The 72,089-nt window shown below is 39.2% G+C and overlaps 1 protein-coding gene across 1 annotated transcript; it reads left to right on the plus strand.

The window, feature by feature from the left end:
• Positions 1-20,233: 20,233 nt before the first annotated feature.
• SNAI2 (snail family transcriptional repressor 2) lies at positions 20,234-23,999 on the plus strand. The gene is made up of 3 exons (XM_045789104.2): positions 20,234-20,494; positions 21,295-21,840; positions 22,745-23,999. The coding sequence occupies exons 1-3, from the start codon at positions 20,416-20,418 to the stop codon at positions 22,924-22,926; spliced, it is 807 nt and encodes a 268-aa protein (XP_045645060.1). The 5' UTR covers positions 20,234-20,415; the 3' UTR covers positions 22,927-23,999.
• The last annotated feature ends 48,090 nt before the right edge of the window (positions 24,000-72,089 follow it).

The following is a 72,089-nucleotide window of genomic DNA, read 5'->3' on the forward strand; positions in this document are numbered from 1 at the left end:
TACTAGTTAAGATTAGGTTTAGATTGATATATTAAAAATAAAAATAACAACATGATAGATGTTTATTTTTCTCTAACTGGTTAAAAAAAGACAATTTTAAGTAACTGAAAGATAAAACCACTGTCAACATAGAATTCCATGTACAGCACAAATGCCATTCAAAAAAAAAACTTAAGTGAATTGCATCAAAAAGAATAAAACATCTAGGAATAAATTTAATCAAGGAGGTGAAAGACCTGTACACTGAAAAACTATATGACATTGATGAAAGAAATTGAAGAAGACACAAATAAATGAAAAGATATCCTATGCTTGTGAATCAGAAGAATCAATATTGTAAAAATGTCCATGCTACCCAAAGCAATCTACAGAGTCATTGCAATTCCTATCAAAATTCCAATGGCAATTTCCATAGAAATGAAACAAAAATCATAAAGTTTATATGGAACCACAAAAGATGACAAATAGGCAAAGCGACTGAGAAAGAACAAAACTAGAGGCATCATGCTCTCTGATTTCAGACTACAAAACCATAGTAATCAAAACAGTATATTATTGGCATAAAAACAGACATATCAGTGGAACAGAATGGAAATAAACCCAAGTATATATGGTCAATTAATTTATGACAAAGGAGCCAAAAATATACAATTGGAAAGGACAGTCTTGTGAATAAGTGGTGGTGGGAAAACTGGTCGGCTACATGCAAAAGAATGAAACTAGACCAATATCTTATACCATACGCAAAAATCAACTCAAAATGGATTGAAGACATTAATGTAAGTCCTGAAACCAAAAAATTCCTAGAAGAAAACATAGGCAGTAATCTCCCTGACATAAGTCTTAGAGATAATTTTTTGGATCTGAATTCAAAAGCAAAAGCAACAAAAACAAATGTAAACTAGCGAAAGTATATCACTCTGAAAATCTTCTGTATGGCAAAAAAAAATTATCAAATTGAAAAGTCAACACATGAAAATATTTGATGGGAGAACCAAATGGGTGAAAATATTTGTAAATCATTTATTTGATAAGGGGTTAAAATCCAAAATATATAAAGAACTTATATAACTCAATAACAAAATACAATCTGATTGAAAAATAGACAGAGGTCTGACTAGACTTCATTCCAAAGATACACAAATGGCCAACAGGTACATGAAAAGATATTTGACATCACTATTCATCAGGGAAATGCAAATAAAAAATACAATGAGATATCACCTCACACCTGTTAGAATGGCTATTATCAAAAAGACAAGAAATAACCCCTACTGGTGAGGATGTGGAGAAAAGGGAATCCCTGTGCACTGTTGATGGGAATATAAATTGGTACAACCATTATGGAAAACAGTATGTTGGTTTCTCAAAATATTTAAAATAAAACTATCATAGATTCAGCAATTACACTTCAGGTATTTTTTTGAAAATTTTGAAAAGATACCTGTACCCTAATGTTCATTGCAGTATTATTTACAATAGCCAAGTATGGAAACACCCTAAGTGTACATTGAATTGAGAAATTTTATATGATGTAAAAAAGAATGAAATCTTGCCATTTGTGACAACATGAATGGGTCTTGAAGGTATTATGCTAAGTGAAATAAGTCAGAGAAAACCAAATATTGTATGATCTCACTTATATGTGGAATTTTTGATCTCGCTTATATGTGGAAACAAACAAACTAACAAAAGCCTATAGATACAGAAAGCACACTGGTGTCACCAGAGGCAGAGGGTGGGCGGTGGTGGGGGCCAAATGGGTGAAGGAAACAAAAGGTACAAACGTTCAGTTATGAAATAAATAAGTTGTGGGGGTGTAATGTACAGCATAGTGACTACAGTTAATAATACTGTATTGCGTATTTGAAATTTGCTAAAGGAGTAGATTTTAAAAGTACTTATCATGAGAAAAAAAACTGTAGCTATGTATGGTAACCAATTACTACACATTGTGGTGATCATTGTGTAATACATACAAATGTCATATACTGTATGTATATGACTGTAGCTATGTATGGTAACCAATTACTACACATTGTGGTGATCATTGTGTAATACATACAAATGTCATATACTGTAGCTATGTATGGTAACCAATTACTACACATTGTGGTGATCATTGTGTAATACATACAAATGTCATATACCCGAAACTAATATGGTGTTATATATGTCAATTATATGTAAGGTTAAAAAAAACTGATTGACATAACATGCAAAACCCTTACTAAAGTGTCTGCTACATAGTAGGCACTTGATAAACAATAGTGGAACCTAGCAAAAGGTGAAATAATATATTGTGAGGTTTGTAGCATATCGAGAAATAAAATTATGATAATTCAACAAAGAACAAGAGTAGAAAACAAATATCAATATGGCACATTAAAACTCAAGTTATAAACAGAAATTTTGTTAAATGTGCAAGGCCTAAAAACCTAACTTAACAGCTAGATATTGTTATATTGGATTTAAAAAAAAGCAAGAACTTAACTGATACTTTAAATATTAAGATACATATCGGTTAAAAGAAAAGGATGCAAAAAGATAGATTAGACAAATGCGGATCAAAAGAAAGGAATAAAAAGCGACTTCTTAATATGATAAAGTCATTAATTCAGAATGAGCACCTAACAGCCCTAAATGCTGCACATTATAATAGAGTTTCAAAATACATGAAGCAGAAAATGTAGAAGTGAAAGGAAACAGAGATATCTACAACCATCACTGAAAATCTCAAAACTTTTTAAAGTAATCTACAGAAAAAATAGCAGAGATTCAGTAAAGGATGTATAGGCTTGAACAATACAATCAGTTCACCTGACTTAATTGATGTTTATCGATGTTTATAGCCAACAGAAGACTAATTCTTTCCAAGTGCATGTGGAGACTTCACTAAAAAAATTCAGATGATTGAAACCTGATCATGAAGGATTAAACTAGAAATTAAGCAGGGAAAGATAATTAGAAAATAAACAGCATGAGAATAAAACAATAGGTTACAAAAGAAATCACAAGAAAAATTAGAAAACATTTTGATTTGAATGATAATATACATTATATCAAAATGTTTGAAATGAAGTTTTAACAATGCTAAGAGGTAAATTTAAAGCATTAAATGTTTATATTAGAAGAGAAGAAAAGTTTCAAATCAATCACATAAGTTTTTAATTTAAGAAACTAGAAGAAAAGAAGAGCAAATTTAACACAGAAACAAAAGGGAGTAATGTATATTCCTTCATGAACTAGGATGAAATAAGGCCATTTTTTCAGACAAAAATACTTTTTTATATCATGCAGAGAGAGCTTTACAAAATAGACAATGTTCTGAAGAAGAAGAAGAAGAAGAAGAAGAAGAAGAAGAAGAAGAAGGAGGAGGAGGAGGAGGAGGAGGAGGAGGAGGAGGAGGAGGAGGAGGAGGAGGAGGAGGAGGAGGAGGAGGAGGAGGAGGGGGAGGAGGAGGAGGAGGAGGAGGAGAAGAAGAAGAAGAAGAAGAAGAAGAAAAACCAATGCTATAAGAAAGTTCTAAAATCCAAGAAAAGATAAGCAACAAAATAGCAGAGTAAATACATAAGCAGTTAACACTTGGACCATGTACACCTTTAGAGCTTGGACCCACAATCTCTGCAGCAACCATTTCTAGAAACCAAACGAGCTCTGCAGAAGTTGCCCCACACCCAATCTACTGACCACGCACTCCCCATCCCTGCTTTCAACTCAGGACCGACAGAGAAAGCCAAATTTGCTCCCCAAACTAATTACATAAGATATTCTGCTTCTAGTTATCCCACCTCCACCTTCCTTATGCCAACAACTTCCAATCAGAGGACAATCGAAGCCTTCCCTTTCTTCACTATCATACTTTTCCACTTGCCTGCCTGCCTTTGAGTATCTGCCAAATCTGAGTGATAGTGACCAACTCCCTTGCTCTGCAAACTCTGAGTAAATAGCTGTGGTTTGTTCTCATTTGGGTGATCTTCATTATTATCATGAAAGAATAGTAACTATTTGGATAAAAAGAAATAAGAATTCATTTCATAATACATTAATAATTGTATCTAACTTTCAGAGTCAAAACAAATAAAAGAAGACCTAAATAGAGAGATGTACCATGGTCACAGATTGGAAATCTCAATATAGTAAAGATTGAAAATCTCCATTTTCCCTGAATTAATTTATAGATTTAATGCAATTCCTTTTAAAATCTCAGCAAGGGGGGTGCCTAGGTGGCCCAGTCATGATCCTGGAATTCCAGGATTAAGCCCCATGATGCGCTCCCCATTCAACAGGGAGTCTGCTTCTCCCTCTCCCTCTCCCTCTCCCCTCTTGTGTTCTCTTTCACGGGCTCTCTCTTTCTCTCTCTCTCGAATAAATGGGTAAAATCTTAAAGAAAAATACAGTAAGGTTTTTGTTTTGGTTTGGTTTTAGTTTGTTTTTTGTTTTTGTTTTTTTGTTTTTTTCTTTATGTAAAGAGTTACAAATCATCATGACAAAGGACATTCCAGAAGATTAAAGACTTATCTTAAGTTTTTAGTATGTGCAGGACTGTATGACATTAATCTTATGGGGACTGTGGAGATTGTTTTGTTTTTCTTATCTTTATGTTTGAAGTTTTCCTTTTTGGGTTTTTTTTTTTTTTAATGAAGCAAATGTGCAGTATGTGCTCAGGGAAGAAGTGAGCTGATACTTTGAGATTTTGCTTTGTCATTTTAACCTTGGTAAATATTAAAGTATAGCTCACCTAGTAGCCCAGGAACAGGGCCCACAAACATTATATGTTGAAAATTTCTTTTAACCTCTCGCCCTTTGATCAATGATCTCTCCCAGTGTATTGATGATCAACTTTATGTTTTTATGTGCCTCTTACCAAAGTGACTAGCTGGTCTGTTTTGGGTCCATTGAGTCCTTTGTTGCTATTATATATATATATATATATATATATATATATATATATATATATATATATATATATAGGGACTGAGATATATATATTATATATATATTATATGCAATTATATATATATATTCTCCCCCCCAAGGTTCCTCGTTGGTGAGAAATTATTGTAATGTAAATGGTGGGAAACTTAAAAGTGATATATGTTCTCTATTAAGTCCAATTGAAGAGCAAACGTAGTACTTGTGCTTGGATTAGACTGACTGGTTTTGCATTTGGTAAAGCATTTATAACAAGGATACATGAACAATAAAAGAATTCCGATAAGTACAGTTTGAAGGGACCAATGTGGTATTGGAATAGACTTAAATAGACAGGGGAAAAATCCAAAGACTCTTTTACACACACTCGATAAAAGCCTGGGGAAATTTATGATTATTCATGGGGAAAGATGGAGCATCTGCCTTGAGTAAATGTATATGTAATATACATCACATGTTTACTTCTTGGTGGAGATTTGACATCAGAATGAGGCAAAATTCAGGCCCTGAAGGCAGGAAGTTTTCTTAAGACAGGAAGAAGACACTATGGGCACGCACTGAGAGCTGGTATAAGTGCATACCCATAGTCCCTTCTCCTTGTCTTAAGATAACCTCCTACCATCAGGGTCTTAGGCTCTTTGTCTCCAGTAAGGAATGCAGGGCATTGCTTGTTCATAGGCTTGAACCATATCAGTTGACCTTGATTCCAAGCTTCTGAAGAGACAGCTACTGGGTTTGTTAGTGTGGTTTCTGAGGAGGACTCGAATAAAGGTGCAGCAATTAGTGTTAGCTATCATATAGATTCTGCCTTGTTCAGCAAGCAATGAGATAATTAGTAAGAGGCTTCTTGGCTGGCAACGCTAAGTACTTACCATGAGAGCAGGTTTCAGGGCAACCAGGAACTGGGATTGGGAGCAGGCTTTCCATGTGCATCCCCTGAACCAGGATATGTGCCCAGGTAGCCAGGATTTGGTCTCAGAGTCCAACAAGTTTTTGATAGACACAAAAGAGCTTTTTAAAAAAATTTATGTGAAAAGACCCTAGAATAGCTCAAACAACCTTGAAGAATAAAGTGGAAAGAGTCACTCTACCTATTAAATTTTATTATGTGTTTGGTTTCCTTTTTTTTTTTTTTTAAGATTTCATTTATTTACTTGAGAGTGAGAGAGAGAGCATGCACAGGTAGGGGGGAGGGGCAGAGAGAGAGGGAGAAGCATGCTCCCTGCTGAGCAGGGAACTCAATACGGGACTCAGTCCCAAGATCCTGGGATCATGACCTGAGCCAAAGGCAGATGCTTAACCAACTGAGCCACCCAGGCACCCAAGACTGTGTTTAAGTTTTAACATAAAGTTATGAAATAAACAGAAAAAATTAAAATTTAAAATCCAACTTCCAAAATTGGTGGATGAGGGAGGAAGGAAAGTAACCCCATGCCCTTTCAGTCCCAGCTTTCATAATGGGGCACCAATAGATTCTGCTTAACATTAATAAATCAAGGAATATTATTTGAACTCATGGAGAGAACTTCCAACAATTTACAGAAATAATAAATGCTGATGCCTCTGAGGAATGGGGGCATTTATGTTTTATATTTAATCAAGATAGTCTGCTTGAAAGGTGGCTTATATCTAAATATGAATATTTTATATTTATAATGAAAGGTCAGCATACATGTTTACACACAAAATTTCCTCCATGATCTTCCCATTTATCATCAAATAAAGGTGGTGTCTTCATCATGGCCAACCACAGCCAGCTAGACTCAGCCTCTCCTCCTCAGCCTCATTTTGCAACACTTTTCCTCTGTCCTTTTTGTGCTAACACAGGGGCCTCTTTTGGTTTCTAGGTGTTCATCAGGTTCCCATCCATTTATTATTCCTTCTACCTGGGATGTCTTCCCCCAGCACTCTACAGTCAGCTAATATCTACTCAAGCTTCTGAACTCCGTTCAAATATCAGTTCATCAGAGAAGTGTCCTGATTCTCAAGAAGAACTGATTTCTTGTTAAATGTAGCATCTTCTACACAGTACAGTTCTTCTAATCTGTAGTTCATATTTTTAAGAGCAATAAGCCCCCCTCTCCTCTCTGAACTGTAAGCTCTGTGAGCCCAAGGCTCTGTCTGTTTTGCTCAATATGGTTCCCCCAGTGTCTAGCACACAGTCTTGCACTTACTGGGCATTTGATAACATTTGTTGAATAAGTAGTGGATATATAAATCCAGCTTTCTAAAGCCCCATACAGATCCTTGTACAGAATACATAAATTCCGGTAGCCATCCTTGAAGGTAAGAGTAAAAGAGAAATTAATTCTCTCTCTTCCCTCTCACACCCCATTTACCTCAATCACATGATTTTCAATATGTTTTAAGCCGTTGCAGTGTAACAGACTCTATTCCAGCAATGCACTCAGAGTTATAACACCTTCATACTTTATAACTCTAGTCCCAAGAAATAGGACTATTACCTGTATTATAGGCTAACCATATTATTTGAGACTTTGGCAGGTATCCTTGTTAATTTTGGAAGACTTAGGTTGACTGGCAATGTATCCAAATCTGCAGATGAGTCATGTCTTAACAAGGATCTACTGTACTGTTAAATTTCGGCTGGGGAGTGACAGAAGGTCCTAATAGCTTATCTTGGCTCAGATCCACTGCCCTCTTATGCAGTAACAAACACCACCAACCTAAGAACTAACAGCAGCAAAAGTAGAGGTAGGAACTTATTTAAAAGAAGTCTAATAATTGCTTCTACCTGTCTTAAGATGCTTTAAAGCAAAACAAAACAAAAAGATACTAAGGGACCTTAGAATCATAGCAACAAAGGTCAGCAACAGTATTTCTGAAATACAACAGCTGTTGGATTTTTTAATCGCTAGGGTAGTTACTTTTAAAAATGCTTTTATAACAAAAAAAGTTATGTCACTAAAGGGTGTCACATGATTGCTGACAACAAGAGTTCTCATTAACTTGACTTCTCTGCTAGGGGTCTTGTGGTAGGAGAAGCTCTAGAGCAAAACAGATGAAAGCAAGGGTTCCGGAGCCAGGCTAACTGGATTTGACTCTTGTCTATAGGACCTATGTGTGATGATGTGGGTAATCCATGTGCAAATGCAATTTTATCAGGACTGAGCTAAAGAGGTTGTGAGAGAATTAAATAAAATAAAACATGTTAAATTGCTTATCACACACCTAGCACATAGTAAGCACTTAATAAAGGATAGTTCTTTTTATTACTGCTACATACTGGGTACAATAGCTAGCACTTTACACATATCATCTCAAGTCCACAGAACAACTCTGCAAGATAATCATCAATATTCCCATTTCACCAGTAAGTAAATGAGATTTAAATAATTAGCTTGAGGTCAGCCAGCTGGTAACACTAGTCACTAGTCAAATCCAATCCTACTGAACTTCAAAGTCCGCAATCATTACAGACCTCTGAAACTGCATGATTTAATGGGCATTTAGACTACATCGTGTTTTTCTTTATTACATCCTTAGCCAAACACAATTACCCCAGTCTGCATAAGGGCTGTAATTGTTTGATTTACAAATAGTTGGAGGTCAAGAAATGGCTATTCTGCTAATATCATTTAAAAAACCAGTAGCCTTACTGTTAGAATGACTGCCAATGTATGTGAATTCTAGGTCTCCATGGCATCAGTTGTAAAGTGATAAATTACACCTGTCTTAGAGAGTTTTTACGAGATTTAAGTAAGATTCATAAATAGAATTAGTGCAAATCTTGGTTCAAGGTAGGCACTCAATAAACGCTTTTTGGAGAAGATGTTATATATATTAAATATGACATTATTATATCACATATATATGCATGTGCTCCTTTTTTTTAGAGATTTATTTTTTTGAGAGAGAGAGAGAGAGAGAGAGAAGTGTGATCAGAGGGAGAGGGAGAGAATCTCAAGGAGTTTGACTGGTGAGTGAGGAGCTCCATGCAACACGGACTCCATCTCATGACCCTGAGATCACAACCTGAGCCAAAATCAAGAGTAGAGACAGATACTTAACCAACTGAGCCACCCAGGAGCCCCATATGCATGTGCTATTAAGAATATACCACAAAAAGAAAAAAAAAAAAAAACTAAAGGAATGAAGGAAAGAGGGAAGGGATAGTTGGAAGTCCTTGCAACTTGAAAACTATTTCTACTTAAAACTGAGAGTACAGTCTGCCTTCACCCCTATTTGCACCCCTTCATTTTCAGATGAAAATGGTTCAGATAACAATAAGCAGTCCCATATGGCTGTGTGGGTAACTGTATTACCTTTCGGAAAGTCTAGTGATGAAAAAGTAAAGGGGAAACAAGTATATAGTTTTTAAAGATTTTATTTATTTATTCGACAGAGATAGAGACAGCCAGCGAGAGAGGGAACACAAGCAGGGGGAGTGGGAGAGGAAGAAGCAGGCTCCCAGCGGAAGAGCCTGATGTGGAGCTCGATCCCACAACGCCAGGATCACGCCCTGAGCCGAAGGCAGACGCTTAACCGCTGTGCCACCCAGGCACCCCCAACAAGTATATAGTTTTTAAACTCCATTAATCGCAGAGCTGAAGGGCACAGAAGCATGGCTGATGGTGGCCTGAGTGTGACAAGGGGAGCGTCTACTCTTCTGCATGCTCGCCAACCAGCAATAGTTCTCAGGTTCTTAATCTGTATGTAACAGGATTTTCAACTGACTTTCCTAGATTAGGTTCATCCTGACATTCAACCACCAGGGAATATCTGTTGGATGGGGAGAGATCGCCTATCAGGTGTCTATTTGCATAAAAGACCAAGAAGCCTTCCAGAGAAAATGCAATCAGTGGGTGCAAATCTGAAGACAACTGGTTCAGTGTCAAAGAGGAAAGATTAGTTTGCACTGAGCACAGTCTTTGTCCCTTCTATTGTACTCTGAGTGAGTTTCCATGGCTTCACTTCTTGTTCCTAGGTTCCAGAATGGGGGGCTAAAATAAAATGTAAGTAAAAAGTGTGAGGCTATGTAAGAAAGACCTTGAGGCCATGCAGGTGCTATATTCAATGATCTGTGTAGCTGAGAACAGGGCGAGTCTGGGGTGAGAGTTCCTCCCCTGCTGAGGGTTGGAGCACAATGGGGCATCAACAGCAGAATCTGAGCAAGATGCATCTGCATTTGGAAAGGAAGCCAGAGGGAACATTCTCCTCCAGGGACCTCATGGAAATTTTGTGATAGCATTGATAACTTGCACCAGATGTTCAGCAGCTCTGGTGGCTGTGGGAGGCCTGACTCAGGGCCAGGAGAGAAGACTGACATTAACATGGCTACCAAGACGGGTGAGTGATAAGGTGCTCTGAGGACTCTAGGCAGGAGTTGGGCAAAACCTGAGAAGGGAGGTCTTTCTACAAAGCCGGTTGGGACAAAGCAGGAGAACTACACTTCAAGTGATTTTATTTACCCCCTCCTTCCTTTTTTTTATCCCTAGCCTGACACAGCTTAAGAAATATTAAGTTGCCTGTAAAAAAAAACAAAAAAAACCCCACAAAAAACAAAAACAGGATTTGTAATAAATTATTTTTAATTTTCCTTTCCAAATCAAAAATTGAGCCTTCTTCACATAAATGTACTAGCAATCATGCTGATGCTTCATTTGAGTAGTTCATCCACTTGAACTGACTATAGGCTATCTAGTGAAATATCTTGAAAATACACAATTTAAGTGTTCTTATGAGGAAATGGTGTTGATGATGACGATGATGATGATGATGATGATGATGAAGAGTGTAACAGTTCCTAAAATTTCCAGATTATTAATTTAAAAAAAATTTACTTTGGAATCCATTGACTCACTACTGGTGGAAATAGCCAACATTTCTAGTCCTAGTACAAAGGAAAGAAAGCAGCTCAATCCTATTTTCAGAAGAGAATTACCAATACATAGGACCATTTACTGAGCAGTAAATTTAATTTGCCTAGGACAGTCTACAGCTGTTCAGTTTCCATTTCGCTTGAGAGTAAGATCTGTAGGTATGCTAGCTCAGTTATTTTTCCAGCAGGTGTCCTCAGAAGAGCTAATAATGGCAGAGCCAGGGAAGTTCTCCCTTTGTGTTCTGTGTTCTGGCAGCCTTCCTACAGGGCACACCCCTACTTCTCACATTGATACCTAATCCTGATGTCATTATCCAGGCATTTCATGCTGAGCAGTCTTGATTTTCAACATCATTGTCAAATCAGTGACTTCCCTGGGGCTTGTAGGTAATTCTCCTCCAGTATAAAGTCTCTATTCTGACAGGTACAAGTGCCACTTTGATTTATGTCATGGGAATGACATGGACAATTTGGCTCGGAGTCCTTCCTATACAAAGGTACTTTGCCATAGCCTACATGTTTGAAGATAACTGGCTACCATGAATTTATTTCATTTTTCTTCCTTTTCCTAACTTGATAAATGTTCACTATTATCTTTAGAATGAGGGAAATATCTGGTATGTGGAGGAGACAGGATTGTTGTTTTGTGCCCAACAGCGGTATTCCTACAGTCTCTGCAGGAGGGATGTGGTAGGGAGGGGGCCCTAGTCGATTAGAGAACTTGCCCCACAGCTGCAAGTTCACTGTTCCTTAATGGTCACAGGTTTATTCAGTGGCTTTATGGTAGGTGTCAGAGACTAAAGAACTTGCAACCTATCTTTCGTAACACCACCATATTCATAACATTTTGAGGTCAGAATTCAAGGTATGTGTGCATTAGACCAACTAAGCTGTTCCAAAATCATAGCTTATGGTCAAGAGGAATTCACTCTTTAGTTAACTATAAAGAGAAAACCCAAAACTGGGAGACAGGACATCATGTTGAACGTGTCATCCTTTCACAGTAAGCTCTTCCCTATGCAGAAGGATATTTCATTTGGGGCCATGTGGCTTAAAAGTCTTCCTTAGCACTTCGGTGTAAAATTATTGACACTGAGGCATCTTGAAACTTCTGTCATTTTCTTTCCATAAATAAGCTGATATTTCCCAAGGTGAAAATACAGTTGTCACTTTAAGCAATATCTGCTGTTTTTCAACAATCTTCAACATAGCACCAGGGCATCTGTTCTGATGTGGTTCTGTACCATGTGTAGAAATGTAAAAATGAACCAAAATTAACTATGGACCGCTTCACAAGTAGAGGAGAGCAGAGCAGAACAGGGTACTAATTTTACCAGAGTTTGAAAATAGAGATCTATTCCTTCTTTCTATGTTGATTTCTTTAAAGGGCTTTCAGGAGACTTTGCAGAAGTTGATCGATTACATTTCAGAATAAAAGACAACCTGCTGCAGGGCACACCACTGCCAGTGCTGCTGTCTGTTAGTGCCTTGTCCTAGAAGTCGCCACATTTCAGATCTAATCCCCTGTGATGCTAAAAAGGTTCACACCCTTGAGCAAGCCTCCTTACCCGCCTCCCCACGGCTGAGAGAGAGAGAGAGAGAGAGAGAGAGAGAGAATTGCAATCGATTGCTTGGGTCCCCAGCTCTAACAGTCTATGATTTTATTCTGTCTCAGTTTCCTCTTAAGACTCAAATCCCTTCACTTCTCTGAACGATAATTGTTGGTTCTGGATCATCTTTCACTCATCATCAATGTAATTCCAAAGATTCGAGAGAGCTTAAAAGTTTGGGATTATTCTCATGCCCTTTTGTCCATAATCACTTTCAAATGATTCATGGTGTCTCCAGCTTTCTCTTTGAAAGTGCAATAATGAATTCCATCCCTCAATAGAGTTTGAGTTTGTGTGGCTGGAGAGGGAAGGAAAGCATCTCTCTGTCTGGGGATACACAATGACAAAGGAACCCACCAGCCCAGCTCCTAGAAGGGCTTCCACATCCGCAATCAGCCAATTACCTCTAACTGCTGGCAAGAGGTACTTTAACAATGACTTCAGTGGTAGATTTTAATTCCCTTCTGCTGCCAGCTATGCTGGATGGCCACTTCACCTGTCAGTTGGTCAATGGGGCCAATTGTCCTTTAGTGCCAGCAAAAGGTTTATATTCAAGGAAAAGGTATTACGGTCCAAAGGGATGAGTAAGCACAGTATTTATTTCCCACTATCATACTAAGACTTTAATTCTTAAATGCAAGCCGAAGAGCACTTCCAGAAAAGATCACTCTACCTATGTGCAGGGAGATATGTTTTCTTTTTAAACAGCCATGGTATAATTTAGGAAAATGTCAACTTTTAAAAAAATCACAGTATATGAAATGACATTTCTGTCCAGGCAAAAAATCCAGATATTTCTATCAATTTACTAGTGGTGAATCCAAATACCCACAAAGGTCTGCATGACCAGGCTTTTGATCTTTTTTCTGGGGGCTTGCAAATACTATAACTGGTTTGACTAGTGGTGAGAGCCATGTCTCTGGAGCAGAGAAAAGTAACAAAGCGCTTGCAGATGGCTGGAAAGCTCTCACAAGCCCTGTATTCTCTGACAGAGGTACACTTTTGGAAAAGGGCACACCAAATTTGTGACCCAAGACCTAAATTAGGGTGATAATCATAAACATAGCATAATTTAAAGTTTGCTTCTCTAAATTGTCTTGTAAAGTTTTGAAGTCTGCTGTTTTAAAGGATTTCGAATTTAATGTCCAGGTAGATGTGTTGATGACTCAGATCGGAGGGGAAGAAAGAGGCAAGGCGCTAAGTGAGGGCATTTCTGACTCAGAGTCCATGGGAGCAGTGATATGAGCATACGTGTGCCAACTGGCCACTCGTCCTCGCTGTCCCTAGCTCGGTGTGTAAGTGATACCTGTGTTTCCCTCCCAGTGGCTTAGGACCTGAGCAGTCATTTGGGAGTCCCACAAAGCTGTCCCTCGTGGTCTTCAGGGCAGGTGTTCAGTTTCCACATAGAATACGTAGAGTTCTTCCTCCTACTACTCCTGTCTCTCTCCGAAATATGCTACCATGTATTCCGGGCACCTTTTCTGCAAGGAAGAACTACTCCCCTGCAGGCACTCCCCTTACTGTACAGAGAACCAGAGTATCTGGCAGGTGCTTGTTTCTCACAGGGCGGCACCTCCACTCCCACTGGTACCCAAACATGTCTCAGCCACTACTAATATCTGTTGGCATGGCTGCCACTACAGCTAATGCCCTGGTCCCCTGTGGTTATCAACACTTTGTAGTGTTCCACTGTCAGGTATGGCAAGCATTTTCATGAGCGACACTTTGCAGTTTTTCTTTTTTAAATTACCTCTGCCTTAGAGATTCCAAAGCAGTATTGTCTACCCTGTAAAGATTAACAACGTTCTAGTGAATCTATATTTCAGGTTCACTTTCCAGGCCCTACCCCAGCTGAAGCACAGCATTCTGGGGTGCTTAGCCAAAAGAGACACTGGAGTGACAGGTGCAGAGTTGTACCCAGAAGCAACTCACCTCTTTGGGTCCTTACAGGATAAACTTGCTGAACTTGGCTCCCTGTTCTTCTGGAGGAAGGGCTGCAAGTCCTGCTTATAAACGAATGTGGGCCCACCTACCCTAACAAACATGCCCACTCATACATGAACTAATGGAGGCTTATGCTGGGAGCAAAGCAGTCACATGACACGCATATATGCAAACAGACCTGCACATGCATGCACACTCACACACACACACGGAGATAGAGAAAGAGACACTTCCTAATGGTAGAACTCCTCCATTATATTTGTACATATCAATTCTTTATCTGTGGGTTTATTTCCCCCACATAACTCCATTAAAGATGGGTAACAAAGGTCATCACCTCCAGCTCTGAAAAACCACATGATGCTCCTAGAATAAGAATGAATGATTAGTGGTTGTTTCCTTTGGCACACCCAAAGACCATGGCAGCTACTCACTTAAGCACTGACGATTCTAGTCCACGTGTCTTCGCAGAAGTCACACCCAACACCTGGAGGTAAATGGTGTCAAGTCTGAAATCAAGCAACCATGACCTGGTGTTACTTAGGCAGAAAGGGAGACGCAGCCGAGATGGTGGAGAATGGGACAGACATGGAAACAAGCTCCACATACTGTAGATTCTAATCTCTGTGCAAGTATTCTCTGAGTGGGGAAGAAAGTAGGAAGGCAAATTTTCAGAGAGGCCATGTTTTGCAGTTGGTCATGAATCTAATTCACTCCTATGGTGGGAAATTAGTCATAACAAAGGGGCGAAATAAGTAAGACTTGAAATAAAATCCTTACCCCCACCTATTCCTTGTCAGCAGTGTGATTTGATCCAGGTATTTCATTTGTGTCTTCGTTTCTCATCTCCAGGCAGGGATGATAATACCGACTTTCCGGGATTAGCCTCTTAGGGGGAATAATTAAAGCAATGTGTATGGGGTGCTTAGCATACTAGTCAGTTCACACTGAACTTTCACCGATGGTAGCCATTACCATCACCCATAACTCCACAAACTACCTGGTACTGGGTACTGTAGCCTACGTTGTGAACCACAGTGGTGTAGCAGAGCCCAGCAGCAAGGCGCATAACCATGCGAACAGGCCCACTGAGCAGACATCCCTGGCTCCATTGCCTTCATTTTGAATGTTCCTGGAACACCTTGTTCCCCACCTTCAAAGCTCTACATTGTAGAGATCATATGAGGATATAAGGAATAAGTCACTGGAGGTGCTTACTAAGTTTTTAATACAGCATTGTTATTTTTGCCTACTTCTTTCTTTGTAACTGCACAGATTAAAGAACACCATACATTTTCTTTACTTACCCATCTTGAAATGCCAATGTAATTTGTTGTATGGTATTATTTGTGTTTCTACAAACGACATAAGTCATTTTCAATTAAGAATAAATTAAAAATTCAACATTTAAATGACATTCACCTGAAATTGGGCTAATTACAGCATGAGAGCAACTTAATGCTCTCAGAGTCCAGGCAAATCACCCATTTTCCACAAGGTGGCAGACCTTGTTAAAAAGTTATGGAAAAGGGTAACAGAAAAAGAAAGCAATGTGTTTTCCAAGGTTGACCAATAGGTGTCTCTTTGCAACCACATATCCTTGAGTTGTTGCACAAACTGTAGATAACCTCAACCTTCTGAACAGTCTTCTTGCTCATCTAACAGATAAGATCATCAACTCTTTCCACAAGGTAGAAATAGAACACTGAAGAGATTAATATAGCCACCAAAAGGGAAATGGGATAATAAAACCATAACTAGAAATAAGATTCTGAATACAAGGAAGTGATTTGACACAAAATAAATCTCATCAAAATGCTGGTCCCATGTTAAACAGGTTTTCTGTTAGAAATTATCTTAAATATTTACTGATTCTATACGATTGCACTTACTGAGCGAATAGCATTAAAACTCCAGACAGACACACAATACCAACGTCTACTAACCTGGTGAATGTGGCCCTGGGAACACACAGGAAATAATGGAAATTCTTAAGGAGCAGAGGGACATCCTGATATCATTTTTGCTATTGGTTTTCACCCCAGTTCATACACACACACACACACACACACCTTCACATTTGGCTCTATTGACATCACTGAGTAGACACACTTATGCATGTTGATTGTGTATGTTAGTTTCATGCACATCCCCAGAGAAAAGGGATCTGTGTCTTTGTTATGAAGTTCAGAATATAGAAGCAGAATCCTATGCTCACTCTGATTATTTTCCTTTTTATATTGGGAAATATTTGTTCCTTAATCATTCTGAAAGAGGCAAGGGAAAAGTATCAAACATAATTTACAGATTGACAAACCAAGGTACTAAAAGGAAACACTTCTTTTTTAGAGATTGGTTTATCTTATCTGAGGTTGAATTAAATTAAGAATTAAGAATATAAATACAAATATATTAAGAAATAAATACAAATACAGATATATACAAAATCATGCGATGATATCATGTCTTTGTCATTCACACTTCATAATAAACATTTTGCTACTATGTAAATAGTTTTAAAAAGTAGTAGTGTATTATAATATTCTTCAGATATCACAGTCAAACTAACATTCCATAACTGCATTCAAGGGAGATAATCCTATCCTGCCCACTCCAGGGCAATCCTACCACAATGAAAGCTAGAGAAAAGACCATTCATTTTAGGAGACAGGGCACAGTGCAAGATGGGAGTTTCTGCCCCTGCCAAGCCACTGTTTCTTCTGGTGCTACATTTACTCCATTTCCTAAACTAAGTAGTCAGTCCGCACTGCTTTTTACATACCTAAATACCTAAATGTACACAAATCTCTGTGCAAAGTAAATAAATCTGAGGTGCATTCCCAAACCTCATAAATCTAACTTATTTCCCTATCTGGCAAGGCAAGAATATGTCTTTCATGAAAAAGACTGTCTCCAGGAGAAATCTAATCAGTGCAGGGGAGCTTGTGGAGAAGGGCTGGCTCTCCCACAAGGGCCCAGAACTTTTATTTACAAAATTTTCCACCAATTATCTTTGTCAACTTCTTCAGAAAAAGAGGAAATTAGCGACTGTCAGATAAGTCACATCAAGTCACATCCTAATAAAATTCATGACGATTCAGAAATTAGACTGCATGGGCTTCTAACATCCCATGTACCCCACAGGAGATCCATGGAGGAAGGGACCCTCTAGTGCGCTCCAGCACAGGGTTATTTTTTAAGTCCTCACCTTCCCCATGATAACCCAATTACGCTGACCATCGGTGGAATCAAGGCCATCGAGCCTGGAAACTGCCCACGGGCAGTAGTTTACCTCCTTTCCTCACTTCTCTCTACCCCACATTCAGCTGTCGGGAGCCTAGGGCTGACTCTGAGCCTCCCTTATGTTGTGTATGACCTGTGCTCACTAGCCTCACCCTAGCTGGGCTGTGTACACACTGACATCTCAGGATAAGCATCTTTTCTCACTATGCCAATGAGCCTAATTATGTCAACCTAAGACTAATCTCTTGCATTAGCAAAACCCATTGGGATTTGTTTTGCCCAAAGGAGGCATTTTAAACCTGGTGTCGTTGCCTCAGCAAAGATTTCTGTCCTGTGGCAAGACAGTGTTTTAGCCAGCGACCAAAGCTAATGTCTCTATATCATCCCTCTGCTTGCAGGACAGGAACCTTCCATCTTGTCTTAGCACAGTTCTAGCAGCTGGCCTTTGGGCGGGGATTTTACTTCCCTTCCCCTGTTTTTACCACACCGTTCTGGCGCCAAATGCCCTCTGCTGTGTCTGAGCAGAGCACCTGTGCCGTCTGACTCATGCTATCAGCGCGCAGGCTCTCCCTCTCCTGACAGCAGACCAGACCTCACACAGGTCTACGTGTGACTAGTTACCACGCAGACCTGTGTAATGACATGCCTCATACACGATCCTGAACACTATCTGCTCATCCCAGTAGGTGCGGTAACATGTCCTGACTCTGATCTGTGTCATGTGTGATGAGCCCCCCTGGACATGTGGTGGGGAACTCGGCTCAGTTATGCATCTGTAATCCAAATTCAAGATTTTTTTCAAGCATAGTGAACTACTGTTAAACTTTTTAAGTGGGTTTTAAAAATATAACCTTCAGTAGGTTATGCTGTGTAATAACTATCAAGAAATCAATACCGCAATGTTCTCTAACACTGTCAGTAGATAGTATAGAGTGAAAGGAAGAAATACAAGCAATTTACCTTTTCTGAACTATATTGCATTTCTAACAAAGTGTGCCTTTTGCAGGAAATGGAGCAGAAAGAGCAAGAAGGACTCCTGTTCCAATAAACCAGATGCAAGTAGCAAGCTCAGAACACTTGCCCTGAATTATACTCTAGTTTATAGTTTGCAGAGGAATCTAATGCATATTCACATTTTCCTGTCTGCTACAAATACTATTCCTTTTAACATAAAGATTCATCTAAATTCATTTCTTTGGCGTTTAAATGATGACTGTTGGAAGAAAAAAATAGAATCATTGAAATTGGCTCAGAAACTTGTGAGTACCCCCACTTTGGTCCTCCCCCTTCCCCCCAGCACACAGGGTTGTTTTCTCCTCCCGAGATTAAGGAAGTTATGCAGCCTGACAATGCATTTTCCTCTTACAAGTCTTGACTTCACCACTATTCTTTACTTTTTCACTTTTTTCTTCCAGCACCTGTTAGAAACAAGGGTAGGGTGCTTGTTGCAAATTTGTTCTTTCCTCAGTCTTTAAGCAAAAAGTAGGGAGAAAAGTCTGGAGTGGTCTGAGATGCTTAAAAACACGGTTGAAATCTTACTTTTAAAATTAGCCGCCTTGGAGGATTTTTAGATTTAATAATGCCATATACAAAAAAAAAAAAATCAAAGTATTTTTGCTAGTTACTAGACTAGCTCCTTAGAACTTTAACCAAGCAGTAGACATAATGGCATCCTTTCTTTAAAAATACAATCTAGGAAACTGGCAGATATCAAAATGAATTTTAATGACATTATACTGAAGAAAATAGTACCATATAAAAGCAGATAATTGTCTCTAAAGGCCCATTCATTATATATATATATATATGAGATCTCAGAGTGAGAGAGAGAGAGAGAGAGAGAGAGAGAGAGAGATTTTCCATGGTTCCTAATGACAGTTTACATACTGTCCCCTCTCTCTGTGCACCGTTCCTTCTATCTTTGTTGTGTCCCAGTTCTTCGGATAAGCAGGTCTTTCATGGGCTACAAAGCATTTCTTTCAAGCCACCATGGCTAATATGGTGACATGATTACTTAATTTCCACGAGGAAGTGCCGCCTCTGGCTTTGCTGAGCCTTTAAAGACATGAAGTGCATTCCCAGCATTCAGAACACTCACTGCATGTGGCTCGGCCCCTTTTGCAGACCAGGGAAGCCCCCCACTGCGGGGGCGCCCTCCTCACTCACAGGGGCTTTTGTCTTGACGCTGCTACCTTCCTTCTTCAAAAGCCAAGAGTTAATTGTTCAGTCCCTGCACAAGTAAAACCTCTCCGAATGCCACTTCCAAATATAGGCTCTCATTAATACCAGAGGCTGACCTGGGATCTTGTAGGACACCCTTTCCTTCCTCTAGCGAACATTTTGTCCCATTGCACTTGCTTTACCCGACATCTGGAAGCCAGGCCCGCTTAAGAAATCACACTTCCTAGGACTTATCTAGCTCTCGGAGAGCACGAATAACTGGCAAGCTAAAGAAGTAAAATTACCTCTCTCGAAAATACTTAGGCACTTTTTTTCCTCTCCACTGAAATCCCGAAGAACAGCCCATTTTGAACCAGAATAATTTAGTCTGACAACAGATTCTTCCTCTGTTCACAGCTGTCCCAGAGGGAGGAGCTGAAATCTGAACCTCTCCGCTGTGATTGGATCCTTCTTGCAAAAGAGAGGAAAAAAAACCCTCCCAGCCAAAACGGGCTCAGTTCGTAAAGGAGCCAGGCGACTTCAGAGGCGCCGGCCCGTCCGCCTGCCGCACCTGAGCGCGGCCCCAGCCCGAGCCCAGCCGGCCGCGATGCTCTAGGGACCGGCCGCGTCCTCCCGCCGGACCGTTATCCGCGCCGGGCGCCCGCCGGCCCCGCCGGCAAGATGCCGCGCTCTTTCCTGGTCAAGAAGCATTTCAACGCCTCCAAAAAGCCTAACTACAGCGAACTGGACACACACACAGGTAAATAAATAAATAAATAAATAAATAAATAAATAAAAATAAATAAATAAATATTAAAAAGGAGATGATATCTATCTATCATCTATCTCTATTTATGTATAAATTTATTGATACATGTTGCAACTCAAATATTATTACAAAAGAACCAAAGACAAAGTTGTTTTCCTTCCAAACAGTGTCCTAAAGGAGAGTTCAGATTCTTTTGATCATTTAGGGTAAATTTTAATTCAAAACTTTTAGAACTCTTAACTGACAAGGAAAACTTCATTCAACTCTTGCAACTTCATTTTCTAAAGCTTGTATATACATGCGTAATAAGTAGATGGAGGATGAGTAACACAATACGTAAATGTTGAATTATTGCTTTTTTCATGTAATAAGGCTCCTTTCCTTCAGAAAGCAGCATGATCTACACATATCTCTGTGCTCAAAGTCATAGAAGCTGCAAATCACCCACGCATAAAACGGAAAACAACTTTTTTTGTATCTTTAAACTAATATGTAAGTTTTTCCTCCTCAGTGCAGACTGTGAAGGCTCTCACTTGGCTGCACTCCCTCACCGCACTGCCTGTTATAGCTCCTGTCACACTCTGTATGCAAGAGGCAGAGATGTGCTTTAAGGCACAGTAACTGTAGCAGCAAAGGTGGAGATGAAATGTTTTAGCAATGCCTATGTCTTCCTAAGTTAGTCTATTTACTTCATTATAAAGTGCTGAGTGTGTTGCAAAGTAGCTCCTTAGTGTGTTTTCAAAGGAATTTTTTTACCTTAATTTTCTTTCCTTTCCTTTTCTTTCCCCTAGTGATTATTTCCCCATATCTCTATGAGAGTTACCCCATGCCTGTCATACCACAACCAGAGATCCTCAGCTCGGGAGCATACAGCCCCATTACCGTGTGGACTACGGCAGCTCCATTCCACTCCCCACTTCCCAATGGCCTCTCTCCTCTTTCTGGATACCCCTCATCCTTGGGGCGAGTGAGTCCCCCTCCTCCATCTGACACCTCATCCAAGGACCACAGTGGCTCAGAAAGCCCCATTAGTGATGAAGAGGAAAGACTACAATCCAAGCTTTCAGACCCCCATGCCATTGAAGCTGAAAAGTTTCAGTGCAATTTATGCAATAAAACCTATTCAACTTTTTCTGGGCTGGCCAAACATAAGCAGCTGCACTGTGACGCCCAGTCTAGGAAATCTTTCAGCTGTAAATACTGTGACAAGGAATACGTGAGCCTGGGCGCCCTTAAGATGCACATTCGGACCCACACTTTACCTTGTGTCTGCAAGATCTGTGGCAAGGCGTTTTCCAGACCCTGGTTACTTCAAGGACACATTAGAACTCACACTGGTAAGAGAAAGACGTAGACAGGAATGTTACTGTCTGATAGAACGGAGCTCTGGGTTGGCTGTTGAATTTGCATTAAGTAATGACACAGTGTTTTTAATGATGGATGATAATTTATAGCTACTTCCTGATGACTCAAAAAGTTGTTAGAACAAAGTGCTCCATTTCTTGCTAACAACCTCTGCTCCAGAGACTGCAAACAGCATTTAGACTTTGGAAAGTAGTTTCAGAAGGTTTGGTCTCAAAGATCAGTTAGAAAACCAGGAAAGATGTACTTGAATGTGTGTTCTGTGAAACTGCTCCCAATATTCAGCAAACAGAGATGTTGCTATCTTAATCAATTAGTTTGGTAGATGTGTGAAAGGTTTGCCTATAGTTTTCTGTTGGTTACATTATTGTTGAGATATCTATCACCCCTTAGCAAGTTGAATAGTTAGAACTGAATTTACTCTCCATTGTTTTATTATGTTTTGTTTTTTGCTGTTGAATATTTTATTCCTAGCACAAAATCATCCTGCAGGGAGCCAAGGCATTTATCCAACCTTAGTCATAATACAGAAGGAGGGAAAAAGGGAAATATTAGGAAATGTTGGGAGGAGCTCAACATTAGCTGCACCTGCTGAAGCAGAAAGCTTTAATAAGTGAAAGTCCTAGAACTACATGAAATATTTCTGCATGACTTGCAGCAGTAACAATAATCGTGGTGTGATTTTTTTAAAGGCAATATTAGAATTTATTTCAAGGGCCAGATATGAAAATAAGTATCTTATTTTAAGTATCTTATGGGGAATTTTAATCAAGTTTTTTTTGACACAATGTGATTGTTATTCACAAACGTTATCTGACCTTATGTTTCCTCTAAAAACACTGACTGTCTTTCTTTCTCAATCCCCACCTCCACCCCCAGGGGAGAAGCCTTTTTCTTGCCCTCACTGCAACAGAGCATTTGCAGACAGGTCAAATCTGAGGGCTCATCTGCAGACCCACTCGGATGTAAAGAAATACCAGTGCAAAAACTGCTCCAAAACCTTCTCCAGAATGTCTCTTCTGCACAAACATGAGGAATCTGGCTGCTGTGTAGCACACTGAGTTACGCAATCAATGTTTACTCGAACAGAATGCATTTCTTCACTCCGACTCCAAATGACAAATAAAAGTCCAAAGGCATTTTCTCTTGTGCTTACCAACCAAATAACGTGTATAGGCACACAGACACACACGCACGCACACACACACACACACACACACTAAAAGCTGCAAGAGCACGAAATCCATGTGTTCAAAGTTAATCCTTTCCATGTGAAGTTTAAAATTACTATATATTTACTGACAGCCAGATTGAGAGGATAAAAGACAAGAATCTTTCTCTTCAAAAGATGAAGCAAAGAGCACATTGCATCTTTTCTCACTAAGAAAGAATGCAAAGATTTACATTGCTGCCAAATCATTTCAACTGAAAAGAACAGTATTGCTTTGTAATAGAGTTTGTAATAGAATTTCCTATAGGAAGAGAATTTGCCAGACGCTATCTCAGGTGCCTTATAAAGTATTCCAAGTTTACTTCATTACATGTCTGATGTCTGGTTATCATTGTTGAACTAAAGCCTTTTTGATTACCTGTAATGCTTTAAACTGTATTTTCAAGAGAGGAACGAGAACGAGGGAAAAAAAAAAAACAGGAACAAAACACAAGAGAATGTATTGAGAGTGTTTTGTTTTTGTTTTTGTTTTTGCCAATAAAGAGTATGCTCCTTGGGGAGAGGAGGGAAAGACTAGCTTTGAACATTCCTGGTGCATGCTCCATGTCTTACCTTTTAAAAGAATTTTTAATGATTTTCTAAAATTAATTAAAGATGGGAATAAGTGCAAGAAAGGATTCTTAGAAACTCAGTAATGTACTTAAACTATTTTAAATGCATACAACAAATGCAATTCATACAGCACCCTTCCAAGTGCCTTTTTAAAGTAATTGTATAGATGATGAGTCAATGTAAATTTGTGTTTATTTTTATATGATTGAATGAGTTTTGTATGAAAGTGAGATGTTGTCTATAGCTGATGCCTATAAACAACCTGAAGATTTGTGAAATCAATGTTTCTTTTTTAAAAAAACAATTTTTAAAGGTCCTTTTTTACAATAAACATTTTTGATTTAAAATCCATTGTTTGTATACTATTTTCAGAGACTTCACTTACTTCATGATTCGTGTCAAACTGCTATACAAAGAACTGTTTTTTCTTAATAAGAGAAAAAGTAAATAGCATCTTTATGAATATCCAGTGTTATTTATGTGTTAGATTATAATTAAGTATACCACTAGTATTTTTTCTTTACTCTTAAGATAATACTGTCACATTCGAAAAGATAATACCACAATAGTAGTAGTTTGTTAGTATATCCCTTTAACAAAAAATCACACTTTTTGAGTGTTAAAATATACATATTATTAGTACTCAAGAATAGTTTTCAAAACTTTTTATTTATGATGACTTTATTAGGTTGCTCTATGCAATCAAATTACAATCACTCATTCACCCTGGACTAGTTTAAGATTTTTTAAAAGAAATATCATTTAATGAGATGTAAGAGAAAAAAATGGAAAATCTGCATGAAAAGATCAGGAAAAAAATGGGTTCATCATAAATTACACAATTTGGAAAATTAAACCATGCAAAGAAAATCCCATATTTAGTGATATAAAAGAAAGGATCGGTTTGATGGGAGCAGGGCTAAATAATACAAAGTTAAATCTTCCGTTTATAGTTTTTTGAACAAGCCCCCACCCAAACCCAAGGTGTACTTAATTAAATAGAGCACGAGCAGCCACTCCATTTACAAGCACATGCTTACCAAATGCTTGGATACTAACTCCTATGTAAAAATGCTAACTATTCTAGGCATGGTGACAATACCAAAGTGTATTTGAATCCAAACTCCAAACCCATTATGAGGGTAGCTCCTGCCACCATTAAGTACTTCTTGTGTACTCAGAGCTTGCAGAATTATTATTTTTCCTTCTAATGTCTTTGTGATACAAACAAAAGCCCGAGCTAATATCTCAAAGATAATAGTTATAGACCATTAGTAAGTGACCTAAAATACCAATACTATTCCCTTAATATCCACACACATTACACTGTATGTTATATTTAAATTTTTAGCCAACATATAAAAGGTGCATTTGACTAAAAAAAAAAGAAAAACTTTTAATTTAACATTCCAAATTTTTATGTATCTCAGGACATATATCTTAAAGCAAAATTATTCAGAGCAGCAATTTATAAATGTAAGAGATATGGCTAATAGCTTGACTGGGGTATTCTAAGGTTGTAGAAAGACCAGTTAGTGTATATGGTACAAAAATGATTGCCTGAAAGTTTCCAGGCCAGCTAATATGTAGAAGTATCTTGCAAGGGCAAATGGGAAGGAGTTAAGCACTCTCCAAGGGATCTGCTTCGCTATCCTAGGAACCACATCTACACACATTTCCATTGTCCATGTGCAGATCTATAGGCAAGTCATTTCTTGGTGTCCAAAAATTAAAACACATAATTTTCTAAAAGGAAGAGTCTCTTCATTGGTTTAATTTCTTAGTGAAGAAATTAAATTTCTTAGTGAAGAAGGTATGATAATGTTATAATATATTTCCACTTTACCCTTACCATTCTGACTTCATTCATGTTTAAAATGTTTTACTTTTATCAAGGTAACATGAGTTTGAATTGTGGTACATAAGATGTGGAGATTTTCTGTAAATATGGCTTTGTAACTGTTTAACATTTTTAGTGTTTTTACCAAGGTCTTCGACTAGTTATCTGCTCTTCTGCCACACATAAGACCTGGCCCAAATGTTATTGACTCTGAAATACTTTTCCAAATTTGCTCTTTCTGGGAGCTTTGTGTCATTTATAATGGAGTACTTATCTCAGCACATTTCAATTGTTTGTGGATACCTTTCTTTTCTGCCAGACAGAGCACCCTTCAAGTATAAATTCCCAGTACCCAAAACATCTTCTAGAACACAGACATCAACAAATGTTTGTTCAATGAATAAATGGATAAAATAAGAGAAATTGGTGAAAAATAGCTTGCAGATATAAAATAAATCCAACACATCCCCCTTTAATGCAAAGAGTGTTGATAGTTTTTGAGGGATCTTCCAAGCAAATTTACTAAAATGTCTCCTAACATAGTGATGACAGCTTACCCACAATAGATTGGATGCTCAAAGAAAGTGAAGAGGGACAAGTACGGTGCATGTAGTACAGGTTCGTTAGGCCTTCTGAGAGCCTGAACTTTGAAAACTGTGGATTTTAATAATAGGCACATAGGCTGATAAGCATTCTCTGTATCCTTAATTTGTTTCATGTAATATGAGACAGTGTGGTCTCATAAAAAGAGCACCAGCTTTTAAATGCATCATACGTGTTCACTGAATCACTGCCTCCAACGTATTGGCTTTATGTCCTTATGCAACTTACTTGACCCTTCTATCGAGATTTCCTAAGTGTAAAATAGAAATAGATTCTCTGTAGTATCACAACGAAGTACTTCACAGCCCTTGTAGAAAACATCAGGTACCCAGTGTTATCATTAAATGCTTAGTGTGTGCCTGCTCTTGTATTAGGAAACCTACATATGCTATTTTCAATGGGAAAAATGTCTCTATGAAGTTGGTATTTTACAGATAAAGATAAACTCAGAGAGTTTGGACAATGGAGCCAAGATAAGAAAGGCAGAAAATTGCAAAATTGAAATCAAACCCAGAGTCTTTTTCTTCCAAAGACCCTACTTCTTCCACTGCACCAAGGGAGTGGAGAGGCAGCTGAACCACACTCAGCATGGTGATTTATAAGTTGTAGGCATGTCGGGAGAGTTGTTGAAAAGGACAATGATAATGTGCCCTGAAATTAAATATTTTAAGGGTGAATTTAGGAACTATCATTATTCAGGAATTATGCAATTACATACAACAATCTTTAAGGCCATTTCCCAATTTCCTTCTAGAAATCCTGTTGGCTCCACTTCCTCCAGTATGGACCCTCCCTGTCATGACATGTTCACTTACAGCCCCCCTAAGTTCTCCTGGTGCCTGGGAGCCCATTTCCTCTGGTCTGCTCTCTGTGGAGATGAAAAGCAGCTGGTCTCCATCCTCTGTACATTAACACTTCATCTTCTGAAGGCCACTGTTACTCCCTCGCACACACACACTCCTCACCCAGGCTTTTATCTTCCTGGCCTAGAAAGTCTTCCAAGCTAAACAGTCATTTCTTTCACCACTAAAATGTGGACACTCTGGTGTAATGAGGCAATTATAATTTTGAAAAGTCTAAGGCTTCCCTGGCTAAGATCCACAACCAAGAAGTTGTTCCTACTTTAGATAGGAGAAACATTTTGAGCAAAACTAATTTGAGAATAAGTGTTCTGTCATCTAGGGAAGTAACAATTCTCAAATAAGATGACTTTTCTCTCATTCTGGTCAAGAATCTCATTAGAATCTAATGAAGTACAAAAGTATTCCCTATACCTGAGATGGTCACATAAGGAGGGAAAAAAACTTTCATTTAATATTTAGCAATAAATGTAGAGAATCTACCACCATAGAAGTAAATCTCTGGGTAAAGTTAGATTTAGCCCCTCAGCCCTCCAGGAAGTAATAATTCCTTTGTGGAAAGCATGCATGTAAAAAAGCAACAAGCATGGCAACTTTTCCATTGTGGCACTTAGCCAGACCCCCAAACAATGAGAGATTAGCAGAGGAAATGGCAGTATATCCATGTCCACAAACTCCAAAGGGACTGGTGAGGTATTTATAGCAGTGAGTGGGAGAGCTGCTGTGAATATAGGATGGGGCATTCATATATTTTGTGTACTAGCACATTTAATTAAACTCCTCTGGTTAGGACGGTCAGTTTAAGCCATTCAGCCAGTTCTTTTGGACATTTGTAAAGAAAATTGTGAGGCCCTTTGAATTGTCACTAAGCAGTTTTGTAGACAATGGCCAGAGACATAAGCCAATCATTCGCCCATTTTAGCAGTCGGGATGGGGACTCTTTCCATAAGTTCACTCTGGGGCTGGAATTTACTCCCTCCCAGGTAAGGACCACCACTTATTCTACTTCTTCTACTACATGGTTAGGAAGTAGCAATATTTAATTCTAAGGAGTGGAGAGGACATAATTGGATTGAGTAAAATTGTGACATTCCTTTGCAAAGAAAATGCATGGCAGTTATGTTTCCTGTGAGTTCCAATGTGTCTGCCTACTTAACCATCATATGTATAGAGGTTTAAAATTTTCCTGTATTGTCTTATGACTTTTCTTTAGGTTTGTCAGACAGGACAGTAAAAGTGGCTATCACCTTTAGCCATAAGCAGTGTCGCTGACCTGCAGGCTCTGAGATCCTGTCATGGCCCCAGGCTCCTGAGTCTCAATGTGCACAGGATCAACTGTGGGTCTTGTTGACATCTTGATTTAGTGGGTCTGGGGAGAGTTGTGAGAGTCTGCATTTCTAGCCATCTCCTGGGTGATGTCCATGCTGCTGATCCTTGTAGCTCCCTTCAGCTAACCAAGCTTTAAGCCCAAGCTCCACTCCACCCAGCCTGAGTTCCTCATCTGAAGCAAGCCAAAATGTCTGGAGGGCAGCAGTATGGCAGCAAACAGATCCATCAGCCGGCTGGGGTCTGGAATATGCCTGCACTCCAGGTCTGCCTCGCTGAAGGCAGGGGCAGCGGGACACAGGACAAGACAGACTTCTACCACAGCCAGCTTTCTTTTCTCCTCACCTCTCTGATCCCTACCAGTCACCTGATGCCCTGATCCCTGATCTACCTAACAAGGGGATCTGGTCATGCTTTGGTTTTTCATATTTCTGCTCCAATTTTCTAAGTATGTCTCCAATCTTGGTCAATGCTTACCCACCTTTGGAAGGCCCAGAAATGCATACTGGCTCTTTCTAGTCCACTCACACCAAAGAGTCTTTCCTGTCCTCCCTGCAGAGAAGCTTCAAAATGAAACTTTACTCTGAGCTGAAAGGACTACCCACATTGATGAGACTAACCGTGACGGTATGGAGGGGTTCACTGCCGAGAGGCCTCTGGTTCCTTCCCCATCATCCCTCAGGATCTGGGGGCTTCCCTTGTTGGTACGAGGTAGGATCTTACCTGAACAGCTCATGGGCTTCTTTCAGGGATGTCTGTGGCTACCTTGGGTGAGCAAGGTGCTTAGGCTTTTCCTGCACTATTATCTTTTAAAAATATTTAACATTTTGCCAAGTGGGAGTTATTTGATGTATTTTTTCCTACAATTCTTTAGTTGATTTTTTCATGTCATTTTAATTTAACAACTTATTATTTATTAATATTCCTGTGAAATTACAAATACGCATTCTTAGAAGAAAATTATTTTCTCTGAATTGATGACAAGTAACCTCTCTTTCTCTTTCTTTCTGTGTGTGTGTGTGTGTGTGTGTGTGTGCGTGTGTGCACGTGTGAAGCCTCTGATGTTGTTCCTTAAAGTGTGCGAGCCTGGGCACAGGCATAGGCATCCTGGATGCCAGTGGCTTTGGCAGGGCTCTCCTTGACTACCTCTTTTCCTCAACTCTCTTAGTTGTCTTCTTTTGTTAGTATCGCACTTATACTAACTGCTGCATGATTGGTCTACTGCTTCTGACAATGTCCTAGGATATGAACTACTCCACAGTTTAAATGCAGGTCCCCTTTTAAGAGATAGTTTGTCAGACCAGTCTTTGAGGTTTGTTCCTACCCCAGGTGGTTTCCTCGTGCCTGCATTTTTCTGTGGTGCTTTCCGGTAAACTAGCTGGTCTATGGCTTAGCTTATTACTCTCATGAAGCTACCAGTCTCTTGTTAATTGCTTACCACCAAAATCAATTGTTTTTGAGAGCGCCTTTAGGCTTCAGCTTCCCTACACTCTGTTTCTAATAAAGTCATGGGCAGAACTTGGAAGTTCTCTGTTCTTATGACTTGCCTGTCCCCCTGGGCAAAGTCTCTGAGCCGCTGCTCCATGGAAGGTGGGGGGGACAGTGACTCAATTTCTCAGAGTGTCACTCTTGCTTTATGGGCGGAGCTCCAGGGTGGGGGGGTGGGGGTGGGAATTGTAGCCTTGTCTACTTGGCTTGCCTCTCCCAGTGTAGAAATGCCACCTTTGAGTGAGTTTGGGGGAGGATGATGAGGCCCCCTCCTCTCTTTTAAATGGTTTTATTTTATAATAGTTACAGTTACTCAAAATTCAATAAAAGGATAATAGATTATTAAATTGAGTGTCATTTTACTTAAGTGTTATTGAAGGATTGCCCTATTTCTTATATTATAGTATAATTTGGTGAAGTTATTTCACATTACTGACAATGTACCAATCACATTGTATTCTTTTATAAAGTGAGCTTATTTTAAAACCATGTTTATTAAAACAAAATAAGATGGAGATCACTATTTCCTAAGTGTACAAATCTAAATGAAGCAAAGTATTGGATTATAATAAAAGTAATTCAGCAGGAATTCAGCAAAGAAATAGGTAAGAAACAAGGTAAGGTCTTTGGGGCAATACAATACAAAATGCCATAAATCAGCATTTTGGCATCTGCTTCTAAGTGTCAACATTGGACTAGCATGGACTTCCTTTTCAATGTGGCCACCTATCAAGTTCAATTAGCCTAGTCTTCCTTCATGTAGTTCTTTATTTGGACATGGTAACCACCTTTCTGGATGCTTACTAGGAGATCTAGCTGCACTGAGAGTAGGGGACAGCAGCGCGGGCTGACCTAAAGGCGGTAGGCAGTGACAGCACCTGCGGTATCTGCTTGCTCATGCAGCTACGTGTTTCTGCCCTTCTCCCAGTGTGACTTTCCAGTGTGTTTCAGGAGTTTGCTCAGGTTTAAGGGCAAACTGACCATAATTATAAGTTATACGTACTCACAGATAAAGACATTCTTCTGAGTACAGGCCAACAGCACACATCTAGTTCCCCACTGAAGCATTAGTGACTAACGGTTCCCTTCCCATCTGTCTACTGCAGCAGGAATGAGGATTATGCCCTTGATCCACCCTAGCCAAGCAGGGACTAGAGATTTTCCAGACTTCTTGTGTTCTGAAGACAGAAGCAGAAACAGAGAAGCCTAGCCCATCTCACTCCTTCCGGCAGCCAGGATTAGGAGGATGGAAGCAGTCTTGGTGCCGCCAGAGAGCCAGAAGGGAGGCTCCAGAGGCCATGGATGAGGGGAAAAGAAAACAACGGTGCAAGGATGGGGTTGCATCAGTGGCTCTCAAACTTCAGAGCGTCAGAATCAGCTAGAAGCTTGGTTAAAAAGCAGATTGCTAGGTCCCACCCCCAAGGTTTCTGAATTAGAAGGTTTGTAGTGGACTTAAGACTTTGCATTTCTAACATGGTTGAGGTGAGGCTGCAGGTCTGGGGACCACACTCTGAGAAGGACAGAGTCACAGCCATGGGAGGTGGGCAGGGACCTGAGACTCAATTGTTGTGGTTAATGATGAGCTGAGCTGTAAATCACAAGTTGTAGAGAAGTGTAGAATCCCTTCTCCTTGCCCCTACTATTCATTGCATTGGACTGTTTGCCAGTCCGTCACTGTACTAGGCACGCAATGGAAAGAAGTATTGAATAAGACTTCTTAGTGAAAAAAATGTAAAAGGAAAGAGAATACACCTTTTTTAAAGCTTCCAAATTCTTTATAAATTCCTTTAACAAATTAGTTTACAGCACACGGGCTTTCAAAGAGATTGGAAAGATATGTCATAAAATGTAGAGTGGTGAAAGGAGGGGGCTTCCCTGAACAATGAAAAACTATGTGATGAAAGAGAAAGAAATTATAGCATCCATAGCAATAATGATTTCTTTATAAATTAAAATTTATAAAGAATCTAGGCAATTTTCTTAATATATTAGGAATTTTGAAATCATTTTCTTGAATTTATAAGCTAAAAATCAACAGATTTGTTTGCTGTAATAGGGCTTTTACTTGCAAGATGAACACCCATCACCTACAGATTTTCCTCCGTGAACATAGCCAGACAAGCCCCTTTTGGATTCTGCATTTTAAATCAAAAGATGTAAAAGGATCTTTTGTGTTACTGCTTTCTTGAGGCAATAAGAAGGCAATAAAAAAGAATTAGAAGAAAATACGATTCTAAAATGTAACTTTTAGATTTTTACAATTTAGGAAAATCTTGACAACTCCAGGGCTGAGCTCTTGCCAGTGGGTGCTGGCCAGACCTGGGCCGGGCGTGTGCCTCTTTAGAGGATGCCAGCTCCCTCCTCTGCTCCTGCCAACCATGAAACAGCCCAGGTAATTTTCCATGGAGGTGTCCTGATTGATTTTAAAGGCAGCTACTCTTCTTCTTTTTTTTTTTTTTTTCCAATTTCAAATCTTAAACAAGAAGGGGCCTACATTTTCATTTGTCTTACAAAAATTACTGTTGGACTATTTGAATTAATGGTGGGTAATAAAAATATGTATAACACTATTAAAAAAAAAACAACTTATCAATGCAGTCACAATCCAATCTAGGCCATTCAGGTTTTGTTATATCAGCACAGAGTGTAGTATGAAGACTGTAATCAGACTGACCAGGATTCAAGGGGCAGTTTTACCACCTACATTATCAGTGGGGAGAGCTGTGCCCAGTCTCATCTTGTGTACGGTGGGTACAATTCCTGAGTCCAGGTGAAGGCAAAGATACTGCACAAATCTATGACAAGCTCATGCCACAGTGTTGCACACAGTGGAGCTCAATATATTTTTTTCCTTAACGGTGAAACTGGTTTTGAATCTATACATACCAGTACTCAGATGAAAGATAAAAATGTACTGATTACCTAATGAAGCATTATTTTATTTTTGTCTTTTGGAAAGAGGCATTCCCTCCACTATCAGAATCTCTCACTGACCTCCTGTCACCATTTAACAGAAAATCACCTAAGATGGGTATGATCAGAGAATCAACTGTTATCGTAACAGATTAAAGTATAGAGATAGTATGCTCATAAGCTCTGTTGTCTCACCCAGAATAATGCAAAAAGCTGAAAAAGTCAGAATGATGTCCTTACAAACCACGAAAATATTCCAAAAGTTTTTTATCATCCAATGAGTTTGGGAAGAGCTTTGAAAATTTCACCCTCTATATAATGCATTTATATAATACGCATGCTTATAAGGAAGCATAAATTACTTCTGGAACCAGAAAAAAAATTCAAAAAATCAAAGGACAGAATACTTTGTTTATCTTACATTATATGCCCAAAGTTGACTCATACTGTTTTGTTCTCTCCCTATGTCCTTTATCTGGGTCTATTTCAAGGATGAAATGATTTTAAAAACCAAAATAATTTTCATTCAATCAGGATGATTAAAAGGACATTCAGAGGAAAAATATATTTTTAAAGATTTTACTTATTTATTTATTTAATTTATTTATTTAGAGCACATGAACAAGGTGGGGGGTGGAGGGAGAGGCAAAATCTCAAGCAGGCTCCCCACTGAGCTGGAGCCCACCATGGGCCATGGAGCAGGATCCCACAACCCTGAGATTGTGACCTGAGCGGACACCAAGAGTTGGTCACCCAACCAACTAAGCCATCCAGGCGCCCCAAGAAAAAAACTATTTTGAAGCAGAGTTGAAAAGGAAGATTAGAAATAAGATTTTCACTTTTTTTTTTTTTTGGTAAATATATTTGTTGCTGGCACCCACGAATTCTTCCTGCCAAAACTCTCCCCATGACTGGACACAACACAAAGGCAATAAGTTACTAGAACATATTGACCCTTTTATGGAAAGTGAAACAAGTGCTTGGCTGACACATGCACTGAGAGATAACTCCAGGGGTCCCCCACAAGAATGATAATGTCCTTACTTATCTAGGTGTCAGAAAAGCCAAGCAAAGAGGAGGCGTGGGTAGCAGTAGCAGAGCTGGCCTCAGCCTGCGGCTCTGAGACACTCACCTTAGGGAGAAGGGATTATATGCTACCTGTGGATCACTGTCCTTCTCCCCAGTCAAGCCTACCCATCAAAAGTGTCACATTGAAGGTTATGCAAGGTCAAAAGGTCACATTTAAAACCTTTTAAAATGCAGTAATAGCCTTTTGGTCTTCAGAAGCATATTTTCACCCCCATGTGGATTACAGCACTTAAAATTCTAAATCACTTGAAATCTAAAATTCTTAATCTAGGAAATTGAAAAATACAAACTCTAGACCAAACTGAAGTATTTTCTTGAAAATGCTATTTAATGCTTAAATAGAACATAGATAGCTTTTAGGTTTTCAGCCTGAGTGGAAGTTGGGTTTGGAAGTTGGTGTCCCATTGGTGCTGAGCATGTAGTTGTTATCATGAAAGTTCTTTACCACCTGTGTGAGTGACTCAAACACACAGATGTCATATCTCTCCAGAGCCAGTCTGCACAATAATCAGATTAGTTTCTAAACTGAGAGCCTCCAATACCTTTGAATTAACTCAATTTAAAATAACAAGAAATTTAAAAATATTTATACACAAACAAAAAAATTAAGCTGAATATTGGTAGCAAGCCCACTTTATAGGCTGACATCCAATGCCCCTTGGTGCCCACCTTAGCTCTTTCCAATCAGTCCATTTAGTCCAGTGAGATACTAAAGCACCAATCCTTATATCACTTACGAAAGAAAAGAGGAAAATGTGACTTGTATTTAGTAAGGTACTATGTTTTTTACTCTCTTTTCCATAACAAATAAAAACATGAAAATAAAAAATAAATAAAACAATTACTGGGTTTTTAGGTTTAGGTTTAGCCCCTGCTCACCATTATCAACCATAGGTCCCACTAAACAGAGAGTGGGAACCAAACTGCAACTTAATTCAGCTAACTCATCTATAGTGGGCATCAGAAAAAAAGAAAAACTCAGAAAACATATCAAAACTTTCACATTGTTCTTATTGGGCTTTTTATATCTAGTAATCATAAGATTATATTTGGTCAAGTAATAGGTAAACAGAAGACTATAAAGAAATTAAGAAACGATGTTTCTGGCGTTCTGTTTAATTTTTTTTTTCCTATTACAAATAATTTTTTCCTAAGTACATGTAAGGAGAACCCAAGAAACTGACTTTTCTACCACAAAAACACCATGGCCAATTCATTAGCCACATTAAATAATTTGTTTCCCAATGGGCTATTCATGCCCCAACACACAAAGAAAGGGTAGGAGAAGCTGGGCTGGAGGATCAATGGGTCTTAGAAATTCAGAAAGTGCCTATTTGGGAATCGTGTGGAGACTTTCAAATAATTCTGACCAAACCTCAACCTCCCTGAGTAAGAATATATGGTATGGCTGTGGCTCTAGGCTGAGTCCTTGATGAATGAGGAAAAATTAATGAGAGGATTTCTGGCCCACTGGCTCAACTCCAGGGGAAACATAATATTGTTGGATAAGCAATCATGTCTTTGCATTGCTTTCATAGAAATATCCCACCCTTCTTTTTCAACCAGGATAAAAGATGGCAGAGAAGTGAATAGGAAAATCAAGCAAAATAAAGTAATTTAAGCAAAAATACTTTCTTAGCACATGATACTAAAGGCAACTTCTGTACATATTAAGATATTATTCAAACCCATACACTTTTGTTGATTCTTCAATAAATAAACAATTTGTTTTGTTTTGTATTTTTGCACATTCCAGAGATATGAAACAATTTATAGTTTCCTAAACCAACTAAATTCTTACATATATTGTGCCTACTGCCTCTAGTGCCCATTCTACTTGTATCTATCTGGCTAATTCCTACATTTTCTTAGAATCTCATTCAACTGCTGCCTCCCCTAAGAAGTCTCCCCAACTTTCCCAGACCTAAATAGTTTCTTATCCATATCCCACTGCATGTCATACACAATTTATGTTACAGTCATTTGCCTGTGTGACTAGCTCCTCACTGGACTGCGAATTCTAAATTTAAGGGTAGAGTCAGGGATCATAACGACGATGCCTTACATAATCCTGGGACCTACGAGATCAACAGAACACTTTTATTGAATGAATGACTCAGAGTCAACATGATCTGGCCAATGGTGGGAATAACTTAACTTCTCATTATAAACATTTAAAGGTAGTATAGAACACCTCAAGGCTGAAACAATGCAAAGCACAGATGTATATCTATGCATAATCAAATAGCCTTTCCCTATGCAGCAGTTAAGCAAAGTATCTCTACATTAATGCATGTTTCAAATCCTTATGCTCTGGCCACCATTTCCACATCTCCCCAGAGAAAAGTTAAAGGCATAATTAAAACGACAATAACAATGATTCTAACAAAAACCATATTTCCAAATTTGTGAGACTTCTTTGTCTGTGCTTCTGTCTTTCTCTCTCTCACCATCTCTTTCTCTTTCTTTTCTCCCTCCCCTATATATTAAGGAGGAGGACATAGATGGGATTTTCCTACGGTGTAGTGTGTGCTTTTGATGTTTCTTATAGGTAGCCTTCCTGATTTATTGTGGTCTTGGAAACCACCCTTCAGAGTGACTCACCCACCACTCAGTGCTCTGGGTTGTTTAAGACTCCTTCGTACCCTTAACAGTTCTACATATAAGGCAGTTGCCTATTATCTGTGTCTAACTGTGATCAGTCACTAGTCAAAGAAGAAAAATTGTGATTCACCTCAGATGATCTTTTCTTGTGCATAGATATATGTCACTGTGTACATTTATGGTATGTGCGTGTCTGTGTGTGTGAGAGAGGGACAGACAGACGACACACACACACAGACACACACACACACAGAAGCACCATGATTGTGTACAGTCCTTTAGGCTGGCAGCCTTGGTGCAATGTTCAGTCTTTGAAAATCCCTATTTGGAACATTAGAAACATCTGGAGAAACCACATTTCCATGTTGAAATAAAGATAAGTTGTCATTTCTGCTACTCATTTTGAATTTATCCCACAGCCTGATGAGAGAATTTTGCCCAGAGCAAGTTATAGAGTATGTAACTAAAAAAGAAAAAAAAAATGGTAAAAGAAAAAAAGAAAGAAAGAAAAAAAAAACAACCAGAGGTTAGGAAACTGATTTTATAGCATTCTACCAGGGGTTTCCTTAACTATCCCCCCAAATATGCTTGCTCTGTCCCAGTGAGTGGGCTCCTGGGAGATACTGAGCTGCAGACAGTAGGATCCAATACAGCCATGGGATACGACCCAGGCCCATTTATCAGTCTCTATTGTTTTTCCACCTACTAAATTTAAATATTTTTTTAAAGATTCTTTTTGTTCATTTGAGAGAGAGAGAGATGGGGGGAGAGAGAGAGAGAGACACTGCACAGGCGGGGGTGGGAAGGGGCAGAGGGACAAGCAGACTCCCTGCTGAGCAGAGAGCAGGATGTGGGGCTTGATCCCAGGACCCAGAGATTGTGACCTGAACTGAGGTCAGACATTCAATCGACTAAGCCACCCAGATACTCCTAAATTTAAATAACAATTTAGACTTGCTTTTAGTAATGCATGTATTTGGTCTGGAAATTTAGGAAAATGCAGTATAAATAAATATAAATTTAGAAAATGCTTATATAAATATAAGCTCAAGAATCCGTTTCCTATTTCACACTTGAGAGCTTGCCTTCTTGGGCCTATGATTAAAAAATCACAATTTTTAATGTGTCTCCCTTATCCAGAGAAATTGATGTGGTTTTGTAGAAGTCCATCTACCTGGACCAAGCCCCTGGAATGCTGCTTCCCTATGTTGCAGGCGGCCATTCAGTGACCTACAGCCTCTGCCCAGGATAGCCTGGTGCTCAGCTGAGTGTCCAGCTAATGAACTACATGGGGAATTTATACATAAATCAACAGAACTGCCTTCATCTTTCTTTCCTTCTCTTGAGCTCCCACAGTGATCTCCCACTAAGAGGGAGTCCTTTCATTTGCTCATGGTTCTAACGTACTTGTGGGAAAAAATATCAGACATTTTTGGCTTTTGGATTTCATACTCAAGTTTGAATATGTGGTTTCATTCCAAAAATACCATAAGAAAGTCTGAGGAGTAGCAAAGCCAGGGGTAAAAAAATAGCTGACATTGAGATTCAGTCTTGAACATCCACAAATATTTCTAGAATCCTTTTTTTTTTTTTTTTTTTTTTGGTCAAGGAGACCTTTCTTCAAAGAAAAGCTTAGTCATTGAAAAACCAGATATATAAAAGAAATGAGTAAGAAAGACTCTTCTTGAAACAGGCCTGAATCCTGCCTCTTTGCTTCTTTTCAAATTTTCTTCAAGGTACTCGTTGAGCAAGCTTGAAAATCAGTGCCTGGCTCTGGTTTCCAAACTGCGCTCCAGAAAATATGAATCTTTTCAGTTGTTTCCCAAAGACTTCTCTGGTCAGAATTCTGTCACATGCTGTATACCATATCCTCCTCCTGCAGTCTCAAAGTTTACTTGAATATAGGAAGACTCCAGGGAGTTCTCACACGAAAAGATTTAACACCACATTGAATCTTTAGGTCATGGACACTGCCATGTATTCCAGAGTGCCAGCCCATGGTGTTTCCCCTGGTTCCCTTAAAACACACTCACTGGGGGAAGCCCCTTGGGGAAGAACACACACCTGACTTATGGGACTACTTTCTGCAGGGAGACAGCTCTGAGTATAGGATGGCAGAGAGGTGCAAGTAACTCAGTGGGGCCTAGAGCAGCAGAGTAGAGAATGTGAAGAACCCAGGGACCAGCATTTATGTCAATTGGAGTAAATGTCATATCCTCTCTCTATTTCTCTCCCTGTAGACCAAAAATCCAATGGAGAACCCTCTCCTGACATTCTTCCATTTACTCCCGAATCCCTCAGCAACCTCTTTGAAAACCCTAAGACATGTCAGCAAAGCATACCAACCAAATGATGGGTGTCTCTCCCTCTCTGAAAAAAAAAATTCTCAAATGAATTTAAATATTTACCTATTCGTCTATTTCTAGTCCTATAATGGCTTCAATTTCCTTAAAAATATGTACACATAAGTGATTTCTGAGAAATGACACAAAGCAGTGGCGAAAAAACAAAACAAAAAACTAGAGAGATTTGTCATATGGCTCACCCAGATCGTGCTAAATCTGCGAATATAAATTTTACAAAATGATGCTCGTTATCCTGCTTGTCAGAATATAGATCAACAACTTTTTTTTTCCTTCTTGTAAGTTTTCATTTCCTTTTTCTTTTCTTTTTTTATAAAGGAATGAATGAAATGCTTTTGGTAAACAGGTAAACCAAAAACTCACTCTGAGCCATTACCTCAGCCATCAGCTGTCCCCATATTTTCTAACATCCTGAAATTTTCCATTCGACTTGGGTGGCTGATTTCGCATTTTTTTTCCTGGACCTCTGTACCCTGTGGAGTTTGGGACACCACCAAAGGCAGGGAGTGAGCCCGACACCTGCCTGTGGTCTCCTGGCTCCTGCCCTGCTTAGCACAAAGCTGGGGGAAGCACAAGCCTGAAGGCCACGTTGCCCTCCCACACAGACTGGAGGAGGATGCTGGAGGATGAGAAAATTATCTCTGGGAAACATTTAAAGGAAAAGGAATTATGCACCAAAGCTTTGCCTCAGACGCAAATGGAGAAGGCTTAATTAACCTTTACTTTTTCCCATTAGATTGGTGAATATTTGGATTCACTTGAGAAATATTTTCTTACCCTCTCAAAACAGATCTGAGCCAGAGATAAACATGTTAAAATCCTAATTGTAAAAGCAAATAAAAAGATATCCTTCGTGGGAGGTTTTACCATCATAGTTTCAAACTTTAGTGTAATGGAGAGTTTTCAGCACCTGTTGGATACTCACCCCCTCTGGGAGATACTACTCTAAATCTAAATTTTGTTTAGAGAAAAGTGGTCAGAAATGAATGATGCACACACAACCACTCCGAGTTATTACTTTGAAAGAAATAAAATTTGTTTTCTGAAGATTCCCGCTGCTATTAGTATTTTTTACAGGACTGTTGTTCTTGCATACTAATATAGTTCTTTTCTTTTGGGAAATTGTTAGTTATGAAACAGAACTGACTATCCTGCCAGTGCCTATATTAACAGAACAGGGGGCAGGGGAGGTAATCTCTGTAACCCTTCACCTTGAAAGGTGCCTCTGTTGTTAACTAACTAATATGGAAACCATGCTGATCTGCCTGAGATAGCCAGTGCCTATGACCATTTTTATATTAAGAGAAACAAAACTCAACTTCGGCATAAATCTAGCATCATTATAACCATATTCCTTCCTCTTACCTACATTCTAATTCTGTGGAAAATTTTCAGCAATTTCCCTGACATTTTGACCAGCATAATTTCTAGCAGACGTTAGAAGTTTGGAGGTTGCCCTCCATCTCATTTGTCACCTTCAACGCGAGATCTCTATGAAGTGCTGGTAATAAGCAACTGCACAGAGCCATACTCGAGTGTTTCAGCAGCCTGTTTTCACATGTCATGTTTCTACACAGAGTCACATGTGACATGGATTAAATCATAACCCCCCCAAAGCAATAATGCTGTCAAAGCTCAATATAACAACTGAATTTCTGTCTCTGCAAATCATTAAAAAGGAAGTTGTGCTATACTTCCATTTTCTATAAAGACAGACCACCATGTCCATCCTGACAATTTCACCCTAAATCTAACTCATTACTCACCTAATGGGAAAAATCCAACTCATGCCTACTTTTATTCCTTATAATGTGTATTCTTTCCATATAAATACTCTAAACATTACTATTCAGTAATGATCTTTCTTTGTACACAGATACCAAAAGATAGTTGACTTGCCCTTATGGCTTATCTTTTTTACTTAATTTTGAATTATACATCTTAATGAACAAGTAGCTTAAAACCTCTCCATGGACAAAAACAAGAAAAAGGGTTTGAGATTATAAACGTTCAATACATTTGCAAATATAAATGATTCTTCATACAATACCTCTTTGCGAAAGAATTTCTCTGGTAATAATACTTAAGTCTCCAGAGATTTCCCTGGCCTTAATTCTGCAATCTAGTTTGGATCTGTGCTATGCATTGTGCTGGCCTGAAGAATGTGCTCTGAAGAATGTGGTGTTGCCCACTCCTCAGCCACCCCTCCCCGAAGCCCCAGCTGGGACCACAGTCGTGAGCAGAATTGGGACAAAGACAGGGACCGTGATCAAGAACCAGAAGGCCCTATCCACAGGTTGGACTCGTTCCCTGAACGCAGGGGCCCCTCAGAAGGGGAATACTCTCTAGGTGTATGGAGAGGACATGATGTCCACCGTCTTCCATGGGGCCTTCTCTGCCTTTGGAAACATATTGATCTCTCCATGAACCCACCCAGAAACTGTGCCTTAGTCACCTATGAAGAGATGGCATCAACAAATCAGGCTGTGGCTGAGTTCAAAGTCAGCATTGCCCGCAAAAAACCCATGCTGGATGCTGCCACTGGCAAGTCTGTCTGGGGCTCCCTTGCTGTCCAGAACAGTCTTAAGTGTTGGCCCTGGAGCAAGAGAATCCAGATTGTCCACAGTGATGACGTCTACAAGAAAAACCTGTGGATGACTTCTAGGAGATGGAGTGCGACTCCACGTGCCTCATCTGCATCAACACTGGTCTCGGCGAAGCCCTGAGGTAGAAGCTCAACACCACCACCACCAGCAACAACAAAACACACAAACAAAAAAGATGCAGGAACTCTTTCTATCTCCCCAGTTTTATTGAGAAATATTTGACATGCATCACCTCATATGTGTAATCCATACAGCTTGAGGTGAGGGTTTAATTTACACATGTGGTGAAATGATTATCATAATAGGTTCAGCTAACATCCATCTTCTCATGGAGGTAAAATGAAAAGAAAAGTAAAAAAGAAAAAAAAATTCTCCTTAGGATTCACTCTCACACGACTTTCCTGTATGCCGTAGAGCCGTATCAGCTGTGGCATCATGGTGAACATCACATCCCTAGTACTTATTTACTGGATGTTTGTACCTTTGACTACCTTTCTTCCAATTCCCCTCTCCCCATCCCCTGAGGAGTTTGCTTTTATTTGGTTTTCTGTTTTTGTTTTTAGATTCTACCTACACATGTGATCATACAGTATTTATCTTTCTCTGACTTATTTCATTTAGCATAGTGCCATCAAGATCCATCCATGTTGTCACAAATAATGGGATTTCCACATTTTTAATGGCTGGATAATATTTCATTATATATTCCACAACTTCTTTACCCATTCGTCCATCGATGGGCACTTGTTTCTGTGTCTTGACTGTTGTAAATGCTGCAGTGAACATGGGGGTGCAGATATCTTTGGAGTTATTTTTGTTTCTTTGTTTCCTTTGCATATATTCCCAAAAGTGAAATTGCTGGATCATATGGGGGTCTATTTTAATTTTGTGAGGTTCTCCAAACTGTTTTCCGTAGTTGTACCAATTTACATTCCCACTGTTAGAATGACCATCATCAAAAAGACAAGAGATAACACATGCCGTCATGGATGTTCTTAACTTCCAAGGCCTGCCGACTGGGGCATGACTGACCAGCATGTGCCACTGTGACCAGCGAGTGGAACCAATGAAATTACCCGTCATCTCCCACTGTGCGGCCCCAGAGGGCCCTGAAGGAGGCCCCACTTACAATGACAGTGTTGTTTGCCAGGCACTTCTTTCACTCCCACTAGGAGGGCTACCCATGGACAGAATGAGCCCTGCTACTGATTCTACTGACACCATTTTACATCCAATTACCCTGATGTTCTAACAGAAGACCTTTTTAAAGAAGCAAACAACCTTGAAAATTATTAGGAATGTAGTGTTCAAACTAGGTTTTTGTCCCCATGAAAGATGATAGAACCTGGCTTCAGCATTATGTCAGACAGTGATGGGTGAGCTCTCATGCTGGGCCCAAAGCCCGGAAAGAGCAAAGGCCTAACTGTATACATGATATGCTAATCTGTTTGCATAAAGTAGGTTGCTTATTCTTCAGCCCTACATTTTGCATTACCAAATATAGCCGTATGCTTAATTTAGAAGTGATAGAATAACCTGCTTCAAAGGGAAAAGATCTCTGACCAACTTCCTGCTCCCTCCCTCCAGCCCCATACAGTTATGGTCACTCCCCTTGGAACTAGTGGAAGCTTTCCTGTTTCTGAGCTTACAAACCAACTGCCTATGTTCTTGTGTGCTTATCACACACTGACTCACAGCATCTTAACTACAGGGGCTGTAGCTGGGAAGCAGGCCACATCAACAACCCAGCACCATCAGGACATTCAACACAAGTGGGGGCCAATTTATTCAACCACAAATTATAAGTATAATAATCAAATCTTATCCCACCCCACCCCAGATGCACACACTCCAGATTGATATGATTGAAAGCAATCTCTACAAACCCTCAGAACTCTTCAAACTGACTTTGTGTGAACACTGTACATGGTCTTGTTCCCAGGAGCTTTTTATGGTGAACAAATAGTGTTCAGTGCATCACCATCATGGACTCCCCCAAGAACAAAGGCACCGGAGAGCAGATAACAGTAGTCAGAACGAGGCAGAGTGCTATTTATCGACTACAGTAAGTGACTGGATTGTTCCTAGCAGGATGTGTGCGTGGTGTATGTGTGACTGTGAGAGTGTATGTTTATAAGCCATATATTGAAAAGGTACATCAGCCCATGCAGTTATAGACTATAAAGTAAGTCATAAGCAAAATGTGTCTTTGTCACCATGTTTTTCCATTCATTTTTTCACTTATTCATCTGTTCAACAAATACTTATTCAACAAATATGGGAGAGTGGCTACATTTCAATAAAGAAGTAATGTGCTAATTTTCAAACATGGTTCAAAGCACCTTAATAAAGTAACTTGCTTTAGTCTCATGAAAATCCTCGGAGATAGAGCTGTTACTATTTCCATTATACAGAGGGGAAAACTGAACACTGACTAAGTCACTTGCCAGGCCTTGGAGCGCGGACAGCCAGAAGTAGCAGAGCCAGACCCCCACTCCCTGCGTGACATCAAGCTGTCTCCCCATGGGGCTGGCTGGCCAGCCGGAGCTTGAGAGAAACAGCACAGAAATTGGGCCAGACCTTCCTCCCCACCTGCTGTTGTGAGCCCCAAGGAGAGACGGCATATCTTAACCCAGAGTCTCCTTCTTTGACCTCCTTTCCTCAGGGTTTGACTGTAACCCAGGCCATATGTTTTTGGAAAAATGTATGGAATATTATAATTTTGTAGGTACATACTAACAATATTTTTGCTATTAACGGAAATACCAAGAGTAAAGATTTTGGTATCCCATGGCAGGCAGAAGAGAATGGGGCAGCATCTGGCTGGGTGTGAAGCCATAATCTACCCAAAGGGAATGCATGCCCACAGAAAGACCTGGGACATGCCACTCTAAGGCTTCTGGGGAAAACCAGCCATCTAGAGAAGGCCAGGCGAGTAGCTGTGTAGTAGCCCTACACTCCCACACGCAGACCTGCCCTCCCGTGAGTTGTACACCTGTACAGAACCTGTAGTTCTGCCTGAACAGAGAACAGTGGAACCTGCACCCTAAGACTTGTCTGAACCTCCAGACCAGGACCACATAGGAAGAGGGGTAAACATCAGAGGCCGCTAGGAAAGATCCTTCTGTTCTGGTGAGAGCTTCCTAATGACCATTACACAGAAGCCAATCCTGACTTTAATCCTGCCACTAACCATTTCTGAAACTCCTCCACAGCTCCAGATTGCTTGGAGGAAATGCAGGATACCTTCCCTTGCAACACAGATGCTAAGCGCTCATCTAGTACCTCTTTCCCATCCGACTGAGCTGATCACCAACGTGCACACATGACTCACCTCTGTGCCTCAGGTCGTACCAGCTCCTACCTGACCTTTCCCTACCACGGAAGCCCCGATTCACCTGCACAACTCAGCTCAGGCAGCACCACCTGGAAATCACTCTTGACTCTCCCCCCTGGCCTCCAGGCCCAGTCAGATCCAGTTCATTCCTCCCTGCTGCTGTGTGTTATTCTTCTGGGTAAGGGGGTACTCGACAAGAAGGTCCAATTCAAGGCTGAAATAAAGTTTAATTAACTATGATTATGAATTATCAATCTAGTAGTCTAGTGTTTTACAAAGTGGGCTTTAGTTATAATCTAAAAATATATTTTATCAGTTATAAAAACTTCTCTGTCACAGTGAAAGATACACTCATAGGATAAAAAGTTAGTTTCTTAAGTAAATTACTCTCAAATTAGTTTTTTAAATAATTAGGTTCCTGGCCCCTGGGGGATCTACAAACCATGGGTTATTCACATTTTTCCTTTAAAATGAAAAACCTGGATATTATCCAAGTTTTGAAAAATATTGGAACACTAAGTATGACCTTAACTATGTAAAATGTATTCACAGGAAAAATCTGAAAAGAAACATAATAAATAGCTAACACTGGATATTTCCAAAGGGAGACAGGAGTAATTTGTTATTTTCATACTATAAAATGTGCATGGTTTACTTTTATCCTAGGGAAAAAAAGTAAACTTAAAAATATATCAACAATATGAGGAGATAATGCTAAGTGAAATAAGTCAAGCAGAGAAAGACAATTATATGATTTCTCTCATCTATGGAACATAAGAACTAGGAAGATCGGTAGGGGAAGAAAGGGATAAAGAAAGGGGGGTAATCAGAAGGGGGAATGAAGCATGAGAGACTATGGACTCTGAGAAACAAACTGAGGGCTTCAGAGGGGAGGGGTGAGGGAATGGGATGGACTGGTGATGGGTAGTAAGGAGGGCACGTGTTGCATGGTGCACTTGGTGTTATACTCAACTAATGAAGCATCGAGCTTTACATCGGAAACCAGGGATGTACTGTATGGTGACTAACATAATATAATAAAAAAACATTAAAAAAAAAAAAAGAAAAGAAAAAAGAAAAGAAATGACATTCTGAATTTAGCAATCAAGTTACCAAGCAAAAATCTAAAAAGATTTTTTATTAATGTGAAAAAGTTAAGATATGGATATTTTTGGAGGTTTCTAAAGTTCTGTGATTTATATATTCCTATAAATGGATATAGATCTGAAATTGTTCATACTGGAGAATTTTTAAAGAATATATGTTAGATTATTTTAAAAATAACAAAAATGCAGCCTCCAGCACATTCATAATATGTTGTACATCATAGCTAGAGGATGACAGTCCTGCTGTCTGGGATATACGTCATAATAACTCTGGCGGGGGCGGGGGGAGGGAGAGCAAGTAGGTAAGGACATATGGGAAATAAAATGGGGAATGTACTGAGAATTGTTGGTGCTACCCGTTAGGTAAACCAGGTTCATTTAACCATTCTCCTTACTTTTTATGTGTGGTTTAAAAATTTTCATAATAAACATTCAAAAAAATAAAACAAAACCAACCAAAATTAATCACGCAGTAAGATACTATTATCCACCCATCAGAATGGCTATAAAAAAGATTGATAATACCAATTGTGTCTTAAAGCTCTGAAAAATCAAATCTGTTTAGGAGACAAAAACTCTTTATAGTGAAGCCTATATTTTTCAAACATGGATTGCATAAAAACTTAATGGGTTTATTATGAATCTTTGTGTGCCTTGATCAATGTTCATGTTTGAATCATGTGTGCATTTACTTGGAAATAATATTCGTGTGTGTGTATTTGCGTGTGTAAAACTGGCTACACAAAACGCATGTCCTCTACCCTTTCTAGTCATGATTAATTTGGCTCAGGCCAAAAATTACATGAGGCGAGGGAAAAACTTGCTGATAAGCATGCATCAGTGACATAGCACAGACCCTTGACCTTGTTATCACACTGTATGTATCATAGATCTCTATATTAACATGCCCTTTAGGAAGGGCATACTGAAAGAGTTCAGTATGACTAAGTGCTGACCAGTGAAAGTTTTCATATTTTTTATTCCATTTACTTAAAAAGTAAGAGTCAGTAGCAGTTTACTGTATTTCCTTTCTATTTAAGAATGTTGTCTTAAAAATAGAAGAGATGGGAGTCCAATGTTGTGTTATTACAGTTCTAAAGTTCTCATTTAATTACAATACATCATGACCATTCAAACCTGATGATTTATATTATGTGATAATGTTGAAATATTCTCTTAGCTTGATAATTATGACTAATTTTTTTAATCTTTTAAGTCTAACATTGAATAGACAGGTTTTATTTTCACAAGCAAATATATGTATAAAAACACTAGAATATTATCTAATAAAAAAGCATGTTGAAATAAGGCACAGATGAGTGAAAAAATACAAATAGACATAAATAGACTTTATTAAAAAAAGACATAACTAGAGATATAAATAGAGATAGGGATAGGGAGATGGGGAGAAAGAGAGAAGGAGGAAAGGAAGGAGAGAGAGAATAGGACAGAGGGAGGGAGGGAAGGAGAGGGAAGAAGGGAAGGAGAGGGAGGGAGAGAATGGGGAATGAAAACCTATGTGACCACTACCGTATAAAGAAAGGAGCTAGGAGCCCAGAAATTCCCGCTGTGATTTGCCCAGTCATTATGACCCCCGTTCTTACCAGAAGTAACCACAATGCAATTTATAACACTAGTTTGTCTTTTTTTTAACCTTATATAAATAGAACCATAGTGTATATATTCTCTTGTATCTGGCTTCTTATTTCAACTTTAAATTTGTGACTCACCCTGCTGCTGAATGTAGCTATTGTTCACTCTATTTCAGTGTTCTTTAGAGCTCATAGCACACATGTACCACCAAACACATATCTATTTTGCTGTAACGGATGTCTGAGTGATTTCCAAATATGAGCTAGTAGAAATAATGTTGCTGTGAGTATTCTTGAACAAATCTCTGGGTGCCATGTGCATGCATTTCTGTTGGGTACATACACAGGAGAGAAATTTCTGAGTTTTTATAGGTAATGCTTTTTCCCATGTGGTCCCTATTGAAAGAAAAAATGCGGAACAACTCATTGCTTGCCTACCCACAAGTGCCAGCCAGGAAACTAATTTAAGAACAATGTACTTGAGAAACGAATTTGAGAGTAATTTACTTAAGAAACAAAATTTTATTCTATGAACATATATTTTCCCATTGAAATTTATCACTATAAAAGAAAAGCTTTTATAACTGAATATTCTAGTTTCTCAGTGTGGGTGCAATTGAATTATATGCTAAACCCTGAATTCTCCAAGGAGTTTCTAATATGGGAAACAATGTCTTACAACAAGCTTTCTTTTCCAAACATTCAGAAAAATACATAAAACTGCATTAGTATGAGATATGACCTGCTAATAAGACTGTATTGAAGTTTACACATGCAAATGACCACTGTTCCTTTAAACTGGCCATTTTGGAAATGCTAAGCATTTATAAAAAGAGGAGAGCCTCAGTTAAATAGTGATGTATGCAGTGTTCCCAAGTACACGGGGGCAGGGCTGGCCTGACCCACCTTCCTGCAATCCTATCTCCTTCCATGCTTCTACCACAGCAATGCTCTGCAAAGCAAAGCCAATCCCTTTCCACCATTGGATGAAACTTTCAGTGGCTTCCCTTTTATCCATGCCCAAGTCCGAGGACATTTGCCTGGCCCACAAAGCCTCAATAACTTGTCTTCAGCATGCATAGCCAAGGTAGTTTTTATTTGAGTTCACTGCATAAAATGCCATGTGCCTGGCACTCTTTGAAGTGAGTGACAAGTATTAGCTCACTTAATCTTCATGTCAACCTATGAAATGGGCACCATTATTTATACCCCCATCTTCGCAGATTAGGAAATTGAAGTTTGAGGAGGAAAATGCCATAGCTCAAGTCACACAACAAAGATGGCACACCCAGCCCATGTGACTCTGGGACCAGGCTTGCAGCCCCTGTCACCGCCTGTCCCCACTGCTCCTCACTCATACTCTGCAATCATGCTGCACCCTAATCTTACCAATTCATCCCAGGCTTCATCCTGTGCCCATGCTGGTGCTTCTCTGACAGGCCTTTCCCACTGGCATCCACCTCAGAGTCAACTTTTGTTCATCTTTGATCCTCTTTGGGTCCCCACCGGACTTTTTACTTAATCTCTTTGTTAACTTCCTTATTTTAACAAAATTACTATTTTTCCTGTCTGTGTCCTCTACTACAGTGGGAATTTGTTGAGAAATAAAGTGGCATTGTATTCAAAATCTCAGGAATCTGCTTGGGTGCTTGGATCACATTAGCAATTAGATAAAAAATTGTTGATTGATTTGATGGAAAGGAGGGAAGGCAAGAAAAAAGAAGGGAAAGAGGATCTAATTTGGATGTTGAATAGTGGAAAGTTGAGTCAGAAATGCCTGGGTTTGAATTCCAGTTTTAAATACTCATCAGCTATCAAACAAATAACTAAAACTCCCTGAAGCTTCATTTCCAAATGTATATAACAGGCATTAAAATGACTACTTTTGCAGAATTATTTTAAGAATCAGAGATTATGTAAAGTGACTTGCACACAATAAAAACTATTATCATTACTACTATTTGTAATACCATTTATACTGCATAGTGACATTTTTTTCATCTCCCTGGTGATCTATATCCTGGATGATGTAAAATCAATTGTGCTCACCTTCAGGAAGAGTAGGGCAATCTTTTCTGTGCCAATAATAAACATCACCTATATGCCTAATGCTTTTGTAACTTCACAGAAGATTTCAATTGCTCAAGTACACTCTGCCAGGAGCTAGAAATTGAGAACTTGTGGAAGTCACTCTATATTACTCAAGACACTAGAAGACTACACCATTCACTGTGTAATGTTGCAGTTCTCAACTCGAATGCTTATAATTAAAAGGTCAGACACAAACAGATCATGCACTCAGAGAACCTGGCACATGATACTGCATGTGATGAGGGAACGGTCACTTGTCTCTCCTCCTTGAGGCCCCAGGCAAGCCCAGGGCCCTGGAAAGATCTGCATGCACTGCAGAGCATGTATTATCTTAGAACACTGGTGTGTTGTTCCTACCTTCCTATAAAATGAAGACAAAGCTTATTTTTCTAGGAAACCTCTAGCCCATAAAACACGTGACTACTCATGATTCATTTTGTCATGTTACGAGAATCCACCAGCTCCTTAGCATCACTCCTTAAGCAACTGAAATTTCTATTTGGCAGCAAACAAGTGGGAGTAAAATACTCTTAAGTAAGGAATTCACTTGAAGTGCTTCTATACTAGTAATTATACATTTGGTGTAAACACAGGTCCAACTCTTTCCAAAAACTTGATTTATTGTTTGTACTTCCACCTGTGAGAGACAAGTGCTTACAGGAAAAGCCTTGATATATTTTATTCATCCACATAGGTGTATGCAAGATCTCTGGTGGAAAAGGGTATGTGAAGAACAGAGGCAATGTTGAGTCCTCACTGTGGCAGCTTCCTTCTCAGTTCTGAAATGAAATGATTAATGCAAATGTACATCACAGTTCTACAAGGTTAATCATTAAAATGACTGCAGCAATTCTGAGAATGATCTTCAAGCATTGGCCATGTATTCAATATAGTAATTTTTTAGAATGCATAGACCAATTATTTTATAGCATGAAGGTTTCTGGGATAAAAAAAATTTCTAGGGACTTTCAAATTGACAACTTTGCACTAGTAACAACTACTGGGCATACAAATTATAAATCATGAGTGCATGCCCAATGAGCTATGCATGAAATGGAAAAGTAGTTACTACTTTTTAATGGGAAGTTCATAAAGTCTCTCTCTCTCTCTTTTTTAATGTAACACCCAAATGAACATGACTTTCTGAATTGCTTGTGAATTGGTGAACAAGTTCACATCAGTGTGAGTTAGAGAAGCTGGAGGGAAATGAAAAGGCAGAGAAGAAAAAAAAACGGTAAGACTGGCAGGTCAGGAAGGAACTGAAGGCAGTGTCTGGGGGCCCATGGATCCCCTGCCTAGAGTTCTGCATGCAGCAGCACCAAGGGGCATCTACAGTTAGGAGTGGTCACAAGGAATGTTAATTTAGAGTAAAATCCCCAAGGGGAGAGCAAACTCAAGGGAAACTTTTGAGAAGACAATGATAGCAGAGGTCAAAATTGTCTGATCAAAGAGTCAGGAGGCAAAAGTGGAGCACAGGTTACCCAAGAGAGTTACAAGGACATCCAGGAAAATATTTGACCCACGGGTGCTTGTGTAAGACCAACTCTTATGCATTCTCTTGGAGTGAAGTTCAGCTATATTTAAAAGATTAGAAAATAGACATCCAGATTCTATCTATAATCTGTGCTTTGTTTATGGACATTACAAGCTGGCCTAACTAAAGCACTAATTAGTTCCAAAGAATTAGTCAATAAAGAAGCCTAAAAAAGATGAAGAAAGTGCCCATTCTTTGTAGTTGGACAGAACTTAGTTTGAAGTTCAGCACTATCATTTCCATGGCCAAGTAAAGACATTGTTAAGCTTCAAACTAAGTTCTGAGGGGCCCCTGGGTGGCTCAGTCGGTTAAGCGTCTACCTTTGGCTCAGGTCATGATCCCAGGGTCCTGGGATGGAGCCCCACGTCGGGCTCTCTGTTTGGCAGGGAGCCTGCTTCTCCCTCTGCCTCTGCCTGCATCTCTCTCTGCTTGTGTTCTCTCTCTCTCAAACCAATAAACAAAATCTTAAAACAAAACAAAACAAAACAAAAACTAAGTTCTGAAGGTGAACTACATCCATGATTTGTCCATGAGTTCCCATCACACTGCATGTCAAAAAAAAAAAAAATCTTATAAACTTGAGAGCCCTAGCTCTCTCTCTCTCTTGAGAGGGAGAGAGAAAGAGAGACACAGAGAGAGAGAATGAAAGAGAGAGATTGAGATTCATGTCTTGTTATTCACAGTAGTTGTGTTCTGTAAAGATACCGTAGACACTAAAATAGTGAATATTGAACCGTTGCTTCCAAGGAAGATACAAGGTTAGAGTCCAGTGAGTCTCTGGTCACAACATTTCATTAACTTATCAATACATACCTGATTTATGTGTGTTTCTGTTTAAAAGCTTATTTAATATATATTATTGATTCATTAACTTTGTACTCACAGCCAACAGCACTCTAACTCATACCTAAACAAAGCTCTCTAACACATGTATATTCTCTGCAGGGCACATTGCAGCTGTCCTGCACTTGTGGCACTCCACAGCACTTCCGCACTGTGTTTGGGAGCCATTTTACACATGAAAATCAACAAAAAACCACAAAAATGCAAAAAACATGACGCTAAGGAGACCGCGAAGAGGACACTAGTTGGCATTCTGAGAGTGAGATCATGAAGTCAAGCTTTGCTTCCTTCAAACATCAGCTGGGAACACACACGTCAGTCAAGTCCAAGTTTTGCCACTCACCAAACATCCTCAATGACCAGCTGAGGTTGAAAGCACCACTATTTGGGGCGTAGAAATACATTTTAGAGCAAGCAAATTTACAATAGAGAATTCATGAATGATGAAAATCAATCATATATAGGCCAGATTCCTCCAGAAACATAGATTTTAGATAAATGTACTCTCTCCTATGATGAGCCAGTTTCTTGTATCTATATTGTAATCCCTTCTAACTGAATATCTGCTCCTCACTAAGACCCTCTTCTGACAAAACTTTTATTGCTCAGTGAGCGTTGTGATGCTTTTGTTCCACTGCTGAGACACCTTTTCTGACTCTTGCTTTCAGTTTGATGAAGTTTATAGTTTGTTGGTAGGTTGTAGTTGAGAGTAAAGAATCCAGAGGAAGAAGATAAAGAAGAGACCCAATGTCCTTCAATTGCTTCACTTGCATTCATCTTTTCTCCTCAAAAAGATTATGAACTCTTTGAGGAAAATGACCAAATTGCACTTACTAATTTTTTTCCCAAGAACCTAGTGCAGGTCTGAGTCCTTGGAAGATAGCAAGTCAGCAGTTAAAGTTAAGGAATAGGTAGAACAGAGTATAGAAGGAAGAGGTATCAAGAATAAGAGAGAAAGATGTATTTGCATCAGTATTCGGATCAAAGGTGGGAGGGCACAGAATTGATGTAAAGATTGGAAAAGTGAGCAAAAGCAGAGAAGGGAGGTAGAAAATAAGGGAGGAGGAGAGTAATGAAGAAAGGAGCTTTATTTGTAACCACTTACCTTCAGTATATTCTTGGAAAATAGTTTGCTAGAGTATATTTCCATTGCCTCAATAAAAAAAAAAAAAGCAGTATAGCCACATAGCATTTGATTATTAGTACATGTTAAAAGTGCAGTCTAGGGGTGCCTGGGTGGATCAGTTGGTTAAGCATCTGATTCTTGGTCTTAGCTCAAGTCACGATCTCATGGGTGGAGAGATGGATCACTGCCTTGGGCTCTGCACTCAGTGGCGAGTCTGCTTGAAGATTCTCTCTCTCTGTCCCTCCCCACATTCTCTTTCTCCAGCTCTTGTGCTCTGTTTTTCTAAAATAAAGAAATCTTTTTTTTAAATAAAATAATTAAATAAAAGTGCAGTCTATCTTTCATGTGAAGAGGAAATAGAGTGGTGATTTCTAGAGTTACTAATAACAATAGTCTTAATGTCAGGGAGGTGAGTGTGCAGAAGCAATCTATAAGGAGGAACTCTGTGCACAATACCCATATGTTCATATTGTTTCCTCCATTCTTCCAATGGCTAGGATACAGCTGCATGGCCTCTTATGCTCAATCTTATAAAGTCATGTAGTGCCACTTCAATCACATGCCATGGTCAGAACAACTCAAGCTTGCTGGAATTCACAAGGAGGGAACATAGACCCCACCTTTCAATGGGAAGGGTGTCAAGATCACATTATAAAAATATGGGTCAGATGGGAAATATTGTTGTGAGCATCTCTGAAAAATATAGTCTGCCACAAGTATTTTCCAGACAGTTAAAGAAAGATATGTCTCAAGTAGGAGTTAATGATCACCTGTGTCAAATGTTACTGCTAGACTGCTAGACGAGAACTGAGACTTAACTATTACATTTTGTTGAGTGGAATTTATTGGTGACCCAAACAAGAGCTGCTTAGATTGGAGTAGTCGAAAGAGAGAATGGGAGGAAAGAAATTGGAGACAGTGAACACAAACAACTCTGTTAGGACTTTTCTTTAAAGGACAGAGAAAGGGGGAGATAAATAGTAGCTAAAGGTAATAGGTCAAATGAAAGTTTGATTTTGACTTTTAAAATTTTTTGAGATGGGAGATATTACGATATGCTTTTAAAGGGCTTAATACAGTATTAAGGGAAGATTTGAAGATACAAGAGAAGGATAATCTTTGAATTTTTTTTATTGCGGATTTGAGAAAAGACAAGATCTAGTGTACAAGTGGAAGGGCTGTTGTTTTATATGAACATTTATCCATAGCAAAAAGAGGGCAGGAAAATAACATGGATACATGTGTAGGCAGATTGGTAGATATAGTGGTGGAAGCAGGTGGATGTTTTCTTTTCTTAGTAAAAAATTCATCAGCTGAGAATGAGGTATTAACAATTCAAAGAAAGAGGAAACGTGTAACACATTCATCTGGAGAAATGTAATATAATTTCTAGTTAGTAGAGACTCACCTAAAATTGTTGATTGAGTGTTTTCCTCCTTCTTCACTGAGGTGCCCTGGTGAAGACATGGAGTAGGTAGAATTGGGTACAACCAGGCTTAGGGGTTAGCCAGAGCAATATGAAGATGAGAAAGAGCAAGGAGACTACCAGAGGATAAAAATAAGAGTAATTATAATGGTGGATTACAGAATTTAAACTGGTTATGAAAGGAGAGAACATTGAGATGGTGAGTCAGAGAGTGAAAGACAATAGAGTCGGTGGTTTTAGACCCTAGTGGGGTCAAAGAATGACCAGAATGGAATTCTTTGGCAGCATGTGCTAGAAATATTAAGCAGGTAGAGGATGAGTAGGATTCTTAGCTAATGGGAAGTGTTGAGCAGATCTAGATATGGGCGTCAGAGACAGATGAAGAGTGGAAACAGAATCACTGGAGGACCTGAGAAGCCAGAATGTTTGAGTCATCATCTATGTGGATTTTGAAACCCAAAGTAATGATGACTGATGTCAGAAGGATTAACAACAGGTAGGGGTTAAAATCTTCAAGAACCAGCATAGATGCATGACTAGAGAGACTGTAACTTGCTGAAAGGAGGATTAGATAGGAAATTGAATCATTTGATGGCAATGTTCAAAGCTTAGAACTATGAGAATGGTAAGAGGGACAGTAATCTGAAAATGGCAATGAGGAGCAAGGGGGAACATTTAATTGATACAAATATGCAAATACATATATATGTAAGCAATGTAAGTCCTGGAAAACACATTTATCTTTGGTGTCCTCTACCCTCCCTCTTCTTGGGTCTGATAACCCCCTTGAGGTAACAATGACCAAAGGCATCAGAATGTCCACTTTACACTTCTGAAAGTCTTAATAGCTTGATATATTGAATAGGGACTGCACTGGTGAATTGATTAATTGATTGATTGAGTCAACAATTATCACTAAAGTTTTCATGGATGTTAGGCACTATTTGAGGCACAGAGACAGGGCAGTAAAAGTTAAGTGATATTGCTATACTCATGGAACTTAAATCCTAGTTGTGGAAACCACACTCTACAGATGTGATGACAAAAGTAAATAAATAATATAAATTTAGATTGTGATGATTAGTGCTAGGGAGAAATTAAATAAGGAACTGTGATGGAGAACAGCATGTGAAGTTGACTTACATGGGGTTCAGGGAAAGACTTTTCAAGCAGGTGACACTTTTATATTAAATGAATTATAATCACTGAAATACTAGATGCTAAATAAATTAAAGCCATATCGATAATGTTATAATGTATATAATGTATACATTATAATGTATAATGTATATAATGTTACAATGTATATAATGTTGGTTATCTGCTTATACTGTGCTTTAAAGTATAATAGACTTTTAAATGGTGTTAAGTGAATAACCTTAGTGAGCATCCGTTTACATATATAAAAATTAATATGAAAAATCAAACTTTAAGCCTAGGTGATGTTGTACCTAAAGTTCCATGATGAAAGCTTGCGTTTTGTTTAAATTACCATGTCCTGTTTATTCATGTCTAACACCACTCTCTCTTTCAGAGCAGCAGACTGTATTAGAACTTTCTTATGTTCTAAGACTGTGCTAAATCTTACTTAAGACAATTAAGAACATTGCTGAAGACTTTAATAGAAGAAGTTGCTGAAAAGTGGAAGCAGGGTAAGAACACTCTCAACAAACTGGTCATGCATCATTCTGTTACCACATCAGTGTCCTCTCTTTCCTTGAGTTTTCCTCTTGAGGATAGAAATATGTGAGCTTCCACTGGCTAGTTCTCACACCAAGAGGAATTCCTGTGAGATTAACACTCAACCTAAAGAAGACTATTGACTAGTGACTACCAGAAAGAGGTATAGCTAGATTAAGGATACTGGTTCTATGTGTTCAATTGTTTTATATTTTTCCGCGTGTGTCCAAGCACTGCAATGTGGATTATACATAAATGGATGGATTATACATAAACGTCTCTCTTGTTCTTGCTAACTCCTAAATGTCTTGGAGCTGCTCTCTTTAGTGAGATAGACTTAATACTAAAGGGCAGAATGTGAATTTTCCCTTTTCCTTTACCCAACAAAACATGGTATTTTCCAATCATTAGGTAATACCCGAGCCTCAGGTCCCCATTTCCTATTTATCTTCATCCTAACTAAGATTTGCCAGCTTCAACTCGTCTGTAAAACTATTACAATCTTGGTTTGCATGAGCTTTTCATCCTGCGGTTGGAGCTTTGTTTACCTTGGCTTATGAAGTCTCACCTTCAACTGGCACTTTGCAGAGAGGAAACATGTACTTTACCCACATAAAGACAGGTGGACAAATGGCTTCCCCATTCCACTCCCCCATTCAACTATAGAACTGACATGATTGCAAAACCTTCCAGAATTTGGTACATTGTATGGTTTACCTGATTGAATGATATCACGATAGCATATTGGAATAGTCAATTATCAAAAGTAAAATGGAACTCACAAAATAGTTCAAGGGTAACTTCCAGTTATTTCTAGGTAGAGTAGCTCTTTTCCCACCAGACCCTCCCTTTTACAACTTGAAAAAACTTAGCCTTAACACAAAAAACAAGCATATGTAGACTCTAAAGGATGAAAAGAAGAAGGAAGACATTCTAGGAAGCTTAGCACCTGAGGAGAAATACAGCAAAGAGTCCCTTTGCCTCCCATATATTTTAGGGTGCTGTAGACACTTCCAATCCAGAACCACTGGCAGAGCAAAAAGACTTCCTGGCCAAAGAACCTGGAAGAGAGTAGCCTAAAAACAGAAAACTTTTTTGATAATACGTCCTCTACTGCAGGCATACAGCAGTAGAGAACCATACCTACTCTTTCTCTCCCTCATCTCTATGCTTTCAGTAGGCCAAAAGGGGGTTTGAAATTCCACTTCCCCTCCTGCTCTGCAGGGCTCAAATTCCCCTGGGTTAGTGTCAGCAGGACTAAGCAGGGAGGGAAACTTCCACTCCCTGCCGAGGAAGTAGTCTCAGGAACAAGGCAGAAAATAAAAAAGTCCAGCATCCATGTTGTCAGAGTCCCAGAAGGGGAGGAGTAAGGAAGTGGTGCTAGAAGAGTTCAAAGAAATAATAAATGCAGACTTCCCAAGTGTGAGAGGTGAAAATATAAACTACATTTTCAAAAAGCTGAACCAACCTCCAATAGGATGAACCCATGGACATTCATGCCAATACACCTCATAATCAAATGTCTGAAAACTAAAGGCAAAGAAAAAATTGTTGAGAGCAGCCAAAGAAATGACTTATCTCTGTAGAAGAACACAACTTGAATAACAGCAGATTTCTTACTCGAAACCATGGAGATTAGAAAGAATTGACGTATTTCTTTAAGTATTGGGAAAAAAGAAAAGAAATGAGAACCATTAATTCAATACCCAGGGAAAGTATCCTTCAACAATGAAGGGTAAAGAAGCATTCTCTAACAAAGGAAGACAAAGAAAACCTGCTGCTAGCAAACTGGCCCTTGAAGAATAGAGAAAGTAAAGAAATAACAGACTGCTCAGAGCCCCAGAAAGGAAAGAAAACCAGTGGAATGAGTAAACATAGGGGTAAATATAATAGAATTTCTTAAATCAGATTTGGTGGTTAAATCAAAATATATAACACCACCTGATGTGGTCCTAAGTGTGTATATGGAAAAAAAAATACTTAGTTGTGTTTTTAAAAGTGTAAAGAGTAGGAGCCCCTGAAGTGTCTGCCTTCAGCTCTGGTCATGATCCCAGGGGCCTTGGATTGAGCCCCACATCAGGCTCCCTGCTTGGTGGGGAGCTTATTTCTCCTTCTCCTTTTCCCTCTGTGGTTTCCCCTGCTTGTGCTCGCTCGCTCTCTCTCTCTCTCAAATAAATAAATAAAACCTTTAAAAAAAAGTGTAAGGGGTAATAGATGGGACCTAAATGGAAGTATTGTTGCTACATTTCATTTGGGGTAAAAGATACCAGTAGACATGATATATTATGTATATTGTAATACCTAAAGAAACCACTAATTAAAATATAAGATGTGATATACTCAAAAACACTATAAATAAATAAAAATGGAATCCTTAAAGTATTTGTATGACCCACAAAATGTCAAGAAAATAGAAACCAAGGAATGAGAAAGGGAAACAGAAAAGAAATAATGAAATGGCCCACTTGAGCCCTAACATTCCAATAATAACCTTCAAGTGTCTTAAATATACCTAATTAAAAGACAGAAATTAGCAAGAAATGACACGAAAATTATATAATATGCTGTCTTCAAGAAATTTGCCTCCTGCTCTCAGAAGTTATTAGGGCAAGAACTGTTGAGTCTTTCCCCTGAGTGAGCAAAGGGTCTGCAATGAGAGAGATAGTCTGGGCCTTCCTCATTTCTGTGCAATAGCTGTCTGTAGGATTTCTAGGGGCCTCAGCAGGAGAGACCTGGAAATGGACTACCAGATTCCAGTGGTGCTGCAGAAAGAGTAAGCCACTCGCCAAGACAGACATGTGTCTGTTCACATCAAGGGAACAGGAGGGGGAAAGACACTACAGAAGTATGCTCCAGAGAACCCACCAAAGCTGTGCATTAAAGAAAAGTTCTGCTTAAAACACTGGCAGGACCTAGAGAATTCAAAAGAGCTTATAACACTATTATTCAGGTGGTACCTATGAACACTGCATGGGGAAACTGTCTTCATTTTCTTGGTAAGTGTGGGATTATCCCAAGAATCTGAATGCAAATGTCAAGGAGCATGAGGTATGAAGCTCTCATTTCCACAAGATTTTAGCTTGAAAAAAGCAACCAAAGACCCAGTGTAGTGCTGTGCTGCAGGTCTCAGATAGGGGTTGCTCCTTCAGCACGTGGCTCTCAGAATGAAGATAAGGGGAGCGCTGCCACGGGTGACCTGCAGCCAATGTGAACATGATGAGAAATACGCCCTGTTGCTGCTTGGACACATGACTTGCATTGGCCAATGGAACAGAAGTAGAAGTGGTGTGTACTGCTCCTAGCAGAAGCTTCGAGAGCCATTACTGCTTCTAGTTCTGTGCCTTTATTCCAGATAAGAACATGTCCCTATTAGCAGCCTGGAGCCTAAATGGAAGAAGACACGGGGGCAATGCCGTAGCCAGCCCATACCCAAAATGTCCTATGAATGATAAATAGATCTGTATTGTTATAAGCCAAGAAAGAAAGAAAGAAAGAAAGAAAGAAAGAAAGAAAGAAAGAAAGAAAGAAAGAAAGAAAGAAAGAAAAAGAAAGAAAAAGAAAGGAAGGAAGGAAGGAAGGAAGGAAGGAAGGAAGGAAGGAAGGAAGGAAGGGAATTTCACTTCAAGTACAATGACATAGGCAGTTGAAAGTTAAAGGGTAGTTAAAGATACGCCGTGCAACAGTAACAAGAAGAGAAAAAAGTAGGAGTGGCCATATTAACATCAAATACAGTATACAACAGGGAAAAAGAAAATTATTAGAGGCAAAGAAGGATTTAACATATGGCTTGTTATGGGTTGAATTATGAGCTCCATCAAAAAGATATGATCAAGTCCTCATGCTTGGTACCTGTGAATGTGACCTTATGTGGAAATAGAATCTTTGCAGGTATAATTGACTGAAGAGATGGTGTTTCTGGAGCACCTGGGTGGCTCAGTAGATTAAACCGCTGCCTTTGGCTCAGGTCATGATTTCAGGGTCCTGGGATGGAGCCCCATGTCAGGCTCCCTGCTCAGCAGAGAGTCTGCTTCTCCCTCTCCTTTGCCCCCCCCCACCATGTTCGCTCTCACTTTCACTCTCTCAAATAAATAAAATCTAAAAGAGAGAAAGAGAGAGATGATGTTTTTGAATTAGGAAGGATCTAATGCAATGTGACTGGTGTCCCTATAAGAATAGGGAAATTTTGACACAGACAGACACACGTGGGGAACACCAAGTGACAGCAAAGGGAGAGAGTGAAGTGATGAATGTACAACTCAAGGAACTGCAGCAACTGCAGCCACTTGAGAGACAGAAGAAAAACAGGGAAAAATTCTTTCTGACAGCCTTCAGAGGGAGCATGGCCCCGAAACTTTGGTTTCGGACTTCTAACCCTCAGGACTTAAAAAAAAAATAAATTTATGTTCTTTTAAGCCACCTAGTTCATGGGAGTTTATTATGCAGCACTAGGAAACCAATATACTGGTAAAAGGATCAATACATGGATCCAAAATATATACGCACCAAACAACAGAACCTCAAATTCATGAAGCAAAAACTCACAGAGTCCTCCATCTCCATAATTTTGTCATTTCAAGACTGTTACAAGCATTGATTCACACAGTATGTAACTTTCTCTTGCAAGCACCCAGCATTCATCAACTGGGTCTATCTTGTCATTTGGATCTGACCTAGTCACTTCTTAACATTGCCACAGTGAATGGGGGCTGCTCCCAACACCCATATTCTTCTTCATTCACACAATTGATTTATTTGGGAATAGCATAATTCTCCTTTGACAATCCACAGATTCAAGGCTCTCTTGTTTGATAGAAGCACACCAAATAGTAATTCCATATGTTTATCTGGAAGTGTAGGATATTCCAAATAAATAACTAAAATTTTTCTGTGGATTAAAATATTCTTTGACTAACCTAGCTGCTAAACAGGCTATTCTAAAGCCCACATTCAAGCACATTGCCTGAAACTAATAGCCCCCCCCAAAGAATATGTATGTATTTAAAATTTAAATCTTTAATTTTTTGAGGTTTTCATTTAAATTATAAGTTCCAAGAAGTATTGCTGTGTCTAAAGAAAATAGAATAGTAGCTGACATATGAATGCTCAAATTAATATTTGATGAATGAAAACAAGAATGGATTGCACTAATAATTTTTAAGTGTAATACTATTCTTCAGTGACATACTTGTTATGATTCATGTTTATTTTCTTTTACTTACTAAGTGGAATATAATCAGTAATATTAATGTTATTAATAAAGTTTATAAAAGAACTATTGAGAGCTTACCATAAGTCGGTTCTGTTTTCAGTACTAATGTGCATTATCTCATTTAATCCTTTCAACAGTCCAAGGAAGTAGTAATATCATTATGCCCTGTTTATATGAGAATATCAAGATTTTAAGTGTTTGACTAAATTGTTCAAAGTCACACAGCAAGTAAATAGCAGAGCTTATTACTTATGGTAGCTGCATGTTCATTTTTTTCTTTTTTGTTATTCAGATTTTTATTTAAATTCTAATTAGTTAACATTTAGTGTAATATTCATTTCAGGAGTAGAATTTAGTGATTCTTTACTTACATATAACACCCCATGCTCATTGTAACAAGTGCCCACCCATCACCCATTTAGACCATCTCTCACCTAGCTCCCTCCATCTACCCTATATGTTCTCTATGAGTGCCTCATGGTTTGCTTCCCTCTCTTTTTTTCCTTCCCACATGTTCATCTGTTTTGTTTCTTAAATTCCGCATCTGAGTGAAATCATGTTATTATTTTTTAATTATGTTCAGTTAGCCAACATATAGTCCATCATTAGTTTTTGATGTAGTGTTCAATGATTCATTAGTTAACGTATAACACCAGTGCTCATCACAACACATGCCCTCCTTAATACCCATCACCCTGTAACCCATTCCCCCACTCCCTTCCCCTCTAAAACCCTCAGTTTGTTTCCTGGGGTCCATAGTCCCTCGTGGTTTGTCTCCCTCTCTGATTTCTCCTCCTTCAGATTTCCCTCCTTTCCCCTATGGTCCTCTGTGCTATTGCTTATGTTCCACATATGAGTGAAACCATATGATAATTATCTTTCTCTACTTGACTTATTTCATTTGACATAATCCCCTCCAGTTCCATCCATGTAGATGCAAATGGTGGGTATTCATCATTTCTGATGGGTGAATAATATTCCATTGTACATATGGACCACATCTTCTTTGAACATGCATTCATCTGCCCTTCAACAGATGAATGCATGTTCAATTTTATAAGAAACTGCCAACATGTTTTGTGGAGTGGTCATATCATTTTACTTTCCTACCAGCAATGTATGAGCAATCCAATTTCTCCCCATCATAACCAGCACCCAATGTTGTCACCATTTTTTGTTCTAAAGGCAAAGAAGTGTATGGTGTATTGCTTATTGTGGGTTGAATTATGACCCCCCCAAAAAAGATACAATCTAGTACTGATGCCTGGTACCTGTGAATGTGTTTTGTTACCATAATAGCGAGTGATGTTGAACATCCTGTTATGTGCTTATCTGCCACCTACATATCCTCTTCACCGAAATGGTCTGTTCATGTCTTTTACCAATTGTCTAATTGTATTGTCTGTTTTACTGTTGAGCTTTGAGAGTTCTTTATATATCTTAGATACTAATCCTTTGCTGGATATATACTGGATACTCATGCTTTTTTGGAAACTAATCCTTTGTTGCAAATATTTTCTTAAAGTTGGTAGCCTGTTTTTTTTTTCATGCTTTTCACAGCATCTTTTACAAAGGAAAAGTTCTTAATTTTGATGAAGCCTAATTTATCAATTCCATCTTGATTTCTTTATAGTGAATTTTAGGATGTTGCTTCATATGCTTTTCTTAGTAGTTGCTGCAAGTATTATAGTATGTGTACATAAGTTATCACAGTCTACTGGTATTGATTGATATTTTACTAACTCTAGTGAAGTATAGAAACCATACTAGGGCTCTTGACTCACTTACTTTTTCAATACAATTCCCTTAGGTATTTCTTCAACACATAGTGAACATCATTCAGATGGTTTTATAAATTTTGCTTCACTTATCGAATATGATTCACGTAAATCATAAGAAGAGTCTACTATATTGTATGATTCTTCTTTCTAAAGTCTGAGAACTGCTTACTATTACTGTCTCTCTGCTTAGAGAACTTCTGGTACTCATTCTCTAAGGGCTGGTTTCCTAGCAACAAATGTTCTTAGTTTTCTTCTTTCCCTCTTTCTCTCTTGAAAGATGTTTTTGCCAGTATAGAATTTATAGTTTACAATTCTTTTCCTTCAGTACTTATAAAGGTTGTACCACTTCTTTCTGGCCTCCATGTTTTCAAAATGGTGTTTCCTTTGGCTGCTTTTAAGATTTTTTTTTCTTTGCCTTTAGTTTTCAGACATTTGATTATGAGGTGTATTGGCATGGATTTACATGGTTTCATCCCATGGAAGGTTGGTTCAGCTTTTTGAAAATGTTGTTTATGTCTTTCACCTCTCCCATTTGGGAAGTTTGCATCCATTATTTCTTTGAAACTCTGCCTCACTCCCTTACTCCTCTCCTTCTGGGACTCTGACAGCACACATGTTGGAACTTTGCTATTTTCTGCCTCATTCCTGAGATCTCACCCTTTTTCTCCTTATTTTTCTCTCTTTTGTTCAGGTTGGACAAATATTACTGATTTGTCATTAAGTGCAGTGGTTCTATCTTCTGTCATCTCCCAGCCTATGTGTTTTTATTTTATTTTTATTGTATTTTTCAGCTTTATTACTTACATGTGGTTCTTTCTAAAACTGGTCTTTCTTTGCTACTATAGTTTCTACTTCTATTTTTCATTTATTTCAAAAGAATTTTAAATTGTTTATTAAAGCATTTTTATGATGGCTACATTAGGGATTTTGTCAGCTAATCCCAAGATTTAATTCAGTTCCATGTTCTTTCTGTTGACCATCTTTTCTCATTCTATCTGTGATTTTTCTTGGTTCTTTGTCTGACAGGTGATTTTTTTATTGTATCCTCATTTTTTGTCTAGTTATTAGGAGTCTCTGGGTCCTATTCAAATCCTCCATTTTAACAAGCAGTCACCCTTTCTAGGCTAACTAAAAGGTCCTAGATAATTTTGTGGGCTGTGATTCCAGTGACAATTTAAGTTCAGAGTCCTTGTGGTGTTATTTTGGTCTGGTTGGTTTGTCTGGGGTCACTGATCCAAAGAAGGGATCCCTTTTGGTGCTTGCTGAGGGTGCAGACTGAGCCCCCTAGACCAAGAATCATGGGATCTCTGGAAGGAGATGGGGTCTCAGGCCTCTGGGACAAAGAACACTTCCCAGGCTAGTGCTTATTGTGACAAGATAGTTCCACTGTTGTTCCCTAGCTGTCCCTTGTCCCTAAGGAGGGAAGAGAAGTCTCAGGTTTAGCCTGGCAGAGAACATCACCCCCAATAAGTGCCTGCTTGTTGCAGTTGAATCAACTGTTTGCTGGCTGCCCAGCTGCCTGGTGTGTGCAGGTGGTGGGAGGAATTTCTGCCCTTGGGCTTGAAGATTGCTTTGGGGTCTGGGCATCTGTTGTAGTGGATCTACCTGACCCCACAGTGCCTTTAGCATGGGGGGAGGGGGGAAAGGGAGGGTGTCTCCATCCTGTGGGGATAAAGAGCATTTGTTGGCATCTTGTCTGTTGGTGCCTTCCGTTAGGGCCAGGAAGAAGGTGAGCTTGCCCCTGGCCTCTCAGTGTCTTCTGCAAAGACACACTTGCAGGTCTCATGGGCTGATGTATCATCCAGGAAGGAAGGAGCACACCTGGGCCTCCTTCTGTTGGGTGGGGTCCTAAGCCCCCTGCACTGGGACATTCTTGGAGACCTGAGTCCAAGACCAATCTGTTTTTCTCTTTCTACTCTAGAGTCCTCCTGTGGCTGCATTTGTGGTGTTTCTAGAGTTAATAGTTGAACTTGTGGACATGAGCAGAGATGAGTCAATGCTCTCTTGTCTGGACCAGAAGACCTGGAGCTCAGTTTTAAACATTTAGAAATTAAAATTGAATATGGCCATGCTACAGGAGATGTCAAAATTGCTGCTAAGAAGGTAAGGCATTATAGTAGTGAGTATCTGTGAAACCAAAAATGAAAATTTGGAAATTATCTGCCTAGATGTGGTACTGAAGTCATGCTTACCTCAAAGATCTTAGTCACTAAAGAAAAGATGGGACACAGAGTCCCAGAAAGATGACACAACAGTGAGCAGCTGGTAGCAGAATTAATAGTATATATTACCATTATTTTAAGCACATTTATTATAAACAGTGAATGTCTAATAGTTCATATAATAGAAAAATCTTACAAAGATCATGTGACGCATAAGGGAAGTGGGCATATTTTCCTTCTGTGCCCACTTATATTGCCTTTATCAAATGCATATCAAGGAAGAAAGTGGTTGCTTCCCATCCCCATGAAGATCTCTGATTAGACCAGGACTATATGCCGCAAGAAAACAGAAGAAAATTTCTGTCTACCCGATGAAGCAAATTTAAACTGAAGTCAATCCTGTGTATCTCTTTCTGAGTTTAGTAATTCCTTCTCTATCTCATTGAGTCGGGAAAGGTTTTTATCCAGAAAGCAACAGTTACAAAGGAAGCAATAAAAAGTAAGCACATTTCTAAACCCATATGGCACTCATCTGTCCAGCAGCTCACACTAACTGTATGCCCTAAACAGACTAAGATATATGGCACGATGTCAGCTGACATTTGCAGACACTGCCTTCTCATGTGCCCCCATGAGAAACTAAAAACATTTATGGGGTATGAGCAGGGTCTGGTTCCTAACACAGATTCCTGCTTGATCGTTATAGTCTGAACCTTGGGATTTCCTTCTCTAACAAGCCTGTGGTTCATGATCCCACCCAGTCCATATCTGTTGTGGGCAGTTTGACAAAATTATCAGGCTCACAACAGCCGCAAGCACATCTTCAGGAGCTCCCTCTCAATGCTCCATAATCTCAAGAGCTGTGGGAATTTTCAGACATAGCATCTTTTCCACCATTACCTAGAAAAACCCAAAGCATTCACTGTACAGAAGGCTTTATGCAATGAAGTCCAGTGTGTCATTTCTACACATGCCCAATCACTGCCCTCTGGGTATAATATAGGTATCTAATAAATTAGAGTGTGTCAAGAAATAATTATTATAGAACACTTCTAACAGTGACGTTAAAATATGCTTGATTATTTACGTTTAGCAAGGATTTTGCTTTAATTTTCTAGCAAGTAAATTCATTTTCCTTTTTTCTCTCTAACAATTTCCATATCTGGGGTGGGGACAAGGGGTTGGGGGGAGAAAGGTATGTGGATACCAGCACCCACCACACTGTAGTACCCTTGCTTCCAAGGATGTTCTTTGTGGGGAATGGAGGCAGATGGGGAGGAGGAGGGACTAGAGAGAAAGGGGTTTGGGAGATGTTCTCCCTTCTCTCCAGAGCCTGTACCTGCAGTTGTGTGGCAGTCAATGCCACAGCTGACCTGTCTAAACACTCTCCCTCAAGTGCTCACTTCACACAAGGAAATCATTAAAGCAAGACCCACGAGAGCATTTGTTTTGAAAACAGAATGACAGAGCTCACTACTCTGGCCAAAAGCCCCTTAGACACTGAGCTCTTTATTTACCTGTTGCTCTGACTAACTGAGAGGCGGGGCGCTGCCTACTTAACGATAACATGACTAACGGGGCGTCCTGCCTGGACTTGAAGCCTCATACCTGTTTTCCTCTCTCCACATACTTGTGTGCCCCCCGCCCCGCCCGCACGCCAGGCCTCTGAGAGAAGGTCTGCGGAGGCAGGATGCCCACTGGGCGAGCAGAGGAAACAAAGCGTGCTCAGAGAGGACCGCCGCCCCGGGCCGCCTAATTACAAGTCCCTGCACTGCCTGACGTTCCTCAGCTGACAAGCCTGGACTGTGCTGAGACCTTCAAGTGAACCGCGCGCAAAGGCGCGTGTCACATGGCTCACACCCGGAGAGACGGGCCCAGCCTTCCGTGCCCAGCCCTGAGGCTGGCGAGCTGGGGGCCAGAGGAGGGTGGGCACAAGGAGGACAGAGCATATTGTTCCACCAGATGATCACGCTTTTGCTCAGGATTTATTTAGCTCTAGTAGAACCCTTGGAAAGTGTTCAGAGCATGCCTTCCAATTCGCCCTCATTAACAGACAAGTGCAGATTCGAACTAGGAGTTCTTTGCATACTGAAATTTATTCCAGAGATTTGCTCTTGCCATTTTGCTTCTGTATCAGCTATGTAGACATTTACACACATCAGATACACAATTTGGAATAGACAGTAAAGTAAAATTCTCTGTTAAGCTATGTGGACCACCCAAATTATATTTGTCCCATTTTTGGTACTTTGGAAAATCATGAAAACTAATTAGCAGATATAAACATCAGAACAGTTAGTTGACTGGGTCTCTTCCCACATTTATTACCTAAATTCTATATATAATATCTCCATAAATAGGTTGGTTTTCGTATGAAATATAGATATTATTTTGAATATCTTTAAAAATTTAGGGGGGAATCCTCAAAGGATTCATGTTGAGGTATGCAGAAAAAAAAAAGTATTATCTCCAGAAATTGAAGCTTAAAGAAAATACACTTATATATGTCCAAAAATACTTCTCATATGCCTAGAGAGGGTAGGGATAAAACATCCTCATGATTAGGGCATCTCAGAATCCTAATACAACATAGAGATTATTGACCATCGCCACCATGGTTCAGGGCAGAAAGTCAACATTGATATGAAAAGGCTCTGTTGCAGGATATTTGACTTAGAAATGATGTGGAACATTCAGACTTCACTGGACTACTACTTGCATCCCTTCTTCCAGCCTCCTTCCACTCCCCCTGCCCCCAATCCTATAACCACAGCCCTCACATTGCTTTCTGTACAGGGCCACTTGGGCATCACTGTTCCTTCCTGTTTACAACAGTAGATGCCCTCTCACCCCCAAAGTAACTGCCACCAACAGAGCCCCATTGTAGGACTCTACCCCTTCCCACCTTCCTCCTTGACTGCTTCCAAGATCTAGTTCTGTTAATGGTTGGAGAGTTGCCTTGCTTCCAGAACTTCTATGTGGTTCCCCACCTCCTTTCTCACTCTCCTGATCACTGTTGGCTTTGGAGCTCAGAGAACTATGGGCTCACAAGAATCTGAGTCACTGGACTATAGCCTTGTTATACTGCAGGTCAAAGAGGATTGTATGGGCTACTCTGACAGTACAACCATAATCAATAACATCATTTCTATGAGAAAATAAATTCTGACTTTGAAACAACCAACTCATCAATTAACTTTGAGATAACAATGTATTCATAAACTGCAAAATCCCTGTGATTAAAACTGAATAAATATCTTGTCTCAGCAAAGTTGACTGCTTATTAAATAACACTTGTTGAAAAGAAATGTCCTGCCCTAAAGGAGCTAGGTGTTATGGGCATATTTTCTTTGCTAATTCTTATTTTAGCTGTTTTTGTGTGAAACAGGATCTCCATGACTCTGTTTCCCTCCTTGCTTTTGGACTGAAAAAATCAAATAAATTGCTTGGTGCTGATTTGAAAACCATGTGAGGAGCCAGTTTAACTACTGAACAGGTTAAGCATATTTTCTGTATGTTTACTGGGCAAGAATAGTGAAAATAAGCTTAAATATGTCTGGAAATATAAAGTTCCCTTACTAGTAATTAAACAACAACAACAACAAAAAAAGCTGGACTTGAATATTCATGTGAAGATCTTGCCCTGCAAATCCTACAAATTATCATCCATTAAGTAACCACATGTGACATCATCCCAAGATCTGTTGGACCTCACAGAGTTTCTGCCTAACTACAGAAAAGAAAAATGGCTTCAAGAGCCACTAATGGAAAAAATAATGGGTAAAATGACATTTTGCCATGTGCATTTTTCTACTAAACTAAAACCCACTTATTCATATAGGACCTTGGGGAGAAGCACTTTGGAAATTTGAGTTGAACTGACTAAGAATTCATTGCATTTGAACAAATTTTATCAGTGTTTCCTAAAGCCAGCTGATTCTTACGAGCAGTAAATCCAGTACAAAGCGTAAGGAAAACAACTTTACTCAAGAAAAAAAAAAAAACATGATCCCAATCTCCTCACTCTTAAGATGTCAAATGTGAAGAGAATGCAAGTAGTGTTTAGAAATGTACTGCTGGTTGTTTCTTTCCTGCTCTCTGTAATAAGGGAAATTGTGTCAAGCTGACATTAATGTCAATAGTGTACCCATAATGCTGGTGCATTGCTCTGCACAACAACTGCAATCTACTACTTCTTTAAAAAGAGGGTGGCATTTTGACCAAAATGTTCCCATTCCCCACCTCAGTGGGCTCCTATGGAATCAAAGTAAAGGCATTTCTGCAGGAAGGAAGCCCATGGTGTTCTCATTCATCTGTGGGTTTCTTTCTAACATAAAGTTTAATTTTACTGTTGCTATTTAGAAAATAATTTTTAAGCAACATATGGACACAGCTGTTTCTGTCTGGTATAGTTTTGAACTTGAAGTGAATTACATCTTCCTTTAAAAGGGGGCAACTTTCTACTCCTTTGTTAAAGCAGAAGTCAAATAATTACAAATTGATAATAAACATGTCTAGAACTCCTTCTCCAACCTAAAAACCAAGAGATACTGTCCATGACCTCTGCTCTTATTTGGTCTTCCATTTTTTGGAGAGAACTTTCATCTGCTCCAAAGTATGAACTTAATGCATAAACATCGTTGAGGTTTTAACACGCTTCATTTGGTTTGATAAACAAGAAGGGGAAAAAAATGAAAATGCTTCCAAAATTGGATGGCTCAGTCTTTAGCCAGAAAAACTTCCTATAAAGCAATCTACTGATTGTGTAACATTCAAAATGAAAGTGAATATAGTAAAATATGTTGTCTAGGGTGCTGGATGTAGAAATGTTGATCTGTTCTACACCTTTAAAAGATTGTGATATATACCACCTTTTAAATAAATGGCAATGATGTCCAACTGAACTTCTTGCAGTGATGGGAATGTTCTGTAGTCAGGGCTGACCAATATGGTAGCCATTAGCCACACATGGCCACTGAACACATAAAACTGCAGCTAGTCTCACTGAGGAAATAAATTTTAATTTAATTCCATTTTAGTTTATTTAAAACTGAACAGCTACCTATGGTTTGCAGCCACCATATTGGAGAGTCCATCTTTGTAGTATAATGGGTCAAGAAAAGGGATCAACACCTATGTGGCTCAAGTGTGAAGATACTATACATAAAGAAACAAGAAACAGGAGGTGTGAGTAGAATTGAGGGTATGGACAGAGTAAAATCAAATTAACAAATACTTCTTGACACTTAAGCCAGATGATAACTGAAGGTGCCTTGTAGTAGACAGACCCTGCCCTGAAACACAGCACAAGTGATGGTGTTTTAACCATGCATGGCTTAATTAGCAAACTAAAGGCAACTGAAAATAGATCACAAACAGGGTAATGCCTTACAATTTGCCAAACAGAAAAAGTGGATGGGAAGAAAAGCGGGAACACTTGGAGTTAAAAAAAAAAATTCTATGTGGTGGATATATGTCATCATACATTTCTCCAAAACCTACAGAATGTACAACACCAAGAGTGAACCCTAATACAAAACTATGGACTCTGGGTAACTATGATGTGTCAGTGCAGGTTCGTGGATTATAACAAATGTGCACTCTGGGGAGGGTGTGATCATGGAGGAAACTGTGTTCAGTTTGGGTGAGCAGGAGGTCCCCGGGAAATCCTTACATCTTCCTCTCAATTTTGATGTGAACCTAAGAATGCTCTAAAAAATTAAGTTTGTGAAAAAAATTTCAGACGGGTTAAGGAGGTGATCAACTCTCCAGATGTGGTGGGAGGGATTCCACACAGTAGAACAAAGCAGACTGAGTCCAAGTGTACAGAGAAGGGGTCAAAGGAGTTAGGCAGAAAACAGGTGGGCTAGAAGGTGGGAAGGACAGATGGTCCAAGCAGTGCAGGACCTGGAATACCACGTTAAGGAGTTGGGCATTTCTCTTGTAGCCATATGAAAGGCATGGAGGTCAATATCTTGAGAAATGTGTGTCTAATATAATGGCTACTGATGGATTTATTGACAGTGACATTATGTTTTTCATGATGATAGAAACAGCTTGGGTGTCTGAAGAACAGCTTTGTTATCTCTCATTTAGCAAATTAATTTATGTCATGATGCCCTTTGATAAAAGAAATCATTCCCTAATTTTTAAAGTGTGTGCAATCCTCTTAAGGCCTCTCATTTTTCCCCCTGTAGTCTTCCTTTTCTTACATATTCCCTTCGTTACTACTTTCTCCACCTATATAAACTCAGGTCCTTTTTTAAAACTCTCTTGGATACAATGATAACTAAAGTTGCATTGCTAAAGCTGGACAATGTGGACAGCATCTTCTTATAGACAGAAGCATCTAGGTGAAAGAAAGAAGGGGATCCACATTCATGGAGCTGTGTGGTAGATGTTAGCCTGACATTGACGGGAGGACTTAACAATACAGTCGTCAGGAAGATGTCCTCCCCTACTGAAAAAAAGAACAACCAGCAGCTTGCCCAAGGATACAGAGCCCATTAGTATCAAAGCTGGAACTAAAATTCAAATTAATTGGATAGATCCTACGGTCAGCTTCAGCAAAGGGTATAGGCTCTACTATTGCTCCCTTCTAGGATGAGTGCAATATAACCTAAAAATGTTGGTATTAACACTTGCACTCACTTGCCATGGAATAGTGCCACAAGGATCCATCAAAGCCAGGGCCATCCAACGGCACTCCCAGGGTCTCTGACTTCTAATGAGACAGGCATGTGTATGCTCATACAGTTTGCTGAAACTCAAATAGATGACCACGAAAGGTGATTTTTTTTTATTCTGATATAATCTGAAATGAAAAAAGAAATCATCAAAATCCATGGAGGAACAAATATTG

The sequence above is a fragment of the Ursus americanus genome, chromosome 9 (genome assembly GCF_024610735.1).
Source record: "Ursus americanus isolate L20-20 chromosome 9, mUrsAme1.1.p, whole genome shotgun sequence".
Classification (NCBI taxonomy): domain Eukaryota; kingdom Metazoa; phylum Chordata; class Mammalia; order Carnivora; family Ursidae; genus Ursus; species Ursus americanus.

Bases quoted from the DNA above. Each gene is read 5' to 3' on its own strand.
- SNAI2 (XM_045789104.2), top strand. From the start codon at position 20,416: ATGCCGCGCTCTTTCCTGGTCAAGAAGCATTTCAACGCCTCCAAAAAG. The intron at 20,495-21,294 runs GTAAATAAATAA...TCTTTCCCCTAG, and splicing joins CGAACTGGACACACACACAG to TGATTATTTCCCCATATCTC. The intron at 21,841-22,744 runs GTAAGAGAAAGA...CTCCACCCCCAG, and splicing joins ACACATTAGAACTCACACTG to GGGAGAAGCCTTTTTCTTGC.